General features: G+C 42.0%; 4 protein-coding genes across 5 annotated transcripts in view; 1 reads left to right on the top strand and 3 right to left on the bottom strand.

Moving 5' to 3' along the window:
• P2RX4 (purinergic receptor P2X 4) overlaps positions 1–2,858 on the bottom strand; it is a 36,819-nt gene extending 33,961 nt beyond the window's left edge. Inside the window, exon 1 of one of the 2 annotated variants that reach the window (XM_056821777.1) lies at positions 2,401–2,858. In XM_056821777.1, the coding sequence (XP_056677755.1) occupies positions 2,401–2,534 (134 nt within the window). In that variant the 5' untranslated portion in view covers positions 2,535–2,858. The remainder of the gene's footprint in view (positions 1–2,400) is intronic. The other variant, XM_056821776.1, reaches the window with a different exon arrangement.
• A 21,131-nt stretch (positions 2,859–23,989) lies between these two features.
• On the bottom strand, positions 23,990–24,700 carry LOC130458221 (P2X purinoceptor 7-like). Its single transcript, XM_056821775.1, has one exon. It carries the CDS (start codon positions 24,625–24,627, stop codon positions 24,046–24,048), a length of 582 nt encoding a protein of 193 aa, XP_056677753.1. The 5' UTR covers positions 24,628–24,700; the 3' UTR covers positions 23,990–24,045.
• Positions 24,701–32,554: 7,854 nt separating this feature from the next.
• Positions 32,555–57,526, bottom strand: LOC100020934 (P2X purinoceptor 7). The gene is made up of 7 exons (XM_056820948.1): positions 57,200–57,526; positions 51,423–51,491; positions 49,530–49,602; positions 47,148–47,289; positions 44,451–44,531; positions 34,651–34,741; positions 32,555–32,677 (listed from the first exon to the last, which is right to left on the bottom strand). The coding sequence occupies exons 1-7, from the start codon at positions 57,377–57,379 to the stop codon at positions 32,555–32,557; spliced, it is 759 nt and encodes a 252-aa protein (XP_056676926.1). The 5' UTR covers positions 57,380–57,526.
• Positions 57,527–65,019: 7,493 nt separating this feature from the next.
• Positions 65,020–65,782, top strand: LOC100020900 (AN1-type zinc finger protein 2A-like). The gene has a single exon (XM_056821774.1). It carries the CDS (start codon positions 65,020–65,022, stop codon positions 65,557–65,559), a length of 540 nt encoding a protein of 179 aa, XP_056677752.1. The 3' UTR covers positions 65,560–65,782.
• The last annotated feature ends 5,998 nt before the right edge of the window (positions 65,783–71,780 follow it).

Raw genomic sequence — 71,780 nt, 5'->3', positions numbered from 1 at the left:
TCACTCTACTCTGAGAAAGTAAAGCAATTTGATCTGGATCAAGATATATACATTTTCAAATATGACCAATGTGTGATTTTGATTTTACTTGTTTTAAATATAGATCTTTATTTTTTTGCTTCGAAGAATTATTATAGGTGAAGAGTGATAGTGATGCAATAAAATAAAAAAAATAAGTGAACCTTAATGGAAACATTAAAAATAAATGGAAAAGGGCAGAAGAAACTTCATTTTCAGAAAGGGACACAGTTGATAATAAGTTAAATTTAACATACTATTTAAAAAACAAGTTACAGGTAATATTCCTGGTTTCATATACATTCCTCTTTTTTGGGTTGTATGTGGAAATGTTTCTGTTCGTCAAGTTTATTATAAGAAAAAAAGAAAATTCATCCCCAAAATGCTGCTTTTTGAGAGAGACTTGTTGAGTGGCAGCATAGACTTTGCCAAAAACCAAATAATCATTGAGGAGAACTGATCCAGAAATGTAATTGAAGAACAGAAATTCCCTGCCTTGATCTCCCTGAAGAATTTTGACTTGAGAAACCAGAGTAGATATCAGTGATTAAACCAGACAAGCTAAACTGACTTTTCTCTTTGATCCACAGGAGCTAGTCGATATTCTAGGAAGAATCTAGGCAGGTCTTAGCTCCTCCTCACACAGGACTAAAAAGTCAGAAGAATTGTCAAAGTACCAATTCATGAAGTTCCACAGGTGGGTCCTTATCTACACAGGTGGTGGGGACAGCTTCCTCATCTACACAGCTGGGTGCTTCATTGACCTTTCTCAACTTTTATTTGGGGAAACATCTGGGCTCCCAGCTCAGGCAGATGTTAGAACAGCTGGAGAAGGGAGCAGCTACCACTAACATTACAAAGCAAAGCGTGCCAAATGTAGCGCAGTCGCTCTCTTTGCCCATATCCCACCACCAGTGGCCAAGTCTTGTTCTTTGTGACTTCAGATCATTTCTCCAAATTGCTCTCTTCTGGCACAGTGGTGCAGCCCCCCGCCAGCCCCTCACCATCTCACCCCTGGACCATTACCACAGCCCTCCTGGAAGGTCGGCTTGGCTCAAGGTCTCCCCGCTCCATTCCATTTCCCACTCAAACGGATTTCCCTAAAAGGAAGATCTGACCCTATCACCACCCTCCCACTCACTCCATGGATGCCAATGGCTCCCCGGCATCTCCAGGATCAAATATAAAAGCCTCCGCGTGTTGTCCAAAGGCCTGTACAACCTACGCCCCTTTTAGCTTTCTAGGCTTACACCTTGTACTTTCCCAGCTTCCCTCCAGTTTTACAACCCGGCCATTTTGGCCTCCTGGAACAGGACGCTGTCTCTAGGCTCTGGGGATTTTCTCTGCCCGGTTCCCATGCCTGGAATGCTCTCCCTCCTTTTCTGAGCCTCTTGGCTTCCTTCAAGACTACAGGGAGCCTGACCTACCCTTATTAATTCTCGCGCCTTCCCGGTTCATTATTTCCTATTTATCCGGTCAGTGGGTTGTTTGTGGTTGTCTCCCCCCCCCCCCCCCCCAATAGAGAACTCTTCGAGAGCAGGGACTCGTTTTTTTGCCCTTGGCGTTTTGCACTCTGCCTGGGCATGCAGTAGGCGCTTAATAAGTGCTCATTACTCGACTCCTTCCCGGGTTCCTCATGAACTTCGGCAAGACAAGGGATGAGAAGGTTGTAGGTGGGCTTGGACCTGGGGCAGAGATTTGGGGGTCCAGAAAGCCTCAGATAGTTTCGGGGAGGGAAAGGCAGGGAGAATGGCAAAAACAATAGAGCTGGAAATGGGTTAATACTTGTCGCTTCCCGTTAGGGCAGGGCTGAGGCTGCGACCGAGAGAGGGGTTGGAGGAGATGTTGGAGGGAGGGTCTGGGGGGCAGGATTGAAGCTAGAGCTGGACTGTGTAACCCAAGGGGATGTGGGGCCTCTTCCCCCCCAAAACTGGGCGGGGTGGAAGTTATAGCACAAAGGTAGCCACCAAGCCAGCCCCGGGGCTAGCTATCGTTTCTTTGGGCTTCCCCACTCGTGACCAACAAGGAGCAAGGAGATGCCTTCGATGGGAGGGGCGAGGTAACCCCCAGCCCCCGCTCGCGCAACTCGCAGCCGCAGGAGGCGTGGCCAGGAACTTCCATATTAACCTCTTGGTCTCCTCCCCTTCCCCACGTGCCCACAGGGCTCGGGTCTACTCCGGGTGGGCGCGCCCTCCTGACAGGTTCCGGGGCAGGCGGCTGGGGTTGCCCCACGGCCAGGTCCCGGGTGGTCCCCAGGTGTGGAGGACGAGGAACAACGGCCCCATATGGGTTCGTCGCACACCAAAGCGGAAAGAGCACAGCCGGGGGTGGTTGAGGGGGCGCGCCCCAGCAGTTCCCCCTTGGTCTCGCGCGGGCGCTTACCCGATGACGTAGGCGAGGATGAGTAGCTGCACAGCTCTGTTCATGAGCCCCACTTTGCGGCTGCGGATGAGCACGATGCGTGGCGTGTCATACTCGAAGAAGAAGCTCGACAACGAGGCCCCGCAGCCCGTCATGGCCCACCGGGCTCCAGGCCGAGCCTCCACTCTGGCCTCCAGCTGCCGCGGCCGAGCCAAGTCAAGGCTAGCGGCCGGGCGGGGCGGGACCGGGAAAAGGCCACAGCGGCTCCGCCCCGCACCCCACCCCCAGCCACAGCCGGAGCGGTCCGCGTAGACTCGGAAAATCCCCAAGCCCTTTCCCCCGAAAGCCTGAGGCTTCTCTGGGTTAGGGGGCTAGTGGGGAGCTTGGGCATGACCTGGAGGGTTAGGGTTAGGGGAGGGAAGGGTTAAGAGGTCCGAAGCTGTGACTTCATCAGGGTAAAGCTCCCACCGTGTAGTATCCCTCTACAGGTGCCCAGCAGCAATCACTTGTAACTGGAACCTCCTGGGATCCCACGGCCAGGGCCGGGATTGGAACCCGCCCAAAGGGGCTGACATAAGCTCAGGTTAGGGTTAAAGTCCATAAGCAGAGACGAGTAGAGGGGGAGGAATCCAAAGGTTGATTCTACGTTTGTCATGGAATCTTATGATCTAGAGCGGGAAGGGACCTTAGAGACCCTCTAATCCACCTTTCTTTCTCTCCCCCCTCCCCCATTTCTCTCTCTCTCGTTTCTACATAAGGAATACCAATAAAATGAGAAGCCCACTCCTGGCCCTCCAACTCCTTTCCTGCTTTAAATTCTAGCTCCGTTATTGAAAGCTGACGTGTATGTGTGGATGCTGAGTAACTCGGATACAGTGAAAAGTGAGCTTAAACCCAGCAGGGGACCACCAGAGGGTGCCATCACAGACCCTCCCCCTCCCCCACAGGTTTATTGACAGCATCAAAACCCTGGAGATGCTGTTAATGGCTCACCTTTGTAGAGAGCTTTAAGGTGTAAAAGCATTTTTGCTACATGATTCGACCTTCCACCCAACCGAGGCCAACACCCTCTTTTAATTCCTTTTTTGGGGACTATTGAATTTCTCCAGAAGCATCTGAGCTGGTTGCTAAGCAACTGATCTCTGGTGATGCTGAAGAGGTTTGGGGTCTTTCCTCCTATTGGCTGAGAAGTCCCCAAGGCAGTTCCTCCCAGGGCCTGGGAAACAGATCCAGCCAATTTGTTAACCCCCAGTTTATGGGCTATTAGAAGAGGCCATTTTTACAAGCACCTGGAGAAGATGACCCCAGAATTTGATTTCTAATCCGTTTGTGACTAATGGGTAATTTATTCCATGGTAGTTGCAAAGGAAAAGGCAATGAGTGGCACAGTGGATAGAGTACTGGTCCTGGGGGCTGACATCCTCCTGAATCCAAATCTAACCTCAAAAACTTCCTATCTCTACCTGGGTGGAGAAGGGGGAAATCTTTTATAGGGTGGTGGTTTGGGATGAGGTAAGCTGTGTTGCCTCTAATTGGTCAAAGTTGGGGCACTTGTGTCCAGATGATTGGATGTCCCTGAGGGGGTTGGGACTCTCAGTCTGGGGGTGGGAAGTTCTCAGGCCTGATGGTCAGTGATGCAGGATTTGTCCAGGCCTGACATCAAAGTCCACATGTCCTGCCAGGTTTTACTGGGACTTTGTCTCACAGTTTGGGCAGGTGCTGGGGTGAGGGAAGGCTATTGGTCTCATTAGGATTGGGGAAAGGGGGGGTTCTATTTCTATTTCTATAGTCTATCTGAGTCTGGACTGGGAGAAATTCTTTTGCATCTGAACCTCATCTTCTAAACAATTCTACCATGCCAGATGTGGAATAAAGGGCTAAAATGAAAGAAAAAAAGAAACTAAAGTGGTAGGGCTGGAAGGAATCTTGGCACAGAGGATGTTAGAGTCAGAGGAGAGGAAAGCTGGCCCACTTTGCTCATTTGACAGCTGGGGATGCTGAGGCTCAAAGGGGGAATATGCCTTGGCTGAGATTATACCAGTAACTAAATGGCAGTCTCCCCTCCTAGACTATAAGCTTCTTGAGGGTAGGACTATTTTATCATAGGCCCGCAGAATAGAGATGGAGGAGGACTTAGAATCTAAAATGTCAGGGTTGGAAAGGAACTTAGAACATAGACTCTCAGAGCTGGAAGGGGTCTTGGAACATGAATGTCAGAGCTTGGAGAAGCCTTAAAACAAAGAATTCCAGAGCTGGGAGGGAGTTTAAAACACAATGTCAGAGCCAAAGGCTCAATTCTCTCATGAGGATCCAATAAGATGGATGGGGAAACTGAGGCCCAGAGACAGCAAAGTGATTTGCCCCAGATCATACAGGCACAGCTGCTATTTGAACCCCAATCTTCTAAATGCTGTGCTTTTTAGGCCATTTTCCCTTTCTTAATTGCCTCTCTTTTCCCCTGGATGCCCGGTATGAGACTTTGTGGAATTAGTTGGAATTCATCTAAGCCTCCTTACCGAGGGCAGCAGATACCAGGCAAGCTGTAGAGGGATTAAGTGAGCCTTGGGGCAGCTCATTCCTCTCTGCCTGGCTTGGGTTCTCTCCCTCTAGGAGAATCTCTTTCAAAGGCAACCTGTCAGAGAAGGGAGTAATGGGGGAAAACTTCCTAAGATTGTTGACAGGCTTCTTTGATGAGATCCTGGAGGCCACCATGGCTCAGGGGACCTTCCTGGCATTCAAATGACTTTCAGACAGCTACACCAGAGGGTTGGAGCAGCGCTTTTCTGGGGTGGACCCTAAGATGGAAAGAGGTGGAGGGAGAAGGGAAAGAAAAGGGAAGAAAGAAGGGGTTTGCACATGGGAGGGAGAGGAGAGGCAGACATACAAGATCAGGGCCACTTCACAGTGCACTTCAGGACTTTCACAATTGACCCATACACAAGTCCTTGGGGTGCCTAGCTCTGGTGCTGTTATCTTCTTTATACTTGCTGAAAACAGAGAGAAAGAATTAGAATGTTAGAGCTGGAACAGAGCCTTAGAACAGGGAATCTTGGAGCTAGGAGAGACCTTAAAAGAGGGAATGTCAGAGCTGAGAGGGAGTTTAGAACAGGGAATGTCAGGGTTGGGAGAGGCTTTAGAGATTCTTTTTTAACCCTTACCTTCGTCTTAGAATCAATACTGTGTATTGGTTCCAAGGCAGAAGAGCAGTAAGAGTTAGGAATTGGGAGTTAAGGGACTTGCCAAGGGTCACCCAGCTAGGAAGTGTCTGAGGCCAGATTTGAATCCAGGACCTCCTGTCTCTAGGCTAGCTCTCAATCCACTGAGCTACCCAGCTGCCCCCATGGCCTTAGGGATTTTGTTTAACCCCTTTATTTTAGCAAGGAGAAAATTGAATGTCAGGAAAGTTGTGATTTCTGGTTGTCCAGCAGAACCATATCTAGAACCCAGCTCTCTTACCTCTCAGCTCTGCTCTTTAGACCAACAGAAGTCCAGAGGTTACATAAACCAATCGCATTGTTTTATTACATTGCATAGAGGTTGGGGGATAAAGGATGGATGGAGAGGTTGACTTGGAGTCAGCAAGACCTCAGTCCAAATCCAGCCTCAGATACTTGCTGACTGTGTGGTCCTGGGCAAACCAATTGATCAATCCACATTAAGTGTCTTCCATGTTCTAGACATTGTGCTGAGCACTGGGGTTACAAAAACTGGCAAATGACAGTCCTTTCTCTCAAGAAGCTAACCTTTATTAATCTCAGTTTCCTTATCTGTAAAATGGGCATGATAATGGCCCCTAGAGCAGCTGAATGGAAGAATGGATAGAGCTCTGGACCTTGACCCAGGAAGACTCCTCTTCCTAAGTTAAAATTCAGTCTCTGATACTTCTTAGCTATGTGACCCTGGGTAAGTCACTTAACCTCTATTTACCTCAGTTTCCTCATCTATCAAATGAGATGGAGCAGGAAATGACAAACCACTCCATTTTTGCCAAGAAAACAATTGAACAACAATGGTGCCTACCTCCCAGAGAACAATAAATAGGAGTATAGCCAGAAGTAGCTATAGTAATGATTAAAAATAATGTTTAATAATTATATAATGATAGCATTTGTATAGCATTTCAAAGTTTATAAACCATTTCCATATGCTGTTTCATTTAATCCTTACAGCAATCCTGTGAAGTAGGTGCTATTAAGAATAGCTTATATATATATATATATTTGATCCTAATAGTGTCATAATTATAAGATATAAACTCTATGATATATAAAACAATAGATGAAATACATAATATTGTAATAGAACATAATTATAAAACAATAACAACAGGTGAGAAAATGGAGGCTTCAAAAAGTTAAGTGACCATGTCAAGGTCACTTAATCAGAGTTATAGACTGAGTTCTCTGACATTAGATTAAGTATTCTTTGAACTATACAATGTTCCCTAAAGGAAAAAAGAGGAAATGGCTTAAAAATGTCTCTGTGGATATTATTACTCTTTGTCCCTTCCCCTCCTATTTACTAAACCTAGGGAGGAGGAACATTTAGGAATTCAGATGTCTAGATCTTTTCACCCAGTAAGAGTTCTGACACTGAGCTGGAAAGTCCTTTGAGAGCATCAAATCTAGTCCAACTCCCTTATTATCCGGAGGAGGAAATCTTACAAAGCCTTTTCCTCACAGGCAGCCTGGTTAAAAAGGGAGCTGAAATATTTTTATCCTTTTTTTTTTAATCTAGAAAGAAACAAATTCAGAGCAGTCATGGGACTTGGACCTACCCTCTAGCTGGGTAGGATCAGAGCTGGCTCCTGACTTCAATTCAAATTCTCTTTCTAACACACCAAGGAAGTACCCCACAGAAGACAGGACCCACCCACCCCAAAGGCTTCCTCTGAACCCCTCAGGATGCGCTATTTGGGCGTTGTCAGAATGGGCAGGATTTGGAGTTGTTTCATTTGCAGTCTGGGGTGTTGAAGAGCAGCCTCCAAATAATGCAAGATATTACCAGGGTTACTCATTGTGTCTTCCTCAGTCAATAAATATTTATTAAGTACCTACTAAACATTGCACTACGCACTGAGTAAATAGAGGAAGTCAGGGGCAGCTAGGTAGCTCGGTGGATAGAGTGCGAGGACATGGGTTCAAATTTGACCTCAGATACTATCTGTGTGACTTTGGGCAAGTCACTTAACCCAGTTGCCTACTCTTTGCTGCTCTTCTGTCTTAGAATTCCCAGTAATGGGGAAGACAACATGCAAACCATCAATGATAAATTCCTAATGGAAAAAAGGTGAAGAGAGATGATCTAGAAAAATCCTCCAGTGACCCACTGAATTGAAAAGTGGAACAGTTCAGAAGCCTTTAAGGTCAGGACAATTCAGATGACCTGGATTCAACAAGTAGACTGCTAGGAACCTTTCCACAATTCACTGATTTTATTCAACAAATATTTATATCCACAGCATACACAGTATTTGGTCTGTGAGGATACATTCTTTCTGTCCTCGGGGAATTTACAGTTGAACAAGGTAGGTAGGTATTCAAAAGAAGTAACAAGAAAATTAAGCATTTATTAATCTCTTTATGTGCCAAGGACTGAGGTAAGTGCTTGCAATATGAATTGAAAAACAATGCAGACCATGCCCTTGAGGAGCTCACATTCTAATAGGAGGAAACAATACTCAGGTGTTTTAGCTACAAAGGGCCATGGTCCTTAGGGTATAGCAGCAAAGCAGACAGGAATTCATCATCTGATGTCATTTCCATTGATAGCAATATCAGTTTCAGATAGACAAATGCTAAAGGAACACTAATGCATTGTTGGTGGAGTTGTGAATTGATCCAATCATTTTGGAAAACAATTTGGAACTATATCCAAAGAGCTATAGAACTGTACATACCCTTGACCTGGCGATACCATTACTAGATTTGTATCTCAAAGGGATCAGAGAAAAAGAAGAAGGACTTATCTGTAAAAAATACTTATACAAGCCTTTTTTATGGTGGCAAAGAATTGGAAATTGAGGGAATTGACCATCATTTGGGGAATGGCTGAACAAATTGTGATCTATGATTGTGATGGAATACTATTGTATTATAAGAAATGATGAGCAAGATGGTTTGAGAAAAGTATGGGAAGACCTGTATGAACCAATGCAGAATGAACAGAACCAGGAAAACTGTACAGTTACAGATATATATATATATATATTTTTTTTTTCAGTCCCAAGTCAATGGTCTTGGGCTCCTGACTGAGCATTTTTCTTTTTTTTTTTCTCTCTTTTTAAAATTTTATTTAATTGATTAAGAAAATTTTCCATGGTTACATGATTCATGTTCTTTCCCTCCTCTCCCACCCACCTCCCATAGCTGACCACAATTCCACTGGGTTTTACATGTATCATTGATCAAGATCTATTTCCATATTATTGGTATTTGTACTAGGGTGATCGCTTACAGAGTCTACATCCCTAATCATGTCCCCATCGACCCTTGTGATCAGGTAGTCGGTTTTCCTCTGTGTTTCCACTCCCACAATTCTTCCTCTGGATGTGGATAGCATCTTTCTCATAAGTCCCTCTGAACTGTCCTGGGTCATTGCATTGCTGCTAGTAGTGTGAATTTCAAAACTACTCAACCCTGTTCAAACCATTCTTTAGAGGATGGGATTTGGCTATTTCCTGATCAATAACAATAGAGATACTTGGAATGACAGAATCAGGTCTTGGAAACTACAATCTCCACCCTACTCAGGGTAACAGGATTTAGGAAGGGCTGCAGCAAAGCTCAAGATTTAATTATTTGAGAATATGGCCTTCAACAGACATGTGCAAAGGGGACAGACCTCTGAGTGGTCCTGGGTGAAGCTAGAGCCACCATTGGCACAGGTGAAACACAGGAAGTGAGATAGAGGACTGGGGACTTCCTGTGTGGAGGAAAGGAGGTGGTTGGAGCCTGGTGCTTGGAGTGGAGGCCCTCAGACTGTTTCTCTATTTTGGTCACGTGAGTGATAGGGACTGATCTCTTTTCTTTGCCTCAGCTATCCAAGGCCTTGGGCCTTTGGCCCAGCCTAAGCAGAAGGGGTATTTAAGCCCTATTCCCTTCTCTCCCTTTCCCCCCTCTCTCTCTTTCCCTCTAATACTTTTCTTCCTCCTGTTTGTAATTAAAACTCCATAAAAGGTTGACTGCTGACTTGAGTTTTCATTTAGGAATTACATAGCTGAATTCCTTGGCGACCTTAAATTAATATATATCAGTCTTTTAAAGTGATTTCCATATCACAGTAGAGAAGTCCATTACATTCAATTGTGCCAAGTGTATCTGTCTCTGTGTATAATGTTCTTCTGGTTCTGCTCCTTTCACTCTACATCAATTCCTGGAGGTCTTTCCAGTTCACATGGAGTCCCTCCAGTTCATTATTCCTTTTAGCACAATAGTATCCTAACACCAACAGATAACAGACATTGTTCATCCATTCCCCAGTCAAAGGGCATCCCTTCATTTTCCAATTTTTTTGCCACCACAAAGAGTGCAGCTATGAATATTTTTATACAAATCTTTCCCCTTATTATCTTGTTGGGGTATAAACCCAGCAGTGATATGGCTGGAGGTATAGACATATTTTAATGATGTTTAACTAACTGTTAAAAACTTAGGGGGGGGGCAGCTGGGTAGCTCAGTGGATTGAGAGCCAGGCCTAGAGACAGGAAGTCCTAAGTTGAAATCTGACCTCAGACACTTCCTGGCTGTGTGACCCAGGCAAGTCACTTGATCCCCATTTCTGCCTTGGAGCCAATACACAGTACTGACTCCAAGACGGAAGGTAAGGGTTTAAAAAAAAAAGATCCAGGCCCAGAGATAGGAGGTTCTGGGTTCAAATCTAGCCTCAGACACTTCCTAGCTATGTGACCCTGAGCAAGTCACTTAACCTCCTTAGAACCAATACAACACACTATTGATTCTGAGTCAGAAAGTAAGGGTTTTAAAACAAAATAACTTAGCTATTCTGGTCAATTGGATGATCCAAGACAATTCTAAAGGACTCATGAAAAACTCTATCTGCCTCCAGAGAAAGAACTGATGAACTCCAAGAACAGACTGAAGTATAATTTTCTCACTTTATTTTTCTTGCTTTTTTCTGCAACATGGCTAATATGGAAGTAGGTTTTGCGTGATGCTGCATGCATAATTGATATCATATTGCTTGCCTTCTCAAAAGAAGGGTAAAAACAGCTTTTTTAAAAAGAAAAATAAAGTCGAACCATTTGACAGTGCCAAGGAGTTGGGTGGCAAGACCTAACCCTTCCTGAGGCTTTCGTAGCAGAGTCCTGGTGTATTCAAATGAGGCCCAGGCCACAATTTACCCCTTGTGGTTTCAGCTGTGGGTTACCAATTTGACTCAACTCATCATTCAAATTCACTTAGTGTGGGAAAAGAAATGTGAAAAGCAAGAACGCTTTAAGCCTTATTGCTTTTCTGCGCTGTGTCTGTTGGGTGCCATTGTGCCTATTTTTGAACGTGTATACGTCCAGAGATGAGCATTGTCTCTCTATTGGCCATACATACATTTGGGCTTTTGTTAGGTATTACAGATGCATCAGAAAATAAGAGACAAGATTTGGAAGGGGTCTTGAGATCGAGTTTCGTGAACCATAGCCATAAAACAACACTTGGGATGGGATACTATTGTGCTATAAATTATATTATATTATGAAAATGGGTCTGGCCTCTGCTAGTGACTCCTATTCAAACTGGGGCAGCTAGGTGTCCACATGGCTGGGTCTGTAGTCAGGAAGACCTGAGTTCAAATCCTGCCTCACATACTAGCTGTGTGAATCACCTAACTGTTTGCTATCTGTCAAATACCTTGGAGAAGGAAATGGCAAACCACTCCAGCATCTTTGCCAAGAAAACTCCCAACGGGATCCCAAAGAGTCGGACACAATTGAAACAACTGAACAACAAGAACTTATTCAAACGTCACAATCCCAAATGTGTCTGGACAGGAAGTAGAGATGGAATTGAAGGGAACAGAGAGGAGAAAGGCAGCAGGATTGAATCAGATCTATAATGAAGACTTGCGTTAGAGATGACAAAATCTTAAGGAAGGGTATCAAGGGACAGAGTCACAAGATGCTTTAAGAAGGGAAAGAGGTGGGGCAGCTGAGTAGCTCAGTGGATTGAGAGCCAGGCCTAGAGATGGGAAGTCCTGGGTTCAAATCTGGCCTCAGACACTTCCCAGCTGTGTGACCCTGGGCAAGTCACTTGACCCTCACTACCTAGTCCTTACCACTCTTCTGTCTTGGAGCCAATATACAGTATTGACTCTAAGATGGAAGGCAAAAGTTTAAAAAAAAGAAAGAAGGAAAGTCTATTAAAAATGATAGGTGGGGGTAGCTGGGTGACTCAATAGATTGAGAGTCAGGTAGAGCTAGGAGGTCCTGGGTTCAAATCTGGCCTCAGACACTTCCCAGCTGTGTGACCCTGAGCAAGTCACTTGACCCCCATTGCCTAGCCCTTACCACTCTTCTGCCTTGGAGCCAATATACAGTATCGACTCCAAGACAGAAGGTAAGGGTTTAAATTAAAAAAAAAAAAGAAGGGAAAGAGGCCAAAGGCATGGAAAAAAAATCTCAGATATCCTCATTGCTCTGGAAGTATCAAGAGCGGATGACCTATATGCCTACTTTTCTATCTCTCTAAAATTGTTACTCCAGTTACGTACGTGCCCTTCATTACAGTATTGGGAGGGAGGGAACGGACCACAGTGTTCCACAGTAGCCTGAAATTTTATCATAACACAACTGACTCAAAGGTGTTGAGAATATAAGATCAATTCTGCTTTATCGCTTGTGGATCATCCCCCCCCCCAAAAAAGGCATTTGATTTAATAGAGTAAAATGTTGCCTTCGAGGTCTTCCTCGAACAAGATATCTCCTACCCATGTGGAAGGGTGAAACTGTCACCCCAATTAATTCAAAACAAAAAAAAGACGTCTCGCCAGCTCCATTGAATCAGTTAACCAAATGTGTTAACTAGGTGTAAGTACAATCCTTAACTAATTGGAAAGGATTTGTGTACTTTAATCATTGGATAAAGATGGATGATGTCACAAGAAAATTTCTTATAATTGACTGAAAGAATATACCCACCAATTTGATATTCTGGAGTCAATGAATGCCAGTTGACTGACTGACTGACGACATAGGGGCCTGAGTATTCCTTGTTCTATCCCCACAAATGGTCATCTGGTTTTTGTTGTTGCTAAGTTGTTTCTGACTCCTTGTAGCTCCATTTTGAGGTGTTATTTTAAGGTTGGTTGGAGAGGATTCTTAGAGGAGTTCCAGTTTTCTGTGCTTCTACTCCACCATCTTGGCTCTGCCTCAGGGTTTTTCTTGGTAAAGATTCTGTAGTGGTTTGCTGTTTTCTTCTCCAATTTATTGGACAGATGAGAAAATTGAGGCTCACATATAAAGGGTTACACAGCCACGAAGTGTCTGAGGCTGGATTTGAACTCAGGTCTTCCTGATTCCAGGCCTGGTGCTTTATTCCTGGGGCCACCTGCCTGCCCCATCCATATTCAGTTTTTGCTTGAAGATTTTTATGGAGAGGGAAGAGGGAACTACTACCTCAGAGGTAACTTACACACTTTGGGGCAGCTCTCAGTGTTAGAATATTTTTCCTTGTATCTGAGGTCTAATGGAGAATCTCCCACCATGTCCCTAAAAGGGAATTGTTTAGGAGGAGATAAGATGCATGCTGTATCTTCCATTAAACTTTGTGAGGACAGGGACCGTCTTTTTATATTTCTTTGTATTCCCAGTGCTTAGCACAGGACCTGGCACATAGTAGGTGCTTAATATATTCTTGTGGAGCAACTGACTCACTAGTACTAGCAACTAGTCATGGAGAAAAAAAGATTTAGGGAATATTTAAAAAAAACTTTTTTTGGATGGGATCTGTGATTGAATTGCTGTAAGGAGACTCTTGGTAAGAACATACCCTCTTCTGATGCAGATTTTCAATTGTCTGTCATCCCTAGTCAATGAGAATTATCAGGGAGCATTGAGAAGGACAGTAAAAGATAAAGTGAATTTCCCAGGGTCCCCCAACCAAGATGGTTCAGAGATGGGACTTGAAACAGAGATGGAGGAGGTAACCAGGTGGCTCAATGGATTGAGAGCCAGGCCCAGAGATAGGAAGTCCTGGGTTCAAATCTGGCCTCAGATACTTCCTAACTCTGTGACCCTAGGCAAGTCACTTAAGCCCCATTGCCCAGTCCTTACCACCCTTCTGCTTTGGAACCAACACACAGTATTGATTCTAAGACAGAAGATACAGGTTTAAAAAAAGAAAGAGAAACAAAATGGAGACCATGATGATAGCATTAAAATATGGCTGCCATGTAAACTTTAGCACCACAACCAGGGATGTATTGATTCTCAGAGAGTAATGGATCAAAGAGTTTGATAATTATAAGTATAATTATATTTAGCACAGGGTAGAGAGTGATTTATGGTTTCCACAAAATAGAGGATGTATCTCTTCCTAATTCCTATTATTATGCGATAAGTTAAAAAAATAAGGTGCATTTTTCTTGTGGGAGAAAGCATAGGACAGCTCCCCCAGGCTCTCATCATCATCATCATCTCTCCTGTTGCCCTAGTGAAGAGTGAGGAGAAAACAGGAAGTTGACTTAAGGTCAACCTGAAGTTGGGAACAGTGACCCTTTTGGGGGGACCCAAGGGTAGTGGTAAAAATGTGCTGGGAGGATGCCTGGGGATGAGGTGCTGGGAGCTCTTGGGCCAATCAGATGCAACCAGAGGAGAATAAGACTGCTCAATTCAAAGAAGCAAGCAATTTCCATTCCCCTGAAGCCAGCGACAGCCCAGTTACCCAAAATATCACAGAAGAGCAGTAAAAATGAAAGATCAAAGCATCTCATCCTTTGAGAGAATCTGGCCCAATTAATTTCATTCCTAACTTTGGATCCTGATAGCATCTTTAGAGGAAAGTCTTGTGCATAACATTTTCTATCATTAAAATGCAAATCTGCTCTCAAAAAAAGAAAAGAAAAACTATAATTGGTGCTTAGGAGAGCATCTGGCATATAGTAGGAATTTAATAAATGTTTGTTTGTTAACCTGTCCAATTGGTACATCTTGGAAGAGAAACATGGAAAAGATAAAGGCCCCCGATGATAGCTAATATTTACATAGATCTAATAATGATAATAAAATAACATGTGATCCCTTGAGAGGCAGGTACTATTGTTAGTCCCCTTTTACAGATGAGTACATTGAGTTACTGAGTGATTAAATGACTTGCCCAGAATCACTCAGCTCATGTCTGAGGCAGAATTTGAATGCAAGCTCTCCTGTTGCTAAGTCTGATGCTCTATCCACTGTACCACCTTATTACCTGATAACATTACCTTCTGCTTTAGAATTGATGCTAAGTATTGGTTCCAAGGCAGACGAGTGGTACGGGTTAGGTAACTGGGGTTAAGTGACTTGTTCAGTGTCACATAGCTAGGAAATATTTGAGGCCAGATTGGAACCCAGGACCTCCCCATTTCCAGACCTGACTCTCTATTCACTGAGATACCACACTGCCCTAGCATAGGATATTAAATATTTATCTCAAATAGTCCTGGAGTCATTAAGGGATAGGGAGTAGAACAGTGATTTCATTAGTATAGACAAATTCCCAGGTGAGTAAATTCTCCTTTATCAATGCAGGTTCTGCTCCTTCTTGGCAATTTAGGGTTTTAAAATGTTGGGGATAGACTCTATAGAGCAATGATTCTCAAATTTCTTTAGTCTCAGGACCCCTTTAGACTCTTAAAACGTTATTGAAGACCTTCTAAAAACCTTTTGCATATGTAGGTTATATTTATTGATATTAACCATGTTAGAAATGATCCTTATAATAGCTAGCACTTATATAGCACAGAGTATTTTACAAATATTATCTCATTTGATCCTCATAACAATCTTGGGAGGCAGAGGCTGTTTTTATTCCCATTTTATGGATAAGGAAATGGAGGCAAGCAGAAGTTAAGTGATTTGCCTAGGGTCACAGTCCAATAGAAATTCATAGCAATGGAGCGATAATGAACTTCCGCTATCTGGATGTCTGCAGGAGCTCTTCCTTTGCTCAAGGAAGAGTAAATCATCAATTCTTGCCTCATTATAATGATGATTTCATTCTTCAAAAGATATAGAAGCAGCATAGATACTTTCCATTCTGAACTTGATTTTATTGCAACAAGGGTTTGCAATAGAAAAAGATGAGGATCCGTTCAGGGTGTGACTGATTACTCCATTATAAGGTTTGTGGTAGAAAAGGAAAGATGTACTCTGACATATATCTTGGACTTTAGGAGAGGAGACTTGAAAAGGCTCTGGGAAAGAATTGGTCAGATTTAATAGCTTAATAATCCCACAAGAACTCATCTAAGGAATGGGAAACTCATGAATGAAATTTTGAAAACTCAAGAAGAAATTATGGGAAGCTACTTAAGAGATCTATGTGGTTACACAGGGAACTCATTGACCAGCTCAGATTTTTTAAAAGATAGGAGCAGGGCCAGGTACCTGACAATAGATAATAAAAGAGGAATACTCTAAGAATGGTGGTTTGACTTCACTGAGAACAGATCATGCCAAACTAACCTTACTGACTTTTTTGGTATAGGGTTACTAGACTAATGGACAAAGGGAATGGTTTAGGTGTAGTTGACCTCCATTTCAGCAAAACATTTGACAAAGTTTCTCATGCTGTATGCCATACATGAGTAGTATTGTAGAAAGGATCATTGGCTTCTAATTCTGAGATTCTAGGATCCTATTGGCCATATTTATGCCCCACTTTCTTAATCTTACAGAGATTCTTAACCTGGGGTTCCTGAGCATTTTAATATTTGATTACTGTATTTCAACATTATTGATTTCCTCTGCCAGCCTATGTATTCTATTTTGCACATTTAGAACCACTATTCTGAGAAAGAGTGCATGGGACTTCAGACTGCTAAAGGGGCTGAGGAAATGGAAAATATGAAGAACCTCTGAAGTAGAAAATGAAGGGGTTGGACTAGACCATCTAGATCAGTTTTGAACCCAGGACATGCATTTGTATGCCTAATTCTCTATCCACTGAGCCCCCTCGCTTCCTCTAAAAGTATTTCCAATACAAATATTCCCTCCAAAAATCAATGTGCTAGATATTGGGACTAACCTTGCATTTTCTTAGCTGATAAATCTTTTTACTATTTTAAGAAGAGGTTTCCTGGTTACCCATAGGATGTCACCCTTTTATCTTTTTACAAAGTCTGTTTCTTGTTGCTTGGTTACTCAGTGAAACCAATTACTTCCCATTTTAGTCTTTAAAAAAATATCATCAGAACTGCCTCTATTCTCCAGAGGACCCATTGGTTCATACGGAATTAGCTTTGCTTGGAGATTTTAAGAGTGTTTACTAACATCTACTGGGCAGATTGCTCCTTGGGGGTTTCCTAAGCACTCCTCAGGAGTCAGGCAGGGCATCTCAGTTCATGCTCTGGCCCCCTAATAATTGGCAAAGTCAAAAATTGTCAGGAACCAAAGGGACTGACACCGAGAGGCTTTCTAGCCTAAGACCATCATTTTACACATAAGAAAATGAGGCCCAGACTGGCTTCTTTTTTTCTCCAGGAAGTTTTGGCTAAAGAACTGGACTTAAGTCAGCATGAACCAGTCACTAGTCCTGCCTCTGACACTGGCTGCATGGAGAAGGGATTGTTGGCTTCCAGAGATTTGGGGATCCTGTTGGCTAGATTTCTGTCCTACTTTTTTCGTCATTTAGAGATGCTTAGCCGGAGGTCCTTAAGCCTTTTAACATTTGATTATATTGATAATATTGGCAATGACTTCACCTTCCTCATCAATAAAACGAGGGAGTCGGGTAAGATGGCCTCATAGGTTCCTTAAATGCTAGAACATCAAACTGGGGAATAAAAATAGGATTAGGTTTCTCTATTCAGAGTTGATATTTTTGCAAGGCTCTTTTATGCTGGAACTATTGCATGCCTAAGTGCCTCTCAGAGCAGCACTAGTGTGTTTCCCTAACAAATGATAAGTCTGTACAGAGGGGGAAGTTAGTTTGGCAAGTATGTTGGGTGCAAGGAGGTTCCTGTCTTAGAATAGGAAAGCTGATTTTTTTTTTAATCCTTACCTACTGCCTTAGAATAAATACTAAACATTGGTTGCATGGCAGAAGAGTGGTAAGGGCTAGGGGTTAAGTGACTTGCCCAGTCACCCAGCTAAGAAGTGACTGAGGCCAGATTTGAACACAGGATCTCCTGACTCCAGGTCTGGCTCTTTATCCATCTAGTGTAGCCACATTTTTATAGTTACCCAACTATACCTAATTAACTTACTAATGCCACATTACCTCTTATCTGGCCTTTGCTTTTTATCAAGCAGAAGAGAGTAGAGGAGTGGAGGGGAGGAAACCAACTGATTAATGATCAAGTAATGTCCTAGGCCTGTAGTCAGGAAGATTCCTCTTCCTGAGTTTAAATCTAGCCTCAGACACTTATTAGCTGTGTGAGCCAGGGCAAGTCACTTCACCCTGACTGTCTCAGTTTCCTCATCTGTCAAATGAGCTGGAGAAGGAAATGGCAAACTAGCTGTGTGACTCTGTACAAGTCACTTCACCCTGACTGCCTCAGTTTCCTCATCTGTCAAATGAGCTGGAGAAGGAAATGGCAAACTAGCTGTGTGACTCTGTACAAGTCACGTCACCCTGACTGTCTCAGTTTCCTCATCTGTCAAATGAGCTGGAGAAGGAAATGGCAAACTAGTTGTGTGACTCTGGACAAGTCACTTCACCCTGACTGCCTCAGTTTCCTCATCTGTCAAATGAGCTGGAGAAGGAAATGGCAAACTAGCTGTGTGACTCTGTACAAGTCACGTCACCCTGACTGCCTCAGTTTCCTCATCTGTCAAATGAGCTGAAGAAGGAAATGGAAAACTAGCTATGTGATTCTGTACAAGTCACTTCACCCTGACTGCCTCAGTTTCCTCATCTGTCAAATGAGCTGGAGAAGGAAATGGGCAACCATTCCAGTATCTTTGCCAAGAAGACCCCAAATGGGGTTGTAGAGAGAGTCTGACAAGACTCAAACGACTGAACAACCATGTCCTGAGCTTTCCTCTTCTCTATCACAAACTCTAGGAAGGTATGGCCACTTTTGCCTGAAGTTCCTAGCATATTTGTCGTAGTGGACACAGTCTTTCCTGTTAGAATTAGACAGATCTGGCTCTGAGTGACCGCACATGGGCATACCTTTTTTGGTTCTTTAAATTTTTCCGCCATTCTTCAACATAACAGCACCCAAACTCGAAACTCAACAAACACCAAATAAAATAAGCTTTTCCATGCTCATAGAACAGAAGATGATGGCACATGGAATGGGAGTTTTCTGTTATACAGACAGAGATTTGCTTTTCTTTTTAAGTATATCATACATTCTAAATAAATGTAATTTTCAAAGATGTTCTACTGGTCAGTGATTCCTTCTAGATTTTCTTCCATTCTCTTCTAATTTGGGGAGGGGAGGGGAGGGGAAATCTATCCGTTCCCTTTCCCATCTAATTGCCCTCCCCCATATTTTCTTCATATACTACTCAATGCTCCCTTTTATCCATTCTGTTCCTTTTGCTTAAGTTATGCCCATACAGAATCACAATCTAGCCATGGTCCTCCCACCCCTGTCCATTCTCGGTGGTATCTGTGAGCTCACAGTCACCTCCTTGAGATCTCTAGCTCATCTTCTTCGGTTATCTGGGTAGAGACACGGGAAGTCATAGTTTTTACAACCAGATCATTTCTTGTAGACTTCTAGGTATCGCCATCGTTCCAATATTCTTCTTCATTGTAGTTACTACATATGGGATCTAGTTGAGGAGTTAGAGACTGGGCCCATGATTTCATTGGGAAAAAGGATTCTTGGGTCAGAAATCTTCCCTCCTCCAGTGCAGAATGACATTTTCTTTGGAATTTAGAATCCTAGAGGGGGACCGAGATTACCAAGAGGTCCAGTGACTTGCCCAGAGTCATACAGCCAAGATGGGTCTATAAAAATATAGACTTTTCCCTCCTCCATCATTTTTAATTAATCTAACCTGATATGCTTGATTCATGGTGGGCCCTTTATAAATGTTGGCTTACATTGAATTATATAAACTTGGAGGGAGATCTCTATTGGAGTGGACGGAGATGTGAACTATATATTATACATCTCTACTATATCCGATAGATTATGCAATATGTACTGTCATATAATATCTTACATATATCATTATATACATATACTCTTATCAATGACCTACATGAAGGCATGGATGTATTAAGTGCTTATCAAATTTGCTCCTGATTCACAGCTATAATAGCAAATATTTTGGATGATAGATTCAGGATCCAAAAAAGATTTCGACTGGCTAGGGTGATGGACTGATTCGAATAAGGAGAAATCCAATGGATTTTTAAATAAGCATGTCAGGGTTCAGTAGCTAGGTTCTTCAGTGGATAGGGAGTCAAGCATAGAGGTGGGAGGTCCTGGGTTCAAATCTGACCTTAGACACTTCCTAGTTGTGTGACCCTGGGCAAGTCACTTAACCCCCATTGCCTAGCCTTTTCCACTCATACATCCTAGCTGTGTGACGCGGGGCAAGTCACTTAACCCCCATTGCCTAGCCTTTTCCACTCATACAGCCTAGCTGTGTGACCCTGGACAAGTCACTTAATTCCCATTGCCTAGCCTTTTCCACTCATACATCCTAGCTGTGTGACCCTGGGCAAGTCACTTAACCCCCATTGCCTAGCCTTTTCCACTCATACATCCTAGCTGTGTGACCCTGGGCAAGTCACTTAACCCCCATTGCCTAGCCTTTTCCACTCATACATCCTAGCTGTGTGACCCTGGGCAAGTCACTTAACCCCCATTGCCTAGCCTTTTCCACTCATACATCCTAGCTGTGTGACGCGGGGCAAGTCACTTAACCCCCATTGCCTAGCCTTTTCCACTCATACAGCCTAGCTGTGTGACCCTGGACAAGTCACTTAATTCCCATTGCCTAGCCTTTTCCACTCATACATCCTAGCTGTGTGACCCTGGGCAAGTCACTTAACCCCCATTGCCTAGCCTTTTCCACTCATACATCCTAGCTGTGTGACCCTGGGCAAGTCACTTAACCCCCATTGCCTAGCCTTTTCCACTCATACATCCTAGCTGTGTGACCCTGGGCAAGTCACTTAACCCCCATTGCCTAGCCTTTTCCACTCATACATCCTAGCTGTGTGACCCTGGACAAGTCACTTAACCCCCATTGCCTAGCCTTTTCCACTCATACATCCTAGCTGTGTGACCCTGGACAAGTCACTTAATCCCAATTGCCTAGCCCTTACCACTCTTCTGCCTTGGAATCTAGTATCACTTCTAAGAAAGAAGGTAAAGCTTTAAAAAATACATGCACACATGCCAAGATGAGAGAAACTTAATGGCAAAACATTTGAAAAAACCTGCGAGTTTGAAGGGAATGAAAAACTACACAAAAGTCAACCATGTGATGTGGAATCCAAGGAAGTTGGTGTCATCTTGGCTGCATTAACAAGGATTTAACTCTTTGTACTTGGTGTTGCTGAGCACAAACCGAAAGCTCAGCATCAGACCCCCAATTTTAAGAAGGATATCGATGAACTGGTGTTTTCAGAGGAAGGAGCTTGAGATGGCAGAGAGCCTCCAGGTCATGGTAGAGGCTTAGCCCAAAGAAGAGGAGACTTGGAAGGGATATGATAGTGATCTTCACGCACTTGAAGGGATGGCAGCTGGAGGAGGGATTAGATTTGTTCCATTTGGCCCCAGAGGGCAGAAATAGGAACAGTGAGTGGAAGCTTCACATGCAGGATTGACGTGAAGAAAGACTTACTAACAGCTATAATAACTATCCTGAAGAGCAATGGGTTGTCTCAGGAGGTAGAAGGCTCCCCTTCATTAGGGTTTCTCAAAGAAAGGTTGGAGAAGTTATATTAGAGAATTCTCAGTTTGGGCTGGGCTCAATGGTTTCTGAGGTTTCTTCCAATTTGGTGATTCTGATCTTTACATTTATAGAGCAGTTCAAATTTTTAAAAACTTTTTTTCAGTTCTGTTTTTTGACATTTTAAAATTCAGATTTTTTTCCTTCCTTCTCTTTCCCCAAATCCTGAGGCAGTAAATAGTCTCATACAGGTTATACTTTGTACTTTCATTATACAGCACTTTTAACGTTGAGTCATAAAATCATAGTTTTTAGATTTGGAAGCAACTTCAGAGGTCATTGTATCCATCTGATCCTCTCATCTATTGGTCAAGAAACAAGAGTAGAGAAGTCAAGTGACTGTCAAAAGGTCACTGAAGTTGTGTAATCATCAGAGGTACCATTTTAGCCAAGAATTCCTATTCCAGTTTTTTTTCCAAAGAATTTTTGTGAATATTGCCTTATTTTATCCCCACAGTATCCCTGTGATATTGTGGCTTGTGACTTGATATTGATATGTGACTTGGTTTGGGAATTCATAGGACTTTTTAGGGATAGAAGAAGTGATTGGATGCTCCTATCCACTTTCCCCACTATTGAGTAGTAAATGCTTTCCAAATGAGTAATTGCATGGCAAACCATTGGCTACACCAGAGAAATAAACGACAGCTTATGTATAAAACTTACACATCAAATAGAGATTTATTAAAGACTATTTTATAACAAACTGTACCTTCTATCAGGAATGAATCAAAGAAAGAAAGAAGATAGCAAATAATTCCATTTTCTTTCACATGCATACAGAAGAAAGAATGAATCTTGATTTAGGCTCATAAGTTGTCTTACATTCAGCATCTGGGACAAGCAAGCTCTAGTATCTACAGATCCATTGAGAGATACAACAGCAAAAACCAGCTTCCAAGCTTATGCATGCTCTATAATAAGTCCAATTATGTCATGAATGAATGATGCTCCATCAGTTTTTTTCAGCTCTCGGGGATTCTACCAGAGTGACTGGTGGAAAGATGAGAAATGAATTGCTGCTACCACTCCAAAGTCTACCTTTTGAGATCTCTGAGCATTATAATGGATGGGGATGGGGCACATGGCTTTGGCTGACCTCATGGATTGCCTTGTAAGTGTATTATCCACCCTGGGGGAGCAGCGGTCTGTCCTCATGCCTTGGTTTGGGGTCAGTGGGACCTTTCTTCTCTCTCTGGATTCGGGGCTGGGGTTAGCAAATAATAATGAACAAAAGAATGAAAGGGCACTATTATGTTTATATATAGCCTGAATTCTTTAACGCTTCACTCTCTCAGGCTAGTATCTAAACTGTCAAGTGGGGTACATTTCTTTTGAATAGGCAAATGCGATTAAGTGACTTGCCAGGGTCACACAACTAGGAAGTATCTGAGGCTAAATTTGAGGCCAGATCCTCCAGTCCTGGTGCCCTATCTACTGTACCACCCAGCCACCCCTAGTGTAGTACCTTTTTCAGAAGCACCAAGAAATTTAACTTTCACTCACAGCTTTTTTAGAAGCACCAAGAAATTTAACTTTCACTCACAGCTTTTATTTAGGGTTTTATATGTTGCAGGATCTTAAAAAAAGTCAGATAATAGCAATAACAGCCAGCATTTATATAGTATATCAAGAGTTTCAAAAACCTTTACAAACTTCTTATTTTCTTCTTATAACAACCTAGGAGGTGGCTATTATTATTATTATTATTATTTTACAGAAAAGTAAACTGAGGCAGACAGTGGTTAAGTGGCTTGCTTAGGTTCACATAGCTAGGAAAAATATAGGAGGGGAGATTTAAATGTGGGTCTTTCTGGACTCAGGTCCAGAACTATTCACTGCACCACCACCTAGCCACCACTAGCATACAAGGGGCTAAAGAAGATTGTCGAAACTGATAGGCTGGGCAGGTATTTTTTCCACCTGTTTTATAGATATAGAAATTGAATTAGAGAGGCTAAGGAGTTTGCTAAGGGTCAAATAACTAACTCCCCAACAATCAGAACAGGAACTAGAACCATGGTCTCTTAGATCTCCATCTACTCTTTTTCCTACTGGATGTTAAACATCTTGATATATATATATATATATGTATGTATGTCTGTATATATATAACCAATAAGAAGGTTCAATGGCTGAGATGGCGACGCAGCAAAGCACTGTGGAGTGCTTAGGGCGTGTTGGAGCACAAAAGACAACACGGCCATCCAATGCAGCTGAGGAAGTCTCCAGGTGTAACGACTTTTTGTGCCACTGGACCCAGGCTTCCAACACCTAGAGAGTGGGACTGTCTCTGTGCATCGACTTTTGTATTTAAATCTCCTTCACGCACAAGTGTCTTTGTGCACACTCATCTATCCTAGATGAAAACGCACAAAGACAATCGTCATCCTCGGTTAAGGAGAGACTACTACTATATATATATATATATATATATATATATATATATATATATATATATAGAGAGAGAGAGAGAGAGAGAGAGAGAGAGAGAGAGAGAGAAGGAGAGAGAGAAAGAGAGGGAGAGAGAGAGGGAGAGAGAGAGTTTCACGTGGAGAAAGCTTGTTGTCAGATCTTTACGTAGACCTTTAGACGGGTGAATCATCAGAAGAACGAACGCTAGCTCTGCCTTTCCAGATATGTCTTTTAGAACTCCTGAAGCCAGTGTACATTCCATCTTGCTTGGGAAAGTGCTCCCGGATCTTCCACCGGCAGCAGCTGGGCAAGATGGCAAGGTTGTCCATGATCTCAGAGCCAAAGCGCCAGTCGATGTAGCGCTCGTAGGCACAGCGCCGGAGCCTGTTGTTCAGGGTGGCAGCATCCATCTCCAGCAGGGGCTCTTGGTAGAGCAAGATGAAGCGCAGTGCGGCCCTGGAGAGGACCAGCTCCCCAAACAGGGCTGAGGTGGTGATGCAGGGACCCCCCTCCTTGCGACAGCAGAGCTCTTCCAGGTACTTGCTACTTTCTGGGAGCTGGGATGGGCGGCAGAGTCCACAGCAGCACCACTCGGGCCTGTCCGGGGAAGGAGGACTTGGCTTTTCTCTAAGGAGCTGCATTTCTTCTGGGTGTGTAGGACTGGGGCTGGTGTCAGGGTGTGGTGGTGGGAACAGCTTGACCAAGTCTATGAAATCCCTTTGAGGTCTCTGCAAAACACAAGGTCTCAGACTCATCCGAAATGCCTTGTCGCCATCCAACTACACAGGAAGTGAGTTTCTTCATATGTACTTACCTGAGATAAGGGATCTGGATTCCTCACCTGCCTCCTTACAGACATAATTCAATTTCACCCAATTAGACAAACATTTATTAAATTCAAGGTTTCTGGAGGCAAAAAAGGGGATAGGGTTTCTGGAACAGAAAAGTAAACTGACTGGAAACTGTTACTGCTTGAAATGGAGAGGATAAACTGTTCTCTGGCTTGCTGGGTCGAGAGAGGGCTGCCTACAGGAACCTGATCCTGCTTATTGGTAGTGGATGTATCTCTTTGATCTGGAGTGGGCCGGCTGGTCAAATTGGTCTCAGACCTAGTCTTCTCCACGAATTTCCTTTTTTCATGGGAACTGAATAATTCTGATAAAAGAAAATCAATATCTCCGAAATCTGGATCAAAGATCCGAAATGCCCATTTAAACTCCTTGTGGGCTTTAAAAGGATTGTCCACAAAGTTTGGAAAACGGCATTGAATGGACTCAAGTTCTTGTGGAGTGAACTGTCTATGGGCCCGAGTGTGAATAGCACCAGCATTAGTAGTTAGCTGGGTGACTTCCTTCAATGGGCTGATTTTCTCTGGGGCACTAGCAGCCTGGTCCTCATTTTCATTGCTACCTTCATTTTCCTGAAGTGCATCCTCTGATTGCCCATTGTCCTTGCCCACAGCTAGATCTAGACCTTTTTCCTTAATGAGTTCTTCAAACACTGCCTTCATCATTTTGTCCAAGTCATTGCCAATTGCCATAACCTTCTCTGCCTTAAGGGGAACCATTAGTCTGTACACTTTCCTCAGTTGGGTTAGAGTCTGCAACACAGCCATGAATAGTACATATACTTGTGCCAGGACTTGCCAGAGAACTAATTCATTTTGGATAGGTAATTGTAGCACCGTCATTGTCAAGTTTCCTACATAGTCCACACTCTCCACTACCATTTGAGTCAGTTTGCTGTAAAGAATATGGTAAACCCAAAAGCTAGCGATGGCTGCCCAAACCACCATACCAAAAACTACCCGTTTGAACATCTTTACTCTCTTTCCTGCCTGTGGGATTGTTGGGTACAGTCAGACTACTAGGGTGCCAATTGTAATAAAGATGTAAACTGAAGGGAACTATTACTTGTTGAATAGAGATGATAAACTGAGGGGGAACCTGTTTCTTTACCAGTGACTGTTGTTCTCTGTCTGGTTGTGACTAGAGAGCTGCTACAGGAACCTAAACCTGCTTATTTGTACTGGAGGTAGAACAGAGAAATGCTGAGGGATGCTACCACACAGGGATGCTGGTACACAGAGGATACTGCTCTAGATAGATACTGGAGGATACTCTGGGGTTTACTCTGGTGTCTGTTCTGGGGTTTGCCTATTGTTCCCTACTGATTGCTGATGGATCAATCTATTTCCTAACCCCCTTCCTCCCTCACTCCCTCCCTTAACCAGCCTCTCCCTTTTGCCTCCCTCACCTCCCAAATCTTCTTGAAGCCTTTGCTTCTTCCCTCCCTCCTGAGTGAACTATATACTCCAATTGCTTTCTCAATCATGGGGTTTATTGGGATAAACAGGATGGGAAACTGAGGTAAGAGGGATGAGGATTTCCCTAGACTATGGGGATAATTTTATAAAGATTTGAGGAAGTATTCCAGTCACAAACTGTACTCTTAGACATTTAGGGAGATGGAGGACAACTGTTTGAATCTTCTTTCTTCTTCACCAAGAACATTTCTTCTTCAGTGTCAACTTAAATTTCTCAGAACCAGAGAAACCCCAAAAAACCAAATCAGCTTCACAAAGGTCTTTCAGCCAGACTCCCAGTCAGAGACACAGAGACCAAAAGTCCCTCCCCCCTGTCAGCTCAAACTGCCACCAACCGAGGACATTCCGTTGGATACTGGGATCTTGCATCTTGGTCCACAAGTCCTACAAAACCTCTCTCTCTTCATGTCTCTATCACATTTCCCGATTTAAAAGGACCCCTTATCTTTTGTCTTCGAGTCAATATTATGTATTGGTTCCAAGTCAGAAGAGTGGTAAGGGCTAGGCAGTGGGGGTTAAGTGACTTGCCCAGGATCACCTAACTGAGGCCAGATTTAAACTCAGGATCTCCTATCTCTAGTCCTGTCTCAATTGATTGAACCACTTGGCTGCTCCCACTCCATTTCCCTATTTCTTTGGAGAGGTGGAGGACTATAGGGCTGAACACTTCATATCCTGTCAGACTTTTCCAATATATTATTCAGTTTTTGCTGAACTGATTTTTTTCTCCCTCTTTTTCATTCTTAGTTGTTGATGGGGGCTCATCCCTCAATAAGTTGTGTGGGCACGGCCAGATCATGCTTCTTTTATTGTATTCATCTCCAATGCCTGACAGGGTACCTGTCATATAGTAGGCCCCTAATAAATATCTATTGTTTATTTGATTGATTCTCAGCAAAGAAAACATACAGATACACAAGCAAATCCATAAACTTAAGTAGTTTCACTTACTGGAATTTCTTTACCCTCCATATGTTGTAAACTTCTGTTTAGTGACTCTTGCTCCACCATCCTAATGTTTGGCTCATCCACAAAGGAAATGTACTTTACTGACTAAAGTAAAAAAAAGGAAGAAAAAAAAACAGCCAATTAGTAATTATGAAGACTTATCAGATTGAGGTCATCTAACAGAATGGGATAGTGAAAAGAACATTGGGTCTAGTGCAGTGATGGCGAACCTTTTAGGGGGGCAAGTGATGTAAGAAATGTCCTCAGGTCCACATGGAGAGGGGGAGGGGAGCAGCCTGGTCCCACATCCCTCTGATTTTCTAGTAACAAACTCTCTGAACTGTGCTGGGGTAATGGCAGGCATGCCCACAGAGAGCTCTGAGTTCCCCCTCTGGCACATGTGCCATAGGTTTGCCATCGTGGGTCTAGGGCCTGAAGATAAATCTTAGTATGAATCACATCTTTGCCACCTATTAGCTTGTGGCCTTAGTCCAGTAATATTCCTTCTCTAGGTCTCACAGTACCTCTAGTACTTAGCACTGTGCCTGGCACAGAGTAGGTGCTTCATAAATACTTGTGAATTAATTGATTAATTAAAATGAAGGTGATGAATTAGATGAAGTCTCAACCCTGTGATCTTCCTTCCATGAGAAATCACTTTTTAGTCATTGTCCCAACGCAAGTATTATCCCTGTTTTATCTCTCAAGATATTGAGACCCACCTGGAGCATTCCTTATGTGCATCAATTCAACTCTCAAGTACATCAGTAAGTCTGAAATGGAGCCCAGATCCTTTGACTACCAGTATCAGATATTGCCGTTTAGAGTTTTCTGCATGTTACTGCTTACATCTGTGTAGTTGGAATTTTGTACCCCATCCTAAACTGATCACATCTCCATCATATACAAACTTCTGAAATTATTTGCATTTCCTCCATTTTTAGTATTTTAAAATAATAGAACTCCAGAATTTTGCATTCTAGCAAAAAGAAACACTAAGAAATAGCTGATTCACCTGTCCACATGTTGCCAAATAATTTCATTCCAATTTTGGTTCTAAAGAAGTGTATTTTTTTCTTTTCATGAAGCTGAACATTTACTTAAGATTTTGAAAATCTATATAATAGGGGGAAGCCAAGTGGCTCAGTGGATAGAGAACATGACTGGAGACAGGAGGTCCTGGGTTCAAATCTGGCCTCAGACACTTCCCAGCTATGTGATCTTGGCCAAGTCACTTAACCCTCAGTGTCTAGCCCTTACCACTCTTCTGCTTTGGAACCAAACCATGGCATTGATTCTAAGATGAAAAGTAAGGGTTAGAAAACAACTATTTAATAGACAAGGAGTATTGCATCGAGCCATGTTATAAAGGAACTGATCTCCATATTCCAAGATTTAAAAAAAAACAAACCTCACCTTCTGTCTTAGAATCCATACTAAGTATCAGTTTTGTTATTAAAATTCTCTGGAGACTACATGAATTTATAATTATTAATAAAGGAGAGACACACAGAGAGAGAGAGAGACAGACAGAGAGAGACAGACACAGAGAGAGAGAGAGAGAGAGAGAGATCCTATGATCACTTGGCCACCCTGATTAGTAGTAGTAGTAGTAGTCTCTCGTTAACCGAGGATGATGATTGTCTTTGTGCGCTTTCATCTGTGACGTAGATGAGTGTGCACAAAGACACTTGTGCATGAAGGAGAATTAAGTGGAAAAGTTGATGAACAGAGACAGTCCCACTCTCTTGGCGTTGGAAGCCTGGGCCTCAGCTGCATTGGATGGCCGTGTTGTCTTTTGTGCTCCAACACGCCCTAAGCACTCCACAGTGCCTTGCTGCGTCACCATCTCAGCCGTTGAACCTTCTTATTGGTTTTATATATATATGTATATATATATATAAAGATGTATAACATCCAGTAGGAAAAAGAGTAGATGGAGATCTAAGAGACCATGGTTCTAGTTCCTGTTCTGATTGTTGGGTAGTTAGTTATTCGGCCCTTAGCAAACTCCTTAGCCTCTCTAATTCAATTTCTATATCTATAAAACAGGGGGAAAAATACCTGCCCAGCCTATCAGTTTCGACAATCTTCTTTAGCCCCTTGTATGCTGGTGGTGGCTAGGTGGTGCAGTGAATAGTTCTGGACCTGAGTCCAGAAAGACCCACATTTAAATCTCCCCTCCTATATTTTTCCTAGCTATGTGAACCTAAGCAAGCCACTTAACCACTGTCTGCCTCAGTTTACTTTTACTAGAAGCTTTACACACATTGCATCAATTTGTCCTTCCCAAGCAGCTTGTCTGCAAGTAGCTGAGCACCAAGCTAGTGTGTGCCAAGTGTTAACATTCCAGAGAAGGAAGAGAAAGCAAGAGAGAGTGCGCTTCCTGAATCCCCTCTTTTATAAAACCAGTTTTCCTCATTCCTGCTGGGGCTCTCTGGTTGGACAGATTTACCCTGCATCTGCCCTGACTTTTTGCCATTCTTCTCATAGCTCAGGGATTTTAGCCATCTCCTTCTGGATGCCAGCAGAATAGGTAGTCAAAGGGTGGAGCTGATACTGACCAAAAATGGGTTTTCAACTGGAATACGGGAATACACTTTATATTAAATTCACACAGTTCCAAAGCAGAAGAGCAATAAGGGATAGAAATATGGGTTAAGTGATTTGCCTAGAGTTACACAATGAGGAAGTATCAGAGGTCAAATTTGAACCCAGGACCTCCTATCTCTAGGCCTGACTCTCTAACCACTGAGCCCCAATCATCTAGGATTTTTTTTAAAAGAACCATCTGCAGGGGGCAGCTGGGTGGCTCAGTGAATTGAGAGCTAGGCCTAGAGACGGGAGGTCCTAGGTTCAAATCTGACCTCAGACACTTCCTAGCTGGGTGACCTTGGGTCAGTCACCTAACCCCCATTGCCTAGCCCTTACCACTCTTCTTCCTTGGAACCAATACACAGTGTTGATTCCAAGACTGAAGGTAAAGGATTAAAAAAAAAAAGTAAAAGAACCACCTGTGATGTTTTTGTAAGTGTCTGAGATTTAACTTCACATAGTACTTTACATGATGCCAATTAAGGCTTTCTTCCAATTACTCTATATCTTGTATGTATTTATTTACGTTATATCATCATTTAGAAATCAAGCTACTTGAGGGCAGGTATTGCTTTTTCTTTGGGGAATGGGGGTCTGGACAATGTTTATATCACCAAATGAAGTCATCTGTGTGGCAGATGCTAGGGGATGTTTCTGGAATATAGGAGAAATGGTGCGTGCATGGGCATTCTGTGTTGGCCTACCTTGGGGTTGGGAGCAATCTTTTTTCTTTAAACCCTTACCTTCTGTCTTAGAATCAACACTGTGTATTGTTTCCAAGGCAAAAGAGCAATAAAGGCAAGTCAATGGGGGTTAAGTGACCTGCTCAGGTTTACAAACAGCTAGGAATTGTCTGAAACCAGATTTGAACCCAGGACCTTTCCTGTCTAGGCCTAATTCTCAATCCACTGAACCATCTAGCTGTCCCCACCCCATACCTCCTTCCCTGCCCCAGGAGCCTTTTTTCATTTGCCTCACAACTGGAACAATCTGTCTTTAAAACAACCTGACTGAGCACAGTCTAGGTTTTTCCTGCATTTGCATTTACATCTGAGGATAAAGGACTTCTTCATTCATAGCAGGTGACACCATTCAGTAATGGGAGAGGGTCTGAGGACTACTGCCCTTACACCTCTCCTTAGGTCATTTGGTTCTGAGAAATGGGCCCGAGTGGTTTTTGTTTTTCCCTTGGTCTTTTTCAGTTCTGGATAGAGCAAGTGACCTGTGAGTTCAAGCCTTGAGGACCCAGGAGTCCAGGAATCCAGACTTTGAGTTATAGCCAGTCCAGCAGCGAAGCCCTAAGAAACAAGGGTCTAGGAAGATAGCGGGAGTTTTGGAACTGAACAGCTGAACATTCTGAGCCTAATCTGGGCTGTTCCCCAGGTGGTGTGGAGGCCCAAAGGGAGAGAAGCAATGTGTGTGTGTTTGTTCTGGGTAACTTCGAAGTAAACATCCTCTGATGTTTAACAGAACTAAGGCCAGTCACTGGGTCCCTAAAATGGAGGGATATAATTGGTCAGGCCTTAAGCCAACGTCTGAGAATGGAGGCTCCCCAACCCCTTGAGAGCTCCCTTCTTGGCCAAATTGTGAGGCTTCTTTTTCTTATCCCTCTGTTTCCCATTGTTGTTTGGAACCACCTTCTAAACAGGGTAGCTCGATGGCACAGTGGGTAGAGCTCATCTTCACGGGTTCAAATCTGACCTTAGACACTTATTAGCTTGATAACCTTGGGCAAGTCACTGAACCCGGTTGGCCTCAGTTTCCTCATCTGTCAAAAGAGCTGGAGAAGGAAATAGCAAACCACTCCAGTAGCTTTGTCAAAAAAAAAAAATCCAAATAGGGTCGTAGAGAATTGGACGTGTCTGAACAATACCTTATAAACAATGGCATAGCCTAATCAGACTGCTGGCCAGGTTTAGGAAAGTAGTCTATGAGTGAAGAAGAGTGAAGTTCAGTAGTAGATATGAAGGGGTAGCTAGGTGGCTCAGTGAATAGAGAGCCAGTCCCAGAGAAGGAAGGTCCTGGGTTCAAACCTGGCCTCAGAAACTTCCTAGCTGTGTGACCTTGGGTAAATCACTTATCCTCAAAGCCTAATCCTTATTGCTCTTCTTCCTTGGAGCTAGTACTTAGTATCTATTTTAATACAGAGAAGGTAAGGTGTTTTTTTTTTAAAGAAAGAGAGAGTAGAGAGCAGGTAGGTAGTTCAATGGATAGATCACCAGGCTTGGAGTTGAGAGGACTTGGGTTCAAATGTGACCTCAGATACTTTCTAGCTGTGTGCCCACCCTCACTTAACCCCAAACTGCCTAGCCCTTTATTGCACTTCTGCCTTGGAAACAATATCAATTTTAAGACAGAAGGTAAGGGTTAAAAAAAGAATAATTCATTGGGGATTGAACCCTGGACTCTGATAGCCTTTATGAGTTAAAATCCCTCTCTGCTATTTATAACCTTTGTAACCTTGCCCAGAGTCCTTAACTTCTCTCACCCTCAGTTTTCTCATCTAGAGTATAAAGAGTTCAGACGAGATGGCCTCGGAGGTCCCTTCTAGATGTAGAGCTATGAGCCTCTGGGTACCAACTTTTTTTGACAATCACATCAGCATCCTGGCTGAAGGAGATGGCAGGCCTTACCGATTTCGGCTCCACTATGGTCTCGTACTTCTTTTGGTAATAGTATTCATTGACAGCGCAGGGCTCACAGATCTTACAACAGGGATAAAACCAGGATCCACAGCAGTTCTTTGTGTACATCTGAATAAGAAAGTCAATTAACACTGTGGCCTAGGGAAAAAAGGAAAAAAGAAGGGAAGGTTAGAACTGTTCTCGAACCGAAACGGTTTCAGAAGTGTAGAAAATAAAATTGCTCACCACACCAAAGTAGGACAGAGAGGAGCCAATGTACATGATCAGCTGGATGATGTCAAATTTTCCTCCCTTAAAAAAAGTGGAAAAGGTCATTTAAAATTCAGGATGGAAGCTCCCAGGCCCAAACATAGCCATTACCCTTGATGGATTGTCACGGGGAACGCCCAGTGGATGGCAGAAATTGACAGAGCCATTAGCCTGCTCCTGGGAATTGGCACAATAAGGCCAAGTTGACAGACAGGCTGAGAGGGATTCAAAGGGTTCCAGGCTTTCATTTGCATATGCCTTGTTCCTGTGATCTAGCTTGGTTCCATTTGGTCCTACAGGAAACTCTGATTGGAGCCAAGCAATTAAAGGAAGGCAGCACTGAATCAATTTTCTTTTAGTTTGCATAAACTATCCCACCATGGATTGGCAACATGTCTTAGCTGGTACCAGTTAGCAAGGATGGCACAGATTCTTCTTTATGTCTTTGTTATCTGGCTAACTAGATATAGGTATAATTGGTTCTTTTTTTTTTTAAACCTGTACCTTATGTCCATTTTTTGTTGTTGTTGTTTTACAACAGGAATAAACCCTCCCTTCTATTGGTTTTAAGGCAGAAGAATAGTAAGGGCTAGACAATGGAGGTCAAGTGACTTGCCCAGGGTCACACAGCTAGGAAATATCTGAGGCCAGATTTGAACCCAGGACCTCCTGTCTTTAGGCTTGGCTCTCAATCCACTACAGCTGTCCCTCTGTATAATTCTAAAACAGAAGGGTATGAGCTAGACAAGTGGGATCAAGTGACTTGTCTAGGGTCACAGAACCAGCAAGCATCTGAAGCCAGAGTTGAGCCTAGGACCTCCTTTATCCAGACTCTTTATCCACTGAGTCACCTAGCTGCCCTGGTGCAATTGGTTCTTGCTTCAGGTGTCAGGTATGAGTCTTAGTTTCCTCATCTCTAAAATGGAAAAAATAATATTGCAATTTCAGCTTCTCAGTGTTATTGTTAAGTAATACTTTGCAGGGGGCATCTAAGTGGCTCAGTGAATTAAGAGCCAGGTCTAGAGAGATAGGAGGTCCTGGGTTCAAATCTGGCCTCAGACACTTCCCAGCTGGGTGACCCTGGGCAAGTCACTTAGCCCTCATTGCCTAGTCCTTACCACTCTTCTGCCTTGGAACCAATGTTCAGTATTGATTCTAAGATGGAATATAAGGATTTTTAAAAAAGAAATAACTTTGTAGACCACATAATCACTTTGTGAAGGATTTAAAATAGACTAAACCTGGGATACAGGGAACTCTTGGATGAAAGAATTCCCTTTACCTATGCTGAGAGAACCTTCTCTGTACCTCAGTCTCACAAAGGAGCCTGGTGGGGGCACTGGCCAGGATGGGTCAGAGGAAGGACTGGGAACTAGATCTCTGAATCCAAAGCCAACTCTTGTAGCTACTCTGCCATACTACCTTGCATGAGCATTGTTCTCCTCATTATGTTATCCTTCAATATTTATGACAAATGGTCAAACTTAATAACCACTAGCAGACTTTTCTTAAATTCAGGCATTTCAAATTCAGATTCAAATACTGGGCACAATAGCATGTAGTGCAGTCCTCGCTGGTGTGGATCACTTGAGTTTGGGAGTTCTGAGCTTCAGTAGGGCCAAAGCCAGTGGAATGTCCACACTCAACCTGACATCAATATGGTGCTCAAGGAGGTGGCAAACCAGCCCAGCTGGGGAAAACAGAGCAAGTTAAAGCTCTTGTGCCTATCAGGATTGGAATTGGGTCTGGAAGTAGCTATGTATCTCCATCCCTGGAGAGATGAAAAAATCCAGTCTCAAATGAAACAAACAATAGACAAATTAATGAATGAAATAATAAATAACAAAAATGAATGAATAACAAAGAGATAAAGAAACAAATGTGTAAACAAACAAGCACTCAAATATTAGCATTTCCTTGTCGTCTTCCCCATAGTTATTATATTATTATATATAAACACATTTATAATATATAACTTACATATCACATATTATATATTTTGGGGTAAAACTTACCGTGCCAAAAACCAGAATGTCAAATCGGATTGCAAAAGCTTTGATGAGAGTCCTTTTTTCTATACCCTCTTCCTTGTAGTATTTGGCATATCTGTGAGAGGGAGTGAATTCATGTTTAAAAGCCTCTTGTGATGCTTTCAAGAAAAGAAAAAAAAAACCAGAATATCCTTCCTTATGTTGGGATAAGAGGAAGATCTTGAATCCCAGTGGATTTGGGCAATGGGACTAGACCGCACTTAGATTTGCAAAGGAGTTGGATTTTATGGGTATAGTATGGAAAATCTGGATCTGATTGGACAATTTGGAGCTGGAAGAGAACTTAGAACTCTCCTCATTTTGTATATGAGGAAACCGAGGCAAAGAGGATTAAGTGACTTGTCCAGGATCACACAGCTAGTAATTGTCTAAGGGATTTGAATTGATGCTTCAGCTGCCTTCTCCCTCCTCTCTGATGAGACCCCTTCTCTCATTGGTGAGTTCCTCCCAGAATCCCCATTTTAAGGAAGGTCCCAGAAGAGCCATGCTTCATCCTCCAGACTGCTACACTATGTCTGCCTCTCTACACCTTCCTTTGATATGTTGTTTTCCTCCGTTAGAATGTAAGGAAGAGCTGTTTTTCTTTTTGCTTGTATTTGTATCCTCAGGACTCTGCACAGTACCTGGATATTGTTGCTGTTCAGACTTTTCAGTTATATCTGACTCTCTGTGACTTCATTTGGAGTGGTTTGCCATTTCTGTCTCCAGCTCATTTCATAGATAAGGAAACTGAGGCAAGCAGGGTGAAGTGACTTGTCCAGGATCACACAGGTGGTTTGCCACTTCCTTCTTCAGGCCATTTTATAGATAAGGAAACTGAGGCAAGCAGGGTGAAGTGATTTGTCTAGAGTCACCCTGCTAGATTTGAACTCAGGAAGATGAATATTCTTGACTGCAGGCACGGGTCTCGATGCACTGCAACCACCTAGCTGTCTCATCTGTGAACTAGGGAATAACAGTGTCTACCTCACAGGACTGTGGTGAGGATCAAAAGAGATTAAAAAATAGTCTTCAAGGTAGAAGAGTCACATTTCTCTATAACTTTGAGGTTTTCAAACCCTGGGAGATAAGTGTTATTATTATCCTCATGTACAGAGGAAGAAACTGAAGCAGACAACAGTGATAACCATGGGAGGTGGGTGCAATTATTATCCCTATTTTAAAAGAGAGGAAACCAAGGCAGACAGAGGTTAAGGGGCTTGCTGGCAACAACCCTGGATATTGGTGCTATTATTATCCCCATTTTACAGTTGAGGAGACTGAGATGCCAAAAGAGGAAGAGGCTTTTTCAAGAGCAGAGTGAAATAGCAGCAGAAATAGGACTAGTAACCAAGAAATTCATCAACCAAAAGGTACTCATTAAGCACCTACTATGTGCCAGGCACTGGGCTAGGGCCTGAGGACCCAAAAATAATCAACCAACAAACATTTATTAAATACCTAATATGAGTCAGACACTTCAGTAGGCATCGGGGATACCAGTACAATGAATGAAATAATCCCTGCCCTCAAGGATCTTATATTCTATTGAGGTCTTTTGGCTTCCAGTCTACTGTTCTTATATGGTCCCTGATCTTAAAGTCTTTGTAGACTAGCCAGGGAAATAAGAGAAACAATATAACCAGGAAATAATGAAGATTTGCAAGAGTAAATGGCAAACAATTACAGTATCTTTGCCAAAAAACCTCAAAAGGGCTCATGAAGAGTTAGACAGGACTGCGATGACTACACAACAACAATTCCACGACTCTTTGGGAAAAGCTGATTGCTCTTTGGAGGTGGCCCATCTTGACCTACTTTAATGAGAAAAAAGGAGAAATTTACTTAACTGAAATACTTGGAGCTTCATGATGACAGAGTGTTCCCTTAATCTCTACTACCCCTATCCTCCATGAAGGGTTCAGAGGGAATGGTGCTTTATCATATTAGAAGGAAAAATAGCTCTACCTCTTTCATCCCAGCAGAAATGGCCACTGTTCGTGCCTGACAGCTAAAACAAGGGCTGGCATAGACAACCTTGTAACTGGGCCTCTGGTTGCTTCCTCTGATTTTTCTTTCTTTTCCTGAGTGATCCTGAGGTAGACTGGTCAGTCTGCGAGGTTAAGAGTCCCTGTGTCCATCAGTCTATGCTGGTTGCACTCTGGGAAGAGTTCTCTAGTTATTGTAGTGCTTCTTCGAGAAGATAAACTTTTGATCCACATTATATATTGAGTATCTTTCTATTCATTTTGTGGGCTTTCCTAGATATGAGCCACATCTAAGTGTGGAAGTATAAAAAGCCAGAGAATTTAAGAAAAAAGAGCTTGCTCCCTCCCTTTGGGTACCAATCTCCTCTCTGATGGAACATAGTTTTTCTGCATGGGCTCGGAGCTAAGAGGGGGCCCTTATTGGGAAAGGGAGAGAGTGAGCATCCCTTGGGCCAATGCCTCTTCTGGACTTATGCATGCAGGCTCATTTCAGTCCTGTGGGACCCTGGCATGAGGTCCCACTTCTGCCATTCAGAGGACTGGAACTTAAGTCCTTTAGCATCCCTGTCTTAATTCTTAGTTCATCATCATTCTGGAAGTCTCTCCTCTGTTCTTATTGCCAGTCATCCACAGACAAGTGAGGCAGAGGAAATTGATTCTGGGGGTGTGCCTGGAGCCAGCGTTGTCAAAATTTCAGGGTGAGCATTTACACCTCTGAAATTGGCAGATGCTACAAATGATGGCTTGATTTGTTGTTTTGTTGATTTTCTAGACTTGAGAGAGTGATGGAGAAAAGTTTAATGTTATAACTTAAACTTTAAAAAAAGCACCTGCTTTCTAAACAACATTTGTCAGCACACTCCTGATTGGAGCAGGGAAACAAGATTCAAATATGCTGCTGGATCCAAGGGAGCTGGAAAGTTTGCATTTTCTTCTCCAGTTCTAGGCCCTTATCAGCTCTGGACCCGGGATTATAGATCAGGTTCAGAGAGGAGTCAGGCTCCCCTGATCTCCTCAAATTCTGCCTCTTTGTACCCTCTCTGTGGAGCCCTGGGGGAAATCATTTAAAGAAAGCTGTGGTGTGACTCCCTAGTAAGGGAGGGCAGCTAGGTGGCACAGAGGATAGAGTGCCAAGCTTAGAGTCAGGAAGACCTGAGTTTAAATTCAGCTTCTCACTTATTAGTGGTATGAGTCTCCTGGATGAGTCACTTTACCTCTGATGGCCTCAGTTTCCTCTCCTGTAAAATGGGGATAATAAGAATATCCACCTTGCAGGGATATTGCAAAGATCAAATGAGGTTATATTTGTAAAGGTACTTAGTATGGTGCCTGGCACCTACCAGGTGTTATATGAATAAATGATTATTTCCTTCCCTTTTCCCAAAAAGGGAGGTGGAAGGTGCTTGATAGATGGGATAGATCAGGTGCAGAACAGCAATCCATTTCCTTTACTACTCCAGAAACTTAAAAATATAAGAGATTGTAAATGTTCATTGACAAAAATTTAAATGTGAAATAGCAACTTATAATAACATGATTATAACATATAATCATGCTTATATTCTATATGATCCATTCTAATATTATTATTGTATATGTTATAATAAATAATTATATTCTATATTATAATAAAATCTATTATATATGTGATGTTTATATATTATAATATGCCATAATACATATTATAACATATGCTATTATACATTATATGCTATGTTGTACATTATATAGAATATGCTATGTTATAATTGTATATTATAATTATATTATACTTTATAGGAGGCTGATATTTAAAACATTATAGCCATAACCAGCATTTAAATAGTGCTTTTAGGTTTGCAAAGCACTTTACATATATTAATTTATTTGATCCTCATAACAATCCTATGAGGTAAGGGCTAATATTATGCCCATTTTCATATGAGGAAACTGAGGCACAAAGGGGTTAAGTAATTTGCTCAGGGTCACACAGTGAATTCAGGTCTTCCAGATTCCAACTTCTGAACTCTATCCACTAAACCACAACCAGTATTAAACTACAGGTATTAATACAAGTAGGACACCTGGATGGCACAGTGGATAGAGCCCCTCACCGGAGGTCAGGAAAACTCATATTCATGAATTCAATAGAACTACAGACACAAGCTGTGCAATCCTAGGCAAGTCACTTAACCCTGTTTGTCTCAGTTTCCTCATTTATCAAATGAGCCGGAGAAGGAAATGGCAAATTATTCCAGTATCTTTGCCAAGGAAAACCCAAATGGGAAGAGTCAGTCATACACTTCCTATGTGACCCTGGGCAAGTTACCTAACCCTATTTGCCTCAGTTTCCTTATCTGTCAAATGAGCAGGAGAAGGACATAGCCAACCACTCCAGTACCTCTACCAAGGAAACACCAAATGGAGTCCTGAAGAGTGAGAGATGACTGAAATGGCTCAACAGCAACATTATTATACAAGAGTAAATTCTCTCCAACTCATTTCAGCTGTGTAATGAGTGTTGTGTGTGCCTGTGAGTGCTGGATCAGCATGTTTCACCTTCCTCCTCTCTGTCTGAACAGCTCCTTCCTGGTCCATGCTTTGGACAAGTCAGAAGAAGGGGTAGATTCTCCCTGTTTCTTTTTTTCAGGGAGATAGAGACCCCTAGAGAGCTCTTGTTCTTCAATTGCTCAAGCATCTTTTCTGCATTCATAGGGAACTGAGGAACTGTCCAAGGTTTGCTGGATTTTTTCCAAGTGCCAAATCTTCAGAGCTGAGCACATTTCCTGGGAAGTGTCCAGGCTATCAGCTCAGCACTTCCTGAGGGGTGCTCCAGCCAGAGGAGACCAGGGAGCCCCCTGGGTAGGCCCATCATCCATGCCCCATGCCTCCTAGACCATTAGTTACGTATTTTGTCAATATATCTGCAATGGATCAGGCCAGTTGGGAATATGCTCAATAGAGATTAGACCATGGAATTGAGGCGGTTTCCACCTTGGAGGATAAATCTGGCAAATTCTACGTGGAGGGCTCAGTTGGTTCCTGGCTCATCATGGAGAGGTTTTGCGTACCTGAAAGATCCTGATAAAACTGAGTCTAGCCATTCACTCTCCATTCGCAAAGCCTTCTTGGTCATCTTGTCATCCAGGCGATGGAAACTATATTTGGGGCTACAGGAATGGAACCAAGGGTCCAGGTCGCAGTCCCAGTGGATCTCAATGCCCACAATTCCACCCTGCGAAAGGGAAACAGAAGCTTATATGAAGGCCTGCTAGGGTACCAGGGTTTTACCTCACCTTCTTAGTATCACACCTGGCACTTGTCTACACCTTGTCTTCACTATGAGGCCTTCCTTCCTTCCAATCAATCAACAAGTAGTCAGTTATTAAGCCCCTACTGTGTTCTAGGGCCTGGCCTAGGGGCTGGAGATACGAAGCCAAGGGATGAAAGAAGCCCTGCCCTCAAGAAACTGACATTCCATTGGGGAACTGACTTCATACATAATAGGTATATACAGAATAAATATATATAGAACAGATACAAAATCAATATGAGAGATGGCGGGGGGGACAGAAACAGCTGGAGGAGATAAAGAAAGTTTCCATTTAGCAGATGATTCTTGAGTTGCATCCTGAAGGAAGACTTATCAATCAATAAACATTTATTACTATCTGCCAGCAACATGGTGGTCTGGAGTCAGGAAGACTCATCTCCATGAGTTCTAATCTGGATTCAGACATTTATGAGTTGTGTGACCTTAGGAAAGTCATTGAACCCTGTTTGCCCTAGTTTTCTCATCTGTCAAGTGATCTGGAGAAGGAAATGGCAAACCACTCCAGTATCTTTGCCAAGAAAACCCCAAATAGATCAGGAAGACTTGGGCACCACTGAAAAATGATTGAATGACAAGGCCAGGTCCTGGGTTAAGTGTTAGCAATACAAAGAAAGAGCAAAACATTCCAGCCTTTTAGGAGTTTATATTCTAATGAGTTTGCATAAATAGGTCCATACTAACAAGTTAAATAATGGCCTCATGGCTAAAATTTATATATCACTTTAAGGTTTGCAAAGTGCTTTATATGTATTATATCATTTGATCCAAAGTAGATGGAAAATCTTCTTAGAGGGGATAGTAAAGAGGTAGAGATGAGGAATGAGTGGGTCCAAGGCATGGATGACAGCCAGTACAAAGGCATGGAGATGGGACATGGAATGGTGTGTGAAGAACAGAGAGAAGACCAGTTTGGATGGATCTCAGCATGCAAAAGGGGAATGACGTTCAATGAGACTGAAAAGGTAAGATTGGACTGAACTGCTAAGGGTCTTCAGCACCAAATGGAGGAGTTTATATTTTATCCCTTTAATCTGAATCCTATCCATTTTTCCTGACTCAGTTGAAATCTCACTTCCATGAAACATTTCTTGACAATCTTGACTAAGTCCCCCATCTCCTCTCTGGACTTCCTAATCAGCTCTGTTCCTTTGGTATTGGTAGGTATACGTGAATGAATTAATGAACAAAAATAATTTATTAAGCATTTATTATGTGTCTAATACTGTGCTAAGCACTGGTGTCACAAATTCAAGAGTGATATCGTCTCTGCTCTTACTTAGCTTATATTCTGATGGAGGGACAACACATAGAGAAGTGGTGACCAGGAAGGAGAATTGTTGTCTGGGAAGCAATACAAAAATGGCAAGTAGGTCCATAAGACCATCCATTGTTATGTTCTTCCCAAGAGGCAATGTATATATAGATTATATATACACATATACAATGTGTGTGTATGTGAAGTTGACTACAATTCTCCAGCAAGAGACAGAAGAGGAGAGAGGTAAAGGGCAGTGGGTATGAATAGGGGTAGCAAGGGAGTATATCTATGAAATATGTGGGATAGGAGCAATTTAAATATGAACTATCTTGGGGTAAGTGACCTCAGCAAGACAGTCTATGATAAACCCAAAGACCCCAGCTTTTGGGACAAAAACTCACTATTTGACAAAACTTCTGGGAAAATTGGAAGATGGTATGGGAGAGATTGGGTTTGGATCAACATCTCACACCCTACACAAAGATAAACTCAGAATGGGTGAATGACTTGAATATAAAGAAGGGAACTATAAGTAAATTAAATGAACACAGAATAGTATACATGTCAGATCTTTGGGAAAGGAAAGATTTTAAGACCAAGCAAGAGTTAGAAAAAATTACAAAATGTAAAATAAATAATTTTGATTACATTAAATTAAAAAGGTTTTTGTACAAACAAAACCAATGCAACCAGAATTAGAAAGGAAGCAACAAATTGGGGAAAAATCTTCAAAACAAAAACCTCTGACAAAGGTCTAATTAAACAAATTTATCTGTAAAGTGAGCTGCAGAGGGAAATCTCTGCAAACCACTCCAGTATCTTTGCCAAGAAATCCCCAAATGTGTCACAAAGGACTGAAATGACCAAATAACAAAAATGCTTGTCTGACCAATTGCAATTAAGGGGTCTGACATTTAGCCTTTGAGTGAAAGTCTTCAGTGAAGAATCAGTTTCAGGGGAGTTTGTTCCACTTTACAGATGAAGAAACTGAAGCAAACAGGGTTAAGTGACTTGCCCAGGATCACATAGCTAATAATTGTCTGAGGCTGGATTTGAACTCAGGTCTTCTTGACTCCAAGGCTGATACTCTATTCATTGTGCCATCTAGGTGCCCAGACAAGACAAATTCTATCAGAATTTAAGGACCAAAGAGGAAGAAGTTGACTAATTACTCAAATTTATAAAGAGCTAACCATCCTCATAGCCAGTGTGGGATATGCCCAATACAACTCTCTAGGCGCCTGGTCCCTGATCTACCTAGGGGAGAAATCTCTTCTCACTCATTTTCTGTTCTTTCTTTGCCTACCTCTCAATGCCTTAAAACTTTGTATGGTCACAAGATCTCATATTCTGTCAAAAAAAAATTTTTAACCCTTACCTTCTGTTCTAGTGACCACTCTAAGACAGCAGGGCACGGACTAGGCAAATGGGATTAATTGACTTGCCCAGGCCACACAGCTAGAAAGTGTCAGGCTGGATTTGAACCTAGATCCTCCAAACTCTAGTTTGGCTCTCTAGCTACCCAGCTGCCCAGCTGCCCCTCATATTCTCTTGTTTCCAAATCCTGCATACCTGTAGCCTTTCTCCCAGGAACTACCTCAGTAGACCTCAGAAGCTTAGGGAAGGAGGTTACGTCAATATACACAGAATGAATGTATGTTGAATTATTTCAGAATCACTATCAAGTATTGATAATGGGTGCCAGAAAGGGATTAGATGGTATTTCAGTTACATTTCAAAAAAGTTAGGGAAGAAGTAGAGATGAGGAAGGAGTGTGTTCCCAGAAATTGGGAGATGGCTCATTACTCAGTTACAGAGGCAATAGGCCTTTGCCAAAGGTTAACTCTTACATTTATCTAGAAAGAAGTAACAGAGGTCTAGCCTCCTGGACATGCTACCCTGGTAATCTGGCACCTTGAGGAGATTCTCACCCTGCATGGTGGTTGCTACTGCCTATCAATTCCCCTTCAAACTCTGAACCGAATTCACAAAAGGATTTTGGGGGGAAATCTCTTCCTAGTGGGCAGCTAGGTGGTACAGGGGATATAGTGCTGAACCCGAAATCAGAAAGTTCTGAATTCAAATTTGGCCTCAGAAATTTACTAGTTGGTTTACCCTGGGCAAGTCGCTTAACCCTGTTTGCCTCAGTTTCTTCACCTCTGAGCTGGAGAAGGAAATGGCAAATGACTCCAGTATCTCTGCCAAGAAAACCCCAAATGACTTAGGAGAAAGAATGCTATCCACATCCAGAGGAAGAACTGTGGGAGTGGAAACAGCAAAGAAAAACAACTGCTTGATCACATGGGTTGAAGGGATATGACTGGGGATGTAGACTCTAAGCAATCACCTTCGTGCAATATTAATAATATGGAAATATGGCTTGATCAATGACACACGTAAAACCCAGTGGAATTGCGCATTGGTTATGGGGGTGGGTGGGAGGAGAGGAGGGAAAGAACATGATTCATGTAACCATGGAAAAATATTCTTTTTTTTTTAACCCTTACCTTCCAACTTGGAGTCAATTCTGTGTATCGGTTCCAAGGCAGAAGAGTGGTAAAGGCTAGGCAATGGGGGTTAAGTGACTTGCCCAGGGTCACACAGTGGGAAAAAATTCTTAATCAATAAAATTAAAAAAAAAGAAAATCCCAAATGGGGTCCCAAAGAGTTGGACAGGACTGAAACAAATGAATAAACTCTTCATAGTAAAATGGCTCTACTTACATGGATGGCCACAGATGAAAAATTTGCCCCTGTTTCTTGTAAGATGTCTCCTAGGCGGAAAATCGGACAGTCTGGCTTGTGTTTCTTGTGAAATGTACAGTACATGTCCATTCCTGGCAGAATATTTCTTCTGCAAAAGTGGAGCACAAGTGAAAAAATCATGTTTATTGAAAAAGTTGTGGGGCAGCTAGGTAGCAGAGTAGATAGAGCTCTAGGACTGGAATCAAATCTGACCTCTGAAAGTTCCTGGCTGGGTGACCCTGGGCAAGTCATTTCACCCCAACTGCTTAGCCCTTACCACTCTTTTGTTTTAGAATTGACATTAAGACAGAAGGTAAGGATTAAAAAAAGAAAGACAAGTCGCACCCACCTCCTATTTAGCATAGAGTGATCAGAAATTGGTGCATATTGGAGTTGGGGATCCGGGAAATGAATGAAGATGCCAAGGAATTCACGTACTGTAGCTATGGCCTGGGAAATGAGGGGATGAAAAATAACTTACGTGCTATAGTTGTGCCTTGGGAAGTGAATGCTGTTCTTTATGAGCACCGTGAAGTTTTCAGCACTGGCCAGGAGTGCCGGCCTGAGAGAAGGAAATGCAGGCTATATTGTGATCATTGACCAGGAAAAACTGACGATCCCCACCAAAAAAAAAAAAAATATATATATATATATATATATATATATATATATATATATATATATATATATATATATATATATATATATATATATATGTGATGGGCAGCTAGGCGGCTCAGTGGGTAGAAAGCCAGACTAGGAGTTAGAAAGACCTGAGTTCAGATCCAGCCCCAGATACTTCCTAGCTATATGACTCTGAGCATGCTACTTAACCCTGTTTGCCTCAGTTTCCTCATCTCATGTCAAATGAGCTGGAGAAGAAAATGGCGAACCACTCCAGGATCTTTGCCAAGAAAATCCCAGATGGGGTCAGAGAGAGCCAGACACAAATGAAATGATTGAACAAAACCAACCAACACCTTGGCCACGGCTACCAAAGTGGGCTTCAACCTGTGCCTATAATCCAGTACTCACTCCTGTGCTGAGAGGATGAAGGCAATCTCAGCCAACCAAGATTAGTATTACAGAGAAGGAAGTACAAAAGAAATGGAAAAGGGGGCAGCTAGGTGGCTCAATGGATTGAGATCCAGACCTGGAGATGGGAAGTTAAGTTTTGTCTCAGATATTTCCTAGCTGTGTGACCCTGGACAAGTCACTTAACCCCCATTGCCTAGACTTGCCCCTTTTATGTCTTAGAATTTATACAAAGGCAGAAGGTAAGAGTGTTTTAAAAATAAAGAATCAAGTAGTATGGTACAATGGAGTCAAAGAACTTTGTTTCCATTTTTGTTTCTGGTTCTCCCTACCTGTGTGGGCTTCTATAAGTCACTTAACCTTTGCTTGAGTTTCCTCATGTGTAAAATGAGAGGGCTGGATATGACTGCTGAGGTTTCTTCTAGTGCTTTCATCCTATGGCTAGCAGGGATTTTAATTAATTAGGATTTTAAATCCATTATAAAGGGATAAGCAGACAAATTTGAAACTTCTTGATGGGATCTGCTCTGACATTAGAGAATTTTCCCAAACTCTTCCAAAGAGTCAACTTCTTCCTCTTTGGTCCTTAAATTCTGATAGAATTTGTCTTGTCTGGGCACCTAGATGGCACAGTGAATAGAGTATCAGCCTTGGAGTCAGGAAGACCTGAGTTCAAATTCAGCCTCAGATATTTATTAGCTGTGTGACCCTGGGCAAGTCACTTAACCCTGTTTGCTTCAGTTTCTTCATCTGTAAAGTGAGCTACAGAGGGAAACCTAGCCCTAGCCCTGGACCTCGAGTCAGGAAGACTCATCTTCCAGAATTCAAATCTGGCATCAGATATATCCTAGCTGAATGATCTTGGGTTAGTCATTTAACCCAGTTTGCCTTCTTTTCCCCATATGTCAAATGAACTGGAGAAAGAAATGGCCAACCACTCCAGTGTCTTTGCCAAGAAATCCCAAATGGGGTCATCAAGTGTTGGCCATGACTTAAATGACTGAAAACAACAACTAAGCAGCTATTGTTCCTTTCTCAAGGCAATTAATCAATGAACAAACATTGATCAGTCGCCTACTAATGCAGGCACTTTGCCATATGCTAACACAAGGGATATAAAAAGAGGAAAAAGACAGTCCCTGCCCTCAAGGAGCTTACACTCAAAAAGTCAGCCGTGCTTCATAAGGGGATCAAGGCATAGATTCATCTTATAGCTATTTTTAACACCTTCATTATCATCATATGATTAGGGTCCGGGATATCTGTGACTACATAACTGACGGTGGAGGAACTACATTTCCCCCCTAAACAAAAAATATATAAAATAAGTATAAAGTTCTTTTTCTTAAAACTCTCACCTTCCAGCTTAGAATCAATACTGGGTCTCCGGTCTAAGGCAGAAGAATGGTAAAGTCTAGACAATGGGAGTTAAGTGACTTGCCCAGGGTCACCTATCTAGGAAGTCTGAGATCAGATTTGAACCCAGGATCTCTCATCTCTAGACCTAGCTCTCTATCCACTGAGCTACTTAGCTGTCCCCAGTATGAAGTTGTTTAGGGAGGTGAGCCACGGTACTAGTGGCCTCCGGTGTATTTGCTTAGGTGAGTGTCCCAGACCTATTGCCTTAACTTGACCAGGTTGTGCAAAATCTAAGAGAGCCCTAAGTTCTATTGCTATTGCTTAAAAAAATATTCAAGGGGACAGTTGGGTGGCTCAGTGGATTGAGAGCCAGGCTCAGAGATGGGAGGTTCTGGGTTCAAATCTGGCCTCAGACACTTCCTAGCTAGGTGACCCTGGGCAAGTCACTTGACCCCCCCATTGCCTAGCCCTTACCACTCTTCTGCCTTGGAGCCAATACACAGTATTGATTCTAAGACGGAAGGTGAGGGTTATTCGATTCATTAATACATGTGTCCAATGCAGGAGTATGTTTTGCATGACTTGACATGTATGATGGGCATCCTATTTCTTGCCCCTTCAATGGGTGGAGGAGGGAGAGAATTTGGAACTGAAAATAAAATGTAAAAATTAACCAAAAAGAATAAAAACTCATTCATCCAAGCATTTTCCAACAAATATTGCAATAACATCTTCTGCATGCTACATGCTAAGGCAGCCATGAGCCCTTCTGCTTCTTACTTACCGAGGAGTTTCCCTCTTTGCCTCTATGGGACACCAGGCAGAGACTTCACAGGTCTTTCGGTGCTTGCAGGTATCTGGGAGGCTGCGGATCTTTGGGTTGTCTCTGGTCAAATTGTATTCTCGACATTTTCCTGTTTGAACTCCTATAGGAATGACACCATTGTAAAGTCATTGTTGGAAATGGTAGAGTAGTGTGGTGTGATGGGAGTTTGACTTGAAACCAGGAGAGACCTGGGTTCAAATCCCACCTTTGACACTTATTAGTTTGTGGATTTAACCTTCTAAGCCTTGATTTCTTCATCACTAAAATGTGGTGGCTAAGACCTCTAGAACTACCTTATAAGATTGTTGCAAGGCTCAATGGGAATAATGTGTCAATCTACAAACATTTATTAAATGCTTACTGTGTGCTAAAATCTAGAAACCTAAAGAAGAAAGAGGAAAAAAGTAGTCCCTGTCCTCAAGGAGCTTACATTCCACTGGGAACCTGCCTTCCTGCCTGGTTTCAATTCCATAGAACAAGATGCCCCGTATTTGCACTGGGTACTTGATGTCCAATCCTAGACCTTTGTTTGCCTACCTCCTTTTATGCATTGTCTCTCTTTAGATTGTAAGCTCCTTGAGGGCAGGGGCCATCGTTTCTTAGTTCTATCCCCAGCACTTAGCAAAGAGCCAAGCACATTATTATTATTGCTCAGTCTTGTCTGACTCTCCATGACCTCATAGTGGAATTTTCTTGGCAGAGATATGGGAGTGGTTTGCCATTTCCTTCTCCAGCTCATTTTACAGATGAGGAAACTGAGGCACATGGGGTTAAGTGATTTTCCCAGGGTCACACAGTCTGAGGCTGGATTTAAACTCATGAAGATGAATCTTTCTGATTCCAAGCTTAGTGCTCTGCCTACTGCACTAAGTAGCCACCTAGCACATAGTAGGTGCTTAATAAATCTTTATTGGATTGAAGAGATATAACTTACATAGATAGTCATATTTAGGACCTATTATCATGTCTCTCTCTAATTTCAATTTATTGGATTGCCTTTCTGCTTTATAATGTCAGTTCCTTGAGGACAGAGGCTGCACTTTTCTCTTTTTGACAGATTTTCCCAGTATTTGGTACAACTTAGTAAGCACTGAGGAAATGCATGTTGATTTGATTTGACATAGTAGATGGAATGTAACCTTAAAGGGAAAGGTCTGAAGGGAACCAGGAAAAGTTTCCCGCAGGAGATAGCCCTTGGACTGTCTCTTTTTTTTTTAAACCCTTATTTTTTGTCTTAGTAACAACTCTAAGACAGAAGGGGCAAGGGCTAATTCAAATGGAATTAAATGACTTGCCCAGGCACACAGGTAGGAAGGATCTGGGGTCAGATTTGAATCCAGGACCTCCAATATCCAAGTCTGGCCCTCTATGCCCTCTGGGTTAAATCTTGAAGGATCTTGGGATCCTAACAAGTGAGGTAGGGATAGGCAACCATCCCTTCATTTAGGGGACACGGCCACTGCAAAGGAAAAGGATGAGAGACGGGAGAGGAAATGTCTGTGAGAGGAACAGGAAGTAGCGGAGAAGAAGGATGTCAGAATTCATGGAAATGCTTCATAACATTGAAACCACTATAAAATGTTAGCTCCGATGCTTCATTTCCCACTCAGCTCCTACGCCACTCGCATGTGTGGAGGGCCTGGCGTTCTCAAAGGCTGTGCCAGTGGGGCTCAGTCTCGCCTTTTAATCTTGGCATCCTGAGCACTTAGACCAGTGCATGACACCTAGCAGGAGCTCACTCCATCCAAGGATGAATGAGCCATCCCTCCGGCAGAATGGAAGCTCCAGGAGAGCAGAAACTTTCATTTTGCTTTTTTTGAACCATCAGCATCTAGTAGAGAGTCTAGTTCAGAGCTGGTGTCAAATGGAATTGAAATGGAAAATGCCTCAAAATAGGCTTTAAAATATAAGAAACATATGCAATCATAGATATTTATAATTATATGTAATACATAACTTATACATAACATAAAATAAAATATAATGTTTTATTGTTGTTGCAGTAAATTGGTTTAATGGTTCTCCGATTAGTTACATCAAGAGAGACATAAATTGGGCAACTGAGCCCTTGCCAAAACCAATATGGAGGTACCTAGCACAAAATCCAAAGGGCAGAGGAATTCCTGCACTTAGAAAGCAGCTGGCACACAGTAAGTGCATAATAAGTGCTCATCTGTCTGGAGAGGTTCTCCAGAAGCTCTTTTATATAGATGGAAATGTCCCAATTGCAGTGCACTCCAGAAGATGGTGAAGCCTTCTAACACCCTCAAGAGCTCCTTTACCACACTGAACTTGGACCACTCACTCCCTCCCTCTTCAGGACAGGGAAAGAGCATCTACCTTTGCTCAGTGGGTCTATCTTCCCCTTTTGGCAGTCCTGATCAGAAGAACAGCAAGTCTTGTTGGTGGGATACTGTGGGGAAAACAAGACAAAAGAGCATAAGTGAAAGCTTGACCTGATCAGCCTAGAAGGAAGGGGAAAACATGGAATTTAAAGTCAGAATGTTTGGGTTCAAGTCCCTGGTCTTCAAGTCTCATCAGCTCTGTGACAAGTGTTCATTCTTCCATTACTTGGAAAATGGCGCTACTAATATTTGCCCAATCAACCTCACAGGTCTGTTGTGAGAAAATATTTCACAAACTTCACACATACAAAAAAATCCTTACTTTCTGTCTTAGTATCAGTTATAAGACAGAAAAGCAGCAAGGGGTTAAATGACTTGCCCAGGGTCACATAGTTAGGAAGTATCTTAGACTAGATTTGAACTCAGATCCTCTTGATTCCAGGTCTCACCCTCTATCCACTGTCCTACCTAGACAACCCTCACAAATTTTATTTTTTAAAGTTTTTTTTTAAGTTTTAAAAAACCTTTACTTACCTTCTGTCTTAGAATCAATACTGTTTATCGGGTCTAAGGCAGAAGAGCTGTAAGGGCTAGGCAATGGAGGTTAATTGACTTTCCCAGGGTCACTCAGCTAGAAAATATTTGAGGCCCGTGGAAAGGAAAACTATGAATCAAGGTTTTGCATTTCTGCCCACTGAGATGGAGCAGACATCAGTTGGAATGTGACGGGAGGGGGAGTGACAGTTGGAGTGAGAGAAGAGGATTGTGGGATAAATGGCTAAATGAAAGGTCTTTGCCCTCTGAACTCTGTTAAGTGTGGAGCAAAGACCTGGAGCTCCAGATCCCAACCTTTGGAAAAGTCTTGCCTCCGTTTCCCTTACCCAGAAGAAAAAGAAGGTTCCTGTATGTTTGCGAGCATCCATTAGAGGAAGAACAAACAGCAACAGCTGCTGAGAAGGGGCTGATCCCTTGATTCCAAGGGGTGGAAGATCCTTTCCATCCCTTGACCTTCCCAAGAAGGCCACTTGCCACTCGTAAAGGTAGGAGCACTGATTAGCTAAGAAGATAGATAAGCTGAAGCAGAGCTAGAACCCCAGGAGGGTCTCCTCTTCCCTCAAACCTCCCCCTTTCTTGATTTACTATAATTATTAAACGACTTGAGAAATAGAAAATCGCAGTCAGATTCATATTGAAGAGAGAACCAAGAACGAGAGGCTGGCGGCTACGCTAGCCATTAGCCAAGGAGAAACGAGAGCCAACAGGAACGGTCTGTTTGCCAGACAAGGGGAACCCCTGGGGTTCACCTGCTCGTCCAGCCTTGCAAGGGCTCTCCACTCGTCCCCAGAAGTTCTCTCCAGGCCCCTGGTCCTGCCATCCGTAACCTGGCCTTCCCCAGGGCACCTCTCCTGGGGCTGAGTGTGAGGGACCTTCCGAGAGCCTCGGCCACAGAGGGTGGCCTCCCTCTGACCTCTCCGGCCCTCCGGAGTCTCTCTGTCCCTTCACCTCCTCCATGCCCTGCTACCAACCCTTCTGTATCCCCTGTACTTTTCAACCACACAGGTCAGACTTGAACCCAGGACCTCCCATCTCTGGACCTGACTCTCAATCCACTGAGCTACCCAACTGCCCCCCTCTCAAACTTTAAAGGGCCAAAGAAAGAGAATTACTTCTTAAAGACAGACCTCTTCTGCCTAGTCATCTCCCCACACCCTTCCCTCTCACACCTGCCTTCTTCAGGGAAAGATGCCCACCCTCTTCAGAGACCACGGAAGGGCACGTCTCTTTTTGTCCCAGCATGCACCTTACCTACCTCTACTGGACCCATCTGTGCAGGTTCCATCATTAGGTGCCTCCCCCTCCCTCACCCCCAACTCACAATTTCCATTACCTCAGGACAAATTCCCTGCGTCTGGCCTTCCGTGGTTAGAAAGTTAGTAATCACGAAGAATGAGTTTCCCTGAGGAGAAAAAGAACACCGGAATGTCAAATGTGGAGAATTCACTGACGTTCTAGGTTTTGATTGATATTAAGTTAAATAATAGAAAATTTATTATTATCAACGAATAAAAACATATATTAAGCACCTACTATGTGCCAGATAACAGATAGGTGCTGCCATAGTGCTCAGAGCACCAGGCTTGGAGTCAGGAAGACTCGTCTTCCTGAGTTCAAATCTAGCCTCAGACACTTACTAGTGGTGTGACCCTAGACAAGTCACTTTACCCTGTTTGCCTTCGTTCCTTCATCTGAAGGAATTGCAAACCACTCTAGTATCTCTGTCAAGAAAAATCCAAATGGCAAACATCAATAACATGGAGATAGGTTCTGATCAAGGGCACATGTAATATCCAGTGGAATTGCATGGCTACGGGAGGGGTGGGGAGAGAGGAGGGAAAGAATATGATTCTTGTAGCCAAGGAATAACGTTCTAAATTAACTAAATAAAATAAAAAATTAATTAAAAAAAAGAAAAATCCAAATGGGGTCACAAAGAGATGGGCACGTCTGAAACAGCTGAACAATGACAACAATGAACTTGCCAGATAGTATGTTAAAGTGATGGAGAGACAGATGGAAAAAGGGAGCCCTCAAGGTGCTTACGTTCCAATAGGGAGGGCAATACAAATGGGGGACAGGTAGCTAGAGAATTCACCCAGATGGTCAGCAGAGCCCTAGAGCAAGCGATAATAATGTCCTTGGCTAGAGCATTCTCAAGGCAAATATTTAAGCACAAACCTGGAAAAATGTGGACAGACAGCCCGGTGTAGACAGAGACAAAGCTGAGGCCAGCAGGACAGCCTCCAAAGTAGAACCACTGGGGGACTGAGGTAGGAGCCCAAAATGGGGGCGGGGAGTCATGGTCAACCCATAAGAAGGTTGGCATCACACCCAAACATAGGACTTCTTTCCAACAACTGCCCATTAGAGACCCACAATCATCTACTTCACTTCAGTTCAATCTTGGAGTCTGGAAGACCCGAGTTCAGATTCTACCTCAAATACTTAGTAGCTGTGTGACTCTGGGCAAGTTATTAGGTCCCCCTTAGTCTGTGACAGTTAGAGGGCAGAGTGGAGAGACGAGATTAAGTCCATGCCTCCCTCACACACTTACTAACTGGCCCAAGGCAAGACTTTTCACCTTTCTCTACCTTAGTTTTTACCTCTGTCAAATGCAGAAAAATGGGGTAGGTAACTGGTACAGTGGATAGAGTGCCAAGCTTGGAGTCAGGAGGACCCAGCTTCAAATCTGGTCTTGGATACTTCCTAGCTGTGTGACCCTGGGCGAGTCACTTAACCTTGTTTGCCTAGCCCTTGCCCTTGCCCTTCTGTGTTAGAGTTGTTGCTAAGACAAAAAGTAAGAGTTTAAACAATATTGATAAAACAAAATGGAGGCAAAGATATCACTTGTCTCTGGGCATTGATTTTAGGCTCAAAGGAGAGAACATATGTAAAGCATTTGGTAAACCTCATGTAAGTGCTAGCTTATTATAATATATGACATTATATTGTGACATATTATATATCATATTATATACCATATCATATATGATATACCATATACCACATTATGTTATGTTATATTATATTATGTTATATTGTATTGAATTGTATATATTATATTGTATTATATCATATATCACATGTCATACCATACCATACCCTATTGTATCGTACCCTATTGTATCATATTGCATCATATCATATCATGTCATGCCATATAATTTCATGTCATGCCATGTCATATCATATCATGTCATGTTATATTATATTATATCATGTCACATCATGCCGTATCACATCACGTTATGTTATATGATGTGATGTGATGTGATATTATATTAATTATATTATATTTATTATATTATATTATATTATATTATATTATATTATATTATATTATATTATATTATATTATATTATATTATATTATATTATATTATATTCAAGTTATCCCTGGGATGCAATCCCTAATAATGCATATCATATATCATGCTCTCTATGGGGACCGTTCTGGCTTCCCTTCCCATCTGACAAAGCTACCGTGTGGAAGGTGCTCTCTCTATCTCCTGAAGAACTGTAGAAACACGAGTTATCACTGTTATTTGTCTGACTCAGAATGCCTGCTGTCTAGTGTGTCATGGCTGCCTAGGAGAACCAATCACATTGAAGGACACATTTTGCTCTTAATCTCCAAAATGATTTTAAGATTTTTGACTGTAAAATCTTGCTAATTTGAAATTCAAGGGGATGAGGGTGGGTGTGGGGGAAGGACTTCATTTTCATCATTTAATCAGGTCACTCAGGTTACCCAACATGTTGACTGAAGGGCAAGAGGTCATCGTTAACCAGTATTATAACTGGTGAGCCATAGGATGTTTAGCCCACTGGAGAATAAAAGTTACTTTGAGATTTAGCAATTAGAAGGAAAGTGATAAGGGCAGCTAGGTAGCACAATGGGTAGAGCACCAGGCCTGGAGTCAGGAGGTCCTGGGTTCAAATCTGACCTCAGACACTTCGTTGTGTGACCCTGGACAAGTTGCCTAACCCTTGCTACTCTTCTATCTTAGAATTGATACTAAGACAGAAGGGTTGTTTTTTCATTTTGTTTTTAAAGAGACTGATAACATTTAGTTATTAGCATGTAGAATTGCCAACCAGCTTCCCATGCTTACAAGTAGGACTCTCCTTTTTCAGTGCCATTTTGGTTTGAACCTGTTTTAGCTCTGGTATTGCTTCTCCTTCTTTTCCTTTTCCCCCTGAGAGCTTAGAGTCTGCCCTGGATACATGCGTAGCCCTCATTCTCTACAATCCTCTTTTGAATTCTTGGTGTAATGGCCAGAGATGCCTCTATGACTAGAGTTTACTACGCTAACCAATAGGGATATTGATCTGGGTTCTATAGGTTCATAGACTGAGATATTGTGAGAGTAAATCACAAGAGAGAGAATATTCAGGGAGCTCCCAGCCAAAGCTCCCTTGGAAAATTCCAGGGATTGCTAGGAGGGCTCATTGGTGGCTCATTGCTTGGGTCTTTGGGGGATGATGAACTTCTGCTTCCTTAGGTCCAGTACAGAAAGGAAGAGAATTCTGAGTGGCCCCTAGACCCTTCCTTGCCCTTGGACAGTGGCCAGGGATAGGATACTAAATCAGTTACAGTAAGAAACAGCTTCTGGTTAACTCGGTTTCTTCAGCCCTCTCTGTGGCATCATGGAACTGTTGGACTTCCTGTGGGAAGAAGGGATGGCTTGGCTCTTCCCATCTTGTCATCAAGATAACTGCTCTTTCATGGCAGTTAGAATTTGGAGAGGTAGAGGGGGGAGTCCACGGGGGGAGAGGTACCGGAGTTGTACCTGCCTGTTTTGCTTTGCGTTTCCTTTCTTGAGTAGACAATCGAGCACTGACCTCCTCTGTCAAGGCTCAGAGGCAACCTTGTGGGTTCAAACCATCTGCATACGTGCAATGACTGACTGTTATCAAGGGAGTTTTTGTAGGAGTGCCAGCTTGTTGGAAAACAGAATTTGAGGGGGCAGCTGGGTAACTCAGTGGATTGAGAGCCAGGCCTAGAGACGGGAGGTCCTAGGTTCCAATCTGGCCTCAGCCACTTCCTAGCTGGGTGACCCTGGGCAAGTCACTTGACCCCCATTGCCTAGCCCTTACCACTCTTCTGCCTTGGAGCCAATACACAGTATTGACTCCAAGATGGAAGGTGAGGGTTTAAAAAAAAAAAAGGAAAACAGAATTTGAAGGGGACAGTAGAAAGCTAAAGTGAAATGTAGAATCTCTAACTGGAAGTCTTGCATATTGCTTTATGTAGCGTTTAAGTATCAGCCTGTCAGAAGATTTTACTTGTCATTAAATTACTGAAACCTGGTCTGCTCATGAGCTCTCATGAGTCTTTTCTGTTTAACATTTCTTCTGTGTGCAGGAATAAATTACTTGTCTCGTACCTGATTTATTTACATTGCCCATTGAGTATCTTTTTATTTTCCCTTCTTGAGAAGTCTCTAGACTTCAGACATAAGTAAAATCACCCCTGGGATATCAGAACAGAGGATTTCAATGAACCAAAGAGTTGAAGACTGGGTCTCTGGTAAACTGAGTCCAAACCACATGTTTGAGAATAGGTAATGGAATGAATAAAATGTATCTATTTATCTTAAACCCTCACCTTCCATCTTAAAATCAATCCTATGTATTGGTTCCAAGGTAGAAAAGCAGTGAGGGTTAGTGAGGGTCAGTGGGGGTTAAGTGACTTGTCCAGGGTCACACAGCTAGGAAGTTTTTGAGACAAAATTCGTCCTGACCCCAGGCCCAGCACCCTATCCACTACGTCAAGCTGCTTCTAAACTTTAAACTCCTTAAGGGCAGGGACTGGATCTCAATTAACAATCAGACTCATTCCTTAGTATATAATACACTAATCTATAGTAGCCATGTGGCAAATGTTAGGAGAAGGAATGAATAAGACCACATGGCATTTTCCAAAGACTAGACTCTTTTCTTTTCAAGCTAGGCATATTTTCTTTCCCACTATGTGTGTCTTTCTGAACAATTAAGTCGTTTTTCAGTTCACTCTATCTTAAAGGAAGTGGTAAAATGAGGCGAGTCAAATGAAAAACCCTTTTTGAAAGCAACTTATTTATTGTCCCCTAGTTCACCTTGTAGGTCTGATTGATCTTGGTAGTTCTTGTGCTTGTTTTTTCCTTTTTCAGTGACCTGGCTTTTTTTTTTAACCCTTTGCCTTCCATCTTGGAATCAATATTGTATATTGGTTCCAAGGCAGAAAGGTGGTAAAGGCTAGAGAATGGGGATGAAGTGACTTGTCCAGGGTCACACAGCTGGGAATAGGTTTTTCATGTAGACAGTTTGCATGATGTAGAGCACACTTGTATTCATTTCTTTGGTGAAGGTCTCCATGCTTTGCTCCTAGGGAGTTTGGGTAAATTTTTGATATTATCAAAAAGTCATTAAATTGTGAATACCCTTTATCCCAGTGATATCTGGCACCAGGCCTATACTCCAAAGAGATCAAAGAAAAAAGAAAAGGACCCACATGTACAAAAAAATATTCTTTTGTGAAGGCAAAGAACTGGAGGCTGAGGACACCCCCCCTGTCCTTCAACTGGGGAATGGCTAAACAAATTGTGGTACATGAATGTGGTGGAATATTATTGAGATGCAAGAAAAATGAAAGCAGCAGTTTCAGAGAAACTTCGGAAGACCTATATGAACTGATGCGCAAGAAAGTGAGCAGAATGAGGACAGTTTATTTAATAAGCAACAATGTGATAAAGACAAATAATTTAGAAAGATCTATGAACTCTGATGAGTATAATGACCCTCCAGGATTCTGGAACACCCACGATGGGGAATGCCGACCACCTCTTGACAGAGACGTGATAAGCTCAGGGTACAGAATGAAGCACACATTTTTGGACATGGCCAACATGGAAATGTGCTTTGAGAGACTATGCATCTTGAATATAGGGCTTTGTTTTTCTTTCTTTTCTTTTTTTCAATGGGGGACATAGAGTAAAAGGGAGAGAAAATAAATGCTTGTTAAATGAAAAAAAATTAAATTATTAAAAACAACCCCTCCCAGTGCTAAGAAAGTTAGCATCCAAAGACCCTTATTGTCATGCATTGGAATTCAGGGATTCTTACCTGTGAGGGAAGGGTGTAGTCTGCAATGTCCAACACTCTGGTCTTGTTCCCTATGCTTACTTCTGCTACGCCTTTAACTTTGGTGTGCACAGAACTGATAAGAGGGTCCTTGCGTTGATACATTTTCTCACTGAACAAACCAAAGCTGAATATGGCCAGAAGAAAGAACAAATAAGGCATTTTGCGGAGCTTTGAAAGTTGCCCCTTTGACTAGTTGCCCCTGGCCCTTCCCAGTCTTAAAATTTGAGGGAAAGAGAGGAAGGGAAATGAGATTTCCAGGCTAAAGAAATGGAAATAAACTCAAATTTTGTCTCTACCACCTTCATCGGAACCAAAGGATGTGTGAAATGCAGTTCTTCTCACCGCTCCTATGTCGTAGAGCAAGCAAACACCCCATGGAAAAGGGCGGGGGAAGAATATACAGAAGATTCCACTTTTGGGTGAGTGTCCCATTTGACTGGAAGAACTAGCCCTGCAGGCAGGAATGCATATAGAAGGAGAGACAGTTGCTAAGTCCAACAACCAGGTTTGGATTGCCATCTCCTAGCATGGCTTTGGTCCTGGGAGGGACCTTATTGACCATGGAGCTTTCCTCCTCAACCTCCTACTCACTTCTTTTTTTTTTTTTAAACCCTTACCTTCCGTCTTGGAGTCAGTACTGTGTATTGGCTCCAAGTCAGAAGAGTGGTAAGGGCTAGGCAATGGGGGTCAAGTGACTTGCCCAGGGTCACACAGCTAGGAAGTGGCTGAAGCCAGATTTGAACCTAGGACCTCCCATCTCTAGGACTGGTTCTCAATCCACTGTGCTACCCAGCTGCCCCCTCACCTCTTTTAAAGATGAGGAAACTGAGAATTAGAGAGGAGGGGTGAGTTGGCCAAGATCACATGGGCAGTACAAAGCAAAACTAGGATTTGAACTAAGATCCTCTGACTCCATGGTCTTTCCCCTGAACCAAGGCAAGAAGGGAAATTCCCAAATGGTTAATTGTTTATTTTTCAGTGTGGGTTTTCTTTTTTTAATTGGAGGAAGGTGAAAGGGAGTAGGGGCAAATCCAGGAAATCTAAGTCCTGCCTCTGATACAAATCAAGGTCTCAGTTTACTCATCTGTAAAAGGAAGTAGCTGGACTTCCTGGTCTGTAAGGACCCTTGAAGCACTAGATCCTATGAATTATGACTAAACATGGTGGTTGTTCACCCATACTATCCATGAACCATGACAAGGAAAACTGATGCCTAGTTAGACCAAGAGACAACATGGCTCAGAGGAAAGAAAGCAAGATTTTGAGTCAGAAGACGTGCATTTAAATCGTACGTTCATCACTGATTCTCCCTGTGAGCTTGTGTAAGAGAATTAAATTGGTTTCATCTTCCTTCTCTATAAAGCGAGGGGTTCATGCTGCCCCAAACGTGAAGGCATTCAGAGCAGAATTATCAGAACAAAATATCAGGGTGGCAGAAAAGGGAAAAGAAACAAGAGTCTGACTAGTGTAGGTGATGTCACCTTAGTCACTGAGATGGACACTCATACTAAACAAACACACATTCCCTTTTCCCAAATAAATTTTCCAAGGTTTAAAAAAAAATAAAGTGAGGGGGCTGAGTCTCAGAGGTAAAATGACTTGTATATGGTCATCCAGCTCGAAAACAGTCTAGAATGATCTCTGTGGCCTCCTCCCAGATTTCCCATTCCAAGAAAACTACGGAGAGCTTAAGGGCTTCCAGCTGTCAATCTCCGTAGAAGTTTAATGAGCTGGAGGAACGTTACAAAGGGACCCTTTCCCTCCCCATTTCAGAGCATGTTTGGGTTTTCTGTTTCCTGCCAACTTATTGCATGATGATGGAAGGCTTTTTGAGTCAGATTTAGGTGTACATACAAAAGATATCAAAAGGCAGCTAGCTGGTACAGGGGATAGAATGCAGGGCCTGGAGTCACAAAGACTCAACTTTGTGAGTTCAAATCTTGCTCTACAATCTGGCTCCTTGATTCAGAAGGGATCAAGATTCCTTCCTGAATTTGACTTAGTCTTCTATTACTTCCAAGTGAGATAATATTTATAAAGCATGGCCTCAGCCACTTCCTAGCTGTGTGACCCTGGGCAAGTCACTTGACCTCCATTGCCCAGCCCTTACCACTCTTCTGCCTTGGAGCCAATATACAGTATTGACTCCAAGATGGAAGGTAAGGGTTTAAAAAAAAATTGTAAAGCACTTAGCAAAATGTCTGTCATATATTAGGTGCTTACTAAATGAGGCAATTGAGTAGCACAATGTATAGAACCCTGGGCTTGAAATCAGGTAGCCCAGAGTTCAAATCCAGCTATGTGACTCTGGACAAGTCATTAACCTCTATTTGCCTCAGTTCCCTCAACTACAAAATGGGGACAATAATCGCACCTACCTTTCAGGGTTAATGTAAGGAGTGAATGAAATAATATTTGCAAAGGACTTGGCACAGAGCCCAATACGTAGAATAATGCTCTTTACCCCCTAATTGCCCCCGAAATGCTTGCTCCCATTCTCATTACAAAAACTGACTAGACCTTTAGTAAAAAGGAAACCATGTTTCAGGAAAACCTGGGAGGACTTATATGAACTGATGCAAAGTAAAGTGAGCAGAACCAGATACTTGTACACAGTAACAGGAATGTTGTACAGTGATCAACTGTGAAAGACTTCCCTCTTCCGATCAGTCCAATGATCTAAGACACTTCCAAAGAATTCAGGATGAAAAAAGCTCCCCCCCCCCCCCACCAAGGAAGAAAAGCAGATTTTTTTCACTTTCCTTGTTTCTTATTTTTGTTGTTGTTGTTTGCAATATGGCTAATGTGCAAATATGTTTTTCATGACTTTACTTTCTTTTTTTTTTTTTAAACCCTTACCTTCCGTCTTGGAGTCAATACTGTGTATTGGCTCCAAGGCAGAAGAGTGGTAAGGGCTAGGCAATGGGGGTCAAGTGACTTGCCCAGGGTCACACAGCTTGGAAGTGGCTGATGGGTGGGGGACAGGCAGAAGGAAGAGAAAGAATTTGGAATTCAAATTCTAAAAAATCAATGTTAAAATTAAATAACAAGTACATTAAAAAAAAGAAAACTAAGGATTTCGGAATAAGGCATTGCTTTTCTTTTTCTTTTTGGCATTGATTAAGGCCTGAAAAGGTCTTTCACTCAAATGAGATCAATGGCTTCAGACTAGGATGCTCTACTAATATCATTTTTTAATTATAAGAAATTTAAGGCCATCCGAATGGAGGAAAGCAGATCAGTTCCCACAGAACTTCTCAGGCAAAAACCAAAAAATACTCCAAACAGCTGGTTAAATGACAACCAAGAAACTACTGGGAAACAAGAGTAAATAATTTCTTCCATTCTATAAATATACATAAAGTCAACCAGAAGCCCTCAGGCAATAAGTGGGACCTCTAGCAAAGCAGTGTTGATATAATCTAGCAGACAGACTTCCACAAGACCACAGATGAGTCAGACACCCCTATAGCCTGCAATGCTTAATCAGGGGGGGAGCAAGTTCAGGGATCCCATGAAACCCCCAGGATGTTTGGAAACGTCATCAGAGTCCTTAGAAGACATCTGGAGTAGTAGTGAGAAGGGTAAACTGAGGCGCCCCAGGACAGTTTGTTCTGAGATGCCATTAGAGGGTCCTGAAGACCAGGGAAGGGATGGGGTAGAGCCCATAGCAGTGACCCAGGGGACAGGACAAGACCTAAACAAACAATATATAGTCATACAACCAGGAATAATTTTATGTTCTCCTTTCAATGTAATCCCATTGTGGTGGGAGGGTTGGGAAGGGGAGAGGTTAGACCGGATCTTCAAGAGAAGACGGGACTTTCAAGACTTTTTAATGAAAACACTAACAGTGCCCTTTTCCTTTATTTGTATTCTGCCCAGGTCTCACACTGCCCTGGGAAAGTAAGAGAAAGATACATTCCTTTTTAATTTTTTTAAGGAGCATCAGGAAAGGCTTTATTTTTTAAATTTATTTTTAAAATAGCTTAAAAGACATTTAAAGACATTTAATATTTTTATTCATTCAACAATTATTTGCTATTATTTGCTCTTCTGCCCAGAATGCACTCTGTTCTCATTATTCCCACCTCTTGGAATCAGCTTTTTCCAGTGTTCAGTTAAGCTATGCTCTCTATGTCTCTTTCTTGATACTTCCATTTCTCTCTAAACTACCTTGTATTTACTTATCTGGAAACATTATATCTCCTCTATTATTCTCTTTCACACACTCCAAACTAGCCTTCTTGCTGTTCTTTACACATGACACTCAATATCCCACCTCCAGACCTTTGCAATATTTTTGCCTCACCTCCACCTCTTGGAATCACAAGTTTCAGCTCCCCTTTCTCTGTAAGATCTTTCCAGCTCCTTTCGGGTGCCTCTTTCCCTCATTACCTTGAATACATTTGACATGGCCACTAATAATAACTAGCGTTGAGGTTGACATTGAAGGGATATGAAGCACTTTACAGATATTCTCATTTGATCCTCACCACAATTTTGGGAGATGAGTGCTATTAGGATCCCCCATTTTACAGATGCAGAAACTGGGGCTGAAAAATATTAAGTGACTTGCCCAGGGTCACATAGCTAGTGAACTGAGGCTAGATTGAAACTCAGGTCTTCCTGACTCCAAGTCTAGCACTCTTTCTGTGATATCATCTAAATACCTCTATTTCCAGTGCCTCCTTCTTTCACTACTTTGAATACATTTCACATAGCCCCTAATAATAACTAGCTTTTAGGTCACTACCCTAGTAAATATTTTACAGGTGAGAAAATGGAGGGTCAGATAAGTTAATATTGCCATCTATTTGAAACTATGCCCAAAGGGCACTAAAAGACTGTGTGCCCTTTGATCCAACCATAGCACTGCTGGGTTTGTACCCCAAAGAGATAATAAGGAAAAAGACTTGTTCAAGAATATTCATAACTGCACTCTTTGTGGTGGCAAAGAATTGGAAAATGAGGGGATGCCCTTCAATTGGGGAATGGCTGAACAAATTGTGGTATATGTTGGTGATGGAATACTATTGTGCTCAAAGGAATAATAAACTGGAGGGACTCAATGTGAACTGGGACGACCTCCAGGAACTGATGCAGAGTGAAAGGAGCAGAACCAGGAGAACATTGTACACAGAGACGGATACACTGTGGCACAGTCGAACATAATGGACTTCTCCATTAGTGGCAATGCAGTGATCCTGAACAACTCAGAGAGATCTATGAGAAAGAACACTATCTACATCCAGAGGGAAAACTGTGGAAGTAGAAACACAGAAGAAAAACAACTGCTTGATCACACAGGTCTAGGGGACCTGATTGGGGATGCAGACCCTAAATGATCACCCTGGTGTAATTATCAATAATGTGGAAATAGGTCTTGATCAATGATACAGGTAAAGTCCAGTGCAATTGTGCGTTGGCTACGGGAGGGGGTAAGAGGAAGGGAGGAAAAGAACATGAATCATGTAACCAGGGAAAAATATTCTAAGTTAATTAATTAAATAAAAAATTTCAAACCTAAAAAAAAAACAACCACAACTGCTTGATCACATGGGTTGATGGGGACATGATTGGAGACTTAGACTCTAGACCAGTGGTTCTCAACCTGTGGGTTGTAGCAATGAGAATACATAATGCATATCAGGTATTTACATTCCGAATCGTAACTGTAGCAAAATTACAGTTTTGAAGGAGCCACCAAAATAATTTTTTTGGTTTGGGGTCACCGCAACAAGAGGAACTGTAGTGCGGGGTCACGGCATTAGAAAGGTTGAGAACCACTGCTCTAAGTGATCACCCTAGTGCAAATACCAACAATATGGAAATAGGTCTGGATCAATGACACGTGTAAAACCCAGTGGAATTGCATGTTGGCTATGGGAGGGGGGATTAAGGAGGGGAGGGTAAGAACATGAATCATGGAACCATAAAAAATATTCTAAATTAATTAATTAAAAACAAACTTTTAAAAAAGTTAATATTGCCATCTAACTTACATTTCTTTTATGCATTCATTCATTCAAGTATTTACTGAATATCTCCTCATGCCCAGCATTATATAGAGAGGAAAAGGGATACAAAGTCAATCAGCAAGACTTTATCAAGTGCCCACTATGTGCAGACACCGGGGGGGGGGTGTCTCCAAAGTCAGCCATGCCAACGTGCCAACTTCTACAGGGTAGTTAATGACTCTGACTAGGCAAGTGAGACGTGAGCTAGACTTTGGATGATGGGTAGGATTTGGATAAGAGAAGAGAAAGGCATTAAAGGAAGGGGCAACTGGGTGAACAAAAGACAGGAAAGTCCATGGAGGAAGATAAGATGTTGGGGATTCGATGTGTGGCTGGAGCAGAGGAAGATAAGGCTGAAGAAGTGGGTCAGGGAATTGCCAAGAAGAAATGAGAGTGATGGTCTCAGACTTACCCAATGTAGATGATGATAGCCACACAAATGACCCACTTCAGAGTCCCATACCAGACATTCTGAATTTCAACCACTTTCTCCGTCTTGACACTGAACAGACTAGTTGAATAGCACCAGTCCTTCTGGCATCTCAGTGCCTCAAGGATTGGGGGTAACTGGGCTTTCTCCATGAGCAGTGGTGCTTTCTGGGCAATGCTCTCTTCTTCTGTGCTGTCTGGGTTCACTTGACAGAGGCACTTGATAGAGGCTAAGAAGTTTCTCTTTTGATTTTGAAGAGCTTTCAGTTTTGCTTCATCAGGAATAACATCTGGCAGTGCTCAAGATTTATTTAGAGATAATTCTGTGACTGTTTGGCCTGATCTATGGATGCCCTTCACTGGCTTCTCCACATTTGGTGCACAAAGAAAAGCATTTGTTCTTGGGATCATTTGTTGACTCAACTAAACTTCTAGATGTACCTTTGTTCTAATGAATTAATGAAAATGCATTCATTAGTCACTTCATATGTGCTGGACGTTCCGCTAAATGTTGGGGATACTAATACAAGCAACCAAGACCCAGCCTGCTCTCATGGAACCTACATTCTAATGGCACAAGCAATATCTGAAAGGAAACTAGAAAGGGCTTTGGCTACGTTCGTGATAGCATGGTTGGAAATTCTTAGAGAGCGGCATGCATGATAGCCTAGTTCTGAGCAAGTTAAGGTAAAAGCTTACCTATTGAAGGCAGGTATGTGGCTCAGTGGATAGGGTGGGAATCCTGGGTTCAAATCTAGCCTGAGGGGCAGCTGGGTAGCTCAGCGGATGGGGAGCCAGGTCTAAAGACAGGAGGTCCCAGGTTCAAATCTGGCTTCAGACACTTCCCAGCTGTGTGACCCTGGGCAAGTCACTTAATCCCCATTGCCTAGCCCTTATTGTTCTTCTTCCTTGGAACTAATATACAGTATTAATTCTAAGACAGAAGGTAAGGCTTAAAAAAAAAATCTGGGGTCAGATACTTTCTAGTTGTGTGATCCTAGGCAAGTCACTTAAACCCAATTGCCTAAACCTTGATACTCTGCCTTGGAACAATACTTAGAATCTATTCTAAGACAGAATGTAAAAGTTTTTTGTTTTTTTTTTTTTAAAGCTCATCTAGATTAGCTTCTTGGTTTTAGCTGGCTCGCCTTCTGCAATCTGCTCCGTCTTTCAAGATCGCATTTGGAATTCCCAGGGACACCCTGGTGAGGGTTTTCCTGACTCCCTCCCTTCCCTGGCAGCCACCTCGCTCACTCTTTTGTTGTACGAACTAAGGGTGAAAGGAGAAGAGGTAGTGGAGAGGTCTTTTGACTGCAACATTGCATTCTGTCACTAGCACTTTTTCTTACAATGGAATTTCCAGACTTGGAAAAGCACTGTTCTGAAGAATCTTGCGAGCAACTAGATTATTTTCCATTAGAATGTGATGGATGTAACAAAGCCTTTTGTAAAGATCACCATAAATCCAGTCGCCATAAATGTAGTGATGCCTATAAAAAGGATGTTCAGGTCCCAGTGTGCCCACTTTGTCGGGCCCCTGTTCCAGTAGGAAGAGGAAAAATTGCAGATATTGTGGTCGGAAAACATATGGATGGTGATTGTAAATATAACCCAGCTAAGGAAAAACCAAAAATTTTCATACACCGGTGCTCAAAGGAGGGATGTAAAAAGAAAGAAATGTTCAAGTTGGTGTGTGAACAGTGTCAAGACAACTTCTGTATTAAACACAGACATCCTTTGGCTCATAACTGCAAACATAGGGATCATCCTATCTCCAAAGCAGGGTGTGCAGCTATAATGAGAGCTTCTGAATCGAAGTCATCTGGAGCTTCAAACAAATTGTCTTCCAGTTGGCTAGCTCAGCAATTAAGAGGGAAACAAAAGTGTTGATGGTAATTTGACATTCCTATCTTTGACCTGGCAATGATTCTACACATTGTAATATAATTTACAGTAATGTGAGATTTCCTACAAAACCTGTTATTTACCTTTTGTTAACTTATCTGATATTTTCTTATATTTCTCAGGGGGGTAATTGTAAAATGTAATTAAAATTGTTTCAAACCAGTCTTATTTTGGACGTAATGGTTTCATCACCTCCATTAGGAACAAAAATGGTGCCTTTAAATAATAACTTTGTACATTTATGCATACTTTACATTTTAATTATAACTTTAATTTATAACAAATTTTAACATTTTGTTCTTATATTGCTTTTTGATGATAACTTAAATGTATTAGGATGCCATAGAGTTGTTCTGGTGCCTTTTATACCATTGACTTTTTGGAACTGTCTCTTAAAAAATCTATTCTTGAGTTGAGGTACTTCAACAACTCTTGCACCTTTATGTTTTGAGTAAATTGGCCAAATTTTGTTAGGTTATTGTGCCTGAGGAAAGATTTGAAATAAGTATATCTTTCTGTGTTTGTTTTTCCAAAACAATTTTGAAATGCATTTTAAAAGAACAATCAGGAATGACATTGACAGAATATTTGGACATAGTCATTACTTAAGGAAAATAAACCAAAAATATTTAAGCTGATGTATGGAACTTTTTTTTTAAACCCTTACCTTCCATCTTGAAGTCAATACTGTGTATTGGTTCCAAGGCAGAAGAGTGGTAAGGGCTAGGCAATGGGGGTTAAGTGACTTGCCCAGGGTCACATAGCTGGGAAGTGTCTGAGGTCAAATTTGAACCCAGGACCTCCCATCTCTAGGCCTGACTCTCAATCCACTGAGCCACCCAGTTGCCCCCTGGAACTTTTTTTTTTTGACAGGACACAGAAAGTGTTTCAAAGCAGTGGATACAATTCTCTTCTGAAGAATATTAAAAATAATACCAAATAATACAGAAAGAGGCAGAGGAACGTTCATATGAAGTTTGTTGTTAGTGGTGTTCCTTTTTGAAACCAAGATACTAAAGCTATTAATAGAGATGAATATTTAAGAATGTTGCTCTGAATGCATGGGCAGTGTAATAATGTAAGAATATTAGTGATAGTGATCTTCTGGGCCATTGCCAAAATGTGTTTTTGTTTTATTAAATAGACAGTGAAATCTCATGTCAGCTTTTATTACAAGTAATCTATAGGTAGATATTAATTAAACCATAAAAGTTTATAGACAATATAAAATAGGCATGTTTTTATAGAGCTTATACAAATTGATTTATTTGCAGTTATGGAATGGGTCCCAAATCACTAAAGCCTACAAATAAGATCATTATTTTCTACTGAATGGAAGGTAGTGCCATGTACTATGTCAGCTATTGTATTCTGAGATGTAATCTTTACCACAAGCTAAGAGCAACCCTGTGTTGAAGGTTCAGCAGACAACCATGCTTTTGATGCTGTGAAGGTAATTATAACTACATGGAATTGTATCTTTCAAGTTTTTTTCTTCTGGAGTGTTCCACAACTTCATCCCTTGTATTTTCTCTAATATGATTTATGCTTCAACCAAGTTCCCCTTCATCCGCCCTCCATCAAGCTATTTTTATATGCAGTTTTTATTCTGTTCTTAGGACTCACTTAGTAGCACCTTTATAAAGCACCATATTTTTTTGGTATGAATAAACATGCTATCACATAAAAAATTTAAAAAAATTTAAAAAGCTCACCTATCAGACCTCAGGGTCACAGGTGAAATGTATGAATCCCCCACCCACCCACCCACCCAGTTTTGAGGGGGATGAGGAGGATGGCCAGACTATATAGAAAGGAGGAAACAAATATTTATTAAGCATCTACTTACTATATACCAGGTACTGTGCTAAGTGTATTTTTTTAAATGAATATCACATCATTTGAACCTCACAACAACCCTAAGAGATAGTGTTAGATTTAAAATAGTGAAGCCCATAAACTGTAGTGAGTTAAAATGGTGGAAGATATAAATTGTAATAGATATAAGAGAGGGTGAGTAAATTTGACCACAGAAATATGTTTCACTACAGTGTCTTGGTTTTTAAATCAAATATAAGGTTGCCAGGGAAATATTCCCAATTATTCAAATACCCAAGTCAATTGGGTTTTATAGAGATTTTAATTAACAATACAATGAGTAATCAAAGAAAGAGAGAGAGAGAGTAAGAAAGGAATAAGTATGAAGGGCCTCAAGCCAATATGGCCTTGACCTGAGTCTTAAGAGAGAAATCAGTCAGTTTTTTAACACTCACCACAAGGTCTGACTAAACAAGGATTCTAGTAACACCAGGCCAGCTCCATCTCAGTTGACTTCACCAGAGAGCCTTCCAGCCAGAGACTGTTCCAAAGGGCCTCTCTCCAGAGCCTCCAGAGGGACAGAGTCCCCTTAGAGGAGCTCCAGGGAGATCTCCTTAGAGATTGTCCTCCAAGAGCTTCCCTTCTCCAGAGCCTCTCTCAAGAGATTCTTCCCAAGCGGTCCTCATCAGAGATCCTCCAAAAGGAATTCTCCAAAAGGATCTATATCCTTAAGAGATTCTGCTTTTTCTTATATAGGGGTTTTTCTCCCATGTCACTTCCCTTAAGTCCCTACATCTACCAATCACTGTAGACGCTTTCCAAAGGACTGCCCATCTGAATTCCTGCTAAGTTGACAAATCTCCTCAGTAAGTCTGAACCAGAGAAAACACAGCTGAGTCAACTAATCTCATTAAGACACAACTTGCCCAACCCTTTTAGGTACCTAGCATTTCATTGTATCAATTCTAAAAACAGGCCTGGCTCAAAGAATTCCTTGCCCCACCATAAGCATGGATCCAAGTACTTTCTTTGTTTAGCAATGAGTTTTCTCCCCTAAAGCAGTCTTAAGTACGGTTGGAGTAGAGGTCCTCCCATTTCTGATCCTGGCGAATTCTCACATCAAAATGGGAAATGTTTCTCAGTAGGGAATTTGTTCCAATTAAGAATTCCCTGATGGGGAAATTTTTAACATTCACAAGTCTGAGAGATTTCAAGATTTACAATAGATAATATTATTATCCCCATTTTGCAGTTGAAGAAACTGAGGCAAACAGAGGGGAAATGATTTGCCTAAGGTCTCACAGCCAGAAGTCCCTGGAGGTTGAAAGATCTCAACCTATCCTTCACAATTATCTAAAGCACTGAACCAACCTAGTCTAGTCATAGATGGAACATTCATTCTTAGATTTCAGTGAAGCATTTGGCAGAGTCTTTTATGCCACCCTTATGGATAAGAGGAAAAGATGTGCTCTGACAGACAGAATGATCTAGTCAATCAGGCCTGGTTCAAAGTTTAGACCTAATAGAAAGTGATCATGAATTGATCAGCCTGGAGGAAGGTCTCTAGTAAAGTGCTTTTTTTTTTTAAACCCTTACCTTCCATCTTGAAGTCAATACTGTGTATTGGTTCCAAGGCAGAAGAGTGGTAAGGGCTAGGCAATGGGGGTCAGGTGACTTGCCCAGGGTCACACAGCTGGGAAGTGTCTGAGGCCAGATTTGAACCTAGGACCTCCCATCTCTAGGCCTGGCTCTCAATCCACTGAGCTACCTAGCTGCCCCCTAGTAAAGTGCTTTAGGGATCAGTCCTGGCCCATGATTTTTGGCATTGGCATCAATGGCTTAGATGAAGCCACGGAACAGTCATCAAATGTTCAAGTGGAATTAAGTTGGGAGGGCTAGCTAGTGTGTTAGATCACAGATTGGTAAACCACTATCCCGTAGCCAAATCCAGCTTATATGGTGTATTATTATTCTAAAATGCAAATTTTAAATTCTTCTGAGAGTAATTTTAGGATAAGAAACATGCTACCTCTCTGGATCCAGAAAGTGAGCTGTTTGGAGAAGACACCATGAAGATGCCTCCACAGACCACACGCTGCACCAGAAGATCCACAGTGAATTGGGACCTGGTGATTGGAACTGTGTGGGGTTGAAGGAGACCTTCAAGAAGATGAAATTGAAGCTGTCCCCTTTAAAGAGAAGAAAGATAGAGCTCACTGACCCCCCACCCCTTTCTGTAGAATTTGACTCTCTTGAATAAAGTATGAATACCATCAGCTGATAAACTTGGGGTCTCAGGCTATATTGGGGATGCCTGCAGACCACTGATTTATATGACTTGCATGTTCACAATAAAGTCATTTTTGAGCAAAAGGTTGTTTCCCAGTATTTTTCTTTAACAAAAGGGTGATATCATAAGCAAATTGGGGAAACATGGAATATTTTACCTGTCAGATCTATGGATTAGGGAAGAATTTATTACTAAACAAGTGTTAGAGAACACTGGGAAGTAGAATGGATAATTTTGATTATATTAAATAAAAAAAGTTTTGCACAAACAAATGCAATGCAGCTAAGATTAGAAGGAAAGCAGCAACCTGGGAAAAACTTTTACAGTAAGTTTTTCTAATAAAGGCCACATTTCCCAAATATATAAAGAACAGAGTAAAATCCATAAGATAATGAGTCATTCTTCAATTGATAAATGGTCAAAGAATATGAACAGGAAGTTTTTAGAAAAAAAATCAAAGCTATCAATAGTCATATGAAAACATTAAAATTAAAAACATTCTAAGATAGCACCTCACAACTACCAGATTGGCTAATATGACAGAAAAGGGAAATGACAAATGTTGGAAGGGATGTGGGAAAATAGGGGGGAAAGGGGAAATACTAATACTCTGCTGGTTGAGCTGTGAATTGATCTAACCATTCTGGAAAGCAATTTGGAACTATGCTTTAAAATTATGCATATCCTTTTACTTTGCAATACCCACTAATAGGTCTATTTCCCAAAGAGATCAAAGAATATCAAAGAGGACCCAGTATACAAAAATATTTGTAGCAGCTCTTTTCGTGTTGGTAGAGAATTGGAAAGAATTGGAAACTGAGAGGATCCTCATCATTTGGGGAATGGCAGAACAATTTGTGATATGTGATTGTGATGGAATACTATTGGGATATAAGCAATGACAAGGGACTGGTTTCAGGAAAAACCTGGGAAGATCTATAGGAACTGATGCAGAGTGAAGTGAGCAGAACCAAAATATCAGTGTGTACAGTGATGGCAATATTATAATGATGATCAACTATGAAAAGATTAGCTACTTTGATCAATATAAAGATCCAAGACAGTTCCAAAGGAATTATGATGAAAAATGCTATCTGCCTCCAAAGAAAGAACTCTGAGCACAAATTGAAGTATCATTTTAAATTTTTCTTGATTTTTCTGGCCCTTAACAACATGGCTAACACAGAAATGTTTTGCCTGATTTTGCATCTAGAATCAGTAATTTCTTACCTTTTCAGTGGGTGAGAGGAAGGGAGAGAATTTGAACTCAAAACTAGAAAAAATGCTAAAAAGAAATAAATAATACATTTTTTAAAAAGGATTTGAGAATACCAAGGCGCTGGTTGGCCATACCTAATTCCTCCTGGGTTTTTAATAGCTGAGCCCTGGTGCACCCAAATGAGGCACAGGCCATAATTACCCTTTGTGGTTACAGCTGTGGGTTATAGATCTGATTACACCCATCCTTCAAATTTGCTTGTTAGTGTAGGGGAATAAATATGAAAAACAAGAACACTAAGCTTTACTGCTTTTCTGTGCTGTATTTGTCCCAGGAAAACTACTATGTACAAATGAGCCACATACAAAAATAAATGGGCAATTTTTTAAAAAGGGTATTAAGATTAAGGACTGAGAAAGGCTCACTTCAAAGGAGGGACCTTATTACTATTTTTTAAACCCTCACCTTCCGTCTTGGAATCAATGCTAATTATTGGTTCCAAGGCAGAAGAGTGGTAAGTAGAGTTAAGTGACTTGCCCAGGGTCACACAGCCAGGAAGTATCTGAGGTCAAATTTGAACACAGGATCTCCCATTTCTAGGCTGGACTCTCAATACACTGAGTCCCTTAGCTGCCTCAGAGGAGGGACTTTAGATTGAATTTAAGGAAAGTCAGGGAAACTAGGAGGCAGAGGTGAGGAGGTAGAATAGTCTAGGTATGGGGGACAGTGGTCCAGGCATGAAGTGATAGGGTGATAGTAGTGTCAGAGGAGAGAAAGAGTTATAGATGAGTGGTGTTATGAAGGTAGAAATGACAAGACTTGGCAAATGAGTGGATATAGATGGAAAGAGAGAAAGGGGACAATACCAAGGATGGGAGC

This window comes from Monodelphis domestica, chromosome 3 (genome assembly GCF_027887165.1).
Source record: "Monodelphis domestica isolate mMonDom1 chromosome 3, mMonDom1.pri, whole genome shotgun sequence".
Classification (NCBI taxonomy): domain Eukaryota; kingdom Metazoa; phylum Chordata; class Mammalia; order Didelphimorphia; family Didelphidae; genus Monodelphis; species Monodelphis domestica.
This window is presented reverse-complemented; position numbering and strand designations above follow the sequence as displayed.

Bases quoted from the DNA above. Each gene is read 5' to 3' on its own strand.
- LOC130458221 (XM_056821775.1), bottom strand. From the start codon at position 24,627: ATGAGTCTGAGACCTTGTGTTTTGCAGAGACCTCAAAGGGATTTCATA.
- LOC100020934 (XM_056820948.1), bottom strand. From the start codon at position 57,379: ATGCCTTATTTGTTCTTTCTTCTGGCCATATTCAGCTTTGGTTTGTTC. The intron at 51,492-57,199 runs GTAAGAATCCCT...TTTTCTCCTCAG, and splicing joins ACTACACCCTTCCCTCACAG to GGAAACTCATTCTTCGTGAT. The intron at 49,603-51,422 runs GTAATGGAAATT...TTTTCCCCACAG, and splicing joins CGCAGGGAATTTGTCCTGAG to TATCCCACCAACAAGACTTG.
- LOC100020900 (XM_056821774.1), top strand. From the start codon at position 65,020: ATGGAATTTCCAGACTTGGAAAAGCACTGTTCTGAAGAATCTTGCGAG.